At 39.0% G+C, this 60,948-nt stretch overlaps 1 protein-coding gene across 1 annotated transcript; it reads right to left on the bottom strand.

Moving 5' to 3' along the window:
* Positions 1-3,519: 3,519 nt before the first annotated feature.
* Positions 3,520-31,405, bottom strand: CLDN16 (claudin 16). The gene is made up of 5 exons (XM_036875309.2): positions 30,877-31,405; positions 19,417-19,519; positions 7,020-7,184; positions 5,790-5,981; positions 3,520-5,136 (listed from the first exon to the last, which is right to left on the bottom strand). The coding sequence occupies exons 1-5, from the start codon at positions 30,988-30,990 to the stop codon at positions 5,003-5,005; spliced, it is 708 nt and encodes a 235-aa protein (XP_036731204.1). The 5' UTR covers positions 30,991-31,405; the 3' UTR covers positions 3,520-5,002.
* Positions 31,406-60,948: the final 29,543 nt, after the last annotated feature.

Genomic DNA, 60,948 nt, shown 5'->3' with positions numbered 1-60,948 from the left:
AACATCATCTCAATTTTCCTATTTTGGGAAAAGTGAAAATGTTGTCTTCTCATGGTTCTTATTTTAAAGTATTCTGTGAATATCAAAACCTCCTTCTCCCAGTTATGCTCTGGGACACTGCTTGTAATTTATAATACATTAGTTGCCCTCCTTTGATTCTTTGTGCATGTTCTTCTCTTTGCATAGAAATATTTCCTCTAAATTGTTTTTTTTTATTATGCCTATAATCTTTCTTCATTCCACCAAAAATATCCCTCCTCTGTGAAGTCTTCCCTGACTCCAGACATAAGTAGATTGTTTTTCCAATAGCATTTCATATATACCTTTGTTATAGTAATTATTTTATCACAATCTAACTTCAATATCTACAACCCCTCTATGTGTTAGGCTGCTGTAAAACACAGACATGACCTCTCAATAAACCTGCATAAATGTATGCACAAATAATGGAAGGAATAAAAAAATGAACAAATAAATTGCATGCAATGGATGCTTAGCTTTTCCAGGCCAGGGTAATAATCACCATTAATTCACTCACTTATTTAAAAATATATATTAAGGATCTAGAATGGATCAGGCACTGTACTGGTAACTGGAATAGAGCAGTACATAAAGTAGAAAGTGTTCTGCCTTATTAGAGCTTGAACCTTGCAGGAAATAGAGATCTGGAACAGTGAACCACACTCATAAGTGAAGGGCAACAGGAGCAATGAAAGAAGAGTCCTTGGGTATTAGGAACAAGTCAATGGCTAACTTAGTCTGCTAGAGTCAGAGAGGCATCCCAGCAGAAGTGATGTGTTATTAGAGAGAAGAAGGATGTTAGGGGTAAGAACTAGAGAAGGGAGAAGGAGTTCCAAGGGCAGAAGAAAGAAAAGCATGGGGTGTATGAAGCAAAGAAATTGAACATAAATTCACTAAAAGGATATCCAAGTGGCTAAAGTCATATAAAAATATGCATGACTTCATTAATCGTTAGTAAGGCAACACTCACTTAAAAATGACAAGGTTATGTTTTTTATACCACTACATGCCTACCAGAATGGCTGAAATGAAAAAAAGAGACAATACTACTTGTTGACAAAGATATAGAGCATCATATACTGCTGCGGGAAGATGAACTGGTAATAAGCACTTTGGAATTGTTTGGCACTATTCACTACATCTGAACATATGCACAACTAGGATGGAGAAATTCCACCTAGGTATTACAGAAGGGAGTGTTTATGTCTCACCAAATCATGGGCAAGAGTATTTATAGCAGCACTGTTTGTAATAGCTAAAAATTGCAAACAAACCAAATATCCATCACCAGTAAAATTGGATTAAACATTCATGGTATATTCATGCAATGGAATACTACACTGCTTTTAAAATAGGCAAACTAAACAGCATGCAACAGTACAGATGAATTTTGAATTTCATAACATAATGTTGAGTGGAAGAAGTTAGCCACAGAGTTAAATGTACAGCAGTTCAAAAGCAGACAAAACTAATGTAGGTATTGGAAGTCACGAGAGTGGTTACCTATAGGACAGTGAGGAAAATGACTGGAAGCATGGTGGGAACTTCTGGGGAAAGGTTATTCTATTTCTTGACATTGATACTAATTATACAGGTATACTCACTGTGTGAAATGTAATATAGCTATAAATTTGTGCTTTTCTCTATGTATTTCTGTGTTAAGATTGTTAACATTGTTAAGGGGAAAAAATTTTTCAGGACTGTCAAGAAAACCCAGGAGCCACATTAAGAAGACCCCAGACCAAAAATGAGCAATTTAAAAACAAAAATAATAAGAATCATAGTGGATTAAAACACTCTGAATCAATGAAAATCTCTAAGTCCATAATGATACTCAAATATGAGAAGTATTGAAAAATCATACATGTCACTCTGTGTTAAAAGAATGACCATACTTCCTTACTTTCTTAGGAAAACTCTTGAGTTCATTACAAATGGTATCCACTTTTACTTTCAAGTTGTCCCTGTTTGGATGATAAATTACATATTATCTCATTAATAAACCAGCTCTTTTACTTGTACTAGTGAATTGGTAATAAAGGGAAAGAATTGAGCATTTATCTTGCCTTTTCAGGGTAACTAAAAGGTCTCCCATGAGGAGACTTAAGTCTTATTTTACAGAAGAATTTCTACTACAGATGTAGGTAAAATAGAAGTAGAAAAAATATTACAAACCTTAACCATTGTATTGACTCAGATAAGGATTACCAATTGTTAAAAGTATTATTTTAAAATAATTATTATGGATGCTGGAGAATAGGATATTCTAGAGTTTCCAAAATGCTACCACAATAATCAGGTATTTTCTGTCACTAAAGAAAAAAGATATATACCTGAAGAATGGAGGGACCAGATTGTCATCGCCGTGATGCAGTGAACAATTGTAGCATAATGAAGGCTCAGTCAGTCAGATAGTAAGTCTCCAAATATGTATCACATCACCTATGGTGTATTTTAGAAACTAACTTGATTCCATTAAGGCTTTAGATTTTAATTTCAATTTACTGAAAAATAAAGTATAGGGAAACCAGCTAAATTATATCATCAGACAAATACAGAAGGTGAGACAAACAGTAGGAAAACTGGTTCAGTTTTTTTTTTTTTAACAAGTCAGGGTCAGTGAAAAAAAAAAAAAAGTAGCTTGATTAAAAGAGACTTAAGGGACATAACAGCCAGAGGAAAAGCAGGCCCCAGGCTGGACAAAGCAGCTGTACAGCTCATTTCGAAAAACTTGGGGAGATTTAAATATGAACTAGTATTAGGTAAGATGAAAATTCATTGCTGTGAAAAGGCAGAGATAGTTAATAGAAAAAAAGGTAGATTACAAAACAAGACACATAGGATGATCCTTAATAAAGAAATAAATGGATATGTGAGTGTCTTTGTGTATGCGCATAAATACAGAATATCTGGAAAGATTACAGATGTTTCATAAGATTTTAGGAGTGGTGGTGCTCTGGGTGGAGAGAATATGACACCATGTAAATAAGATTTATTTTTGGTTGTCTGTGTTTTCCATCTTTCTACAATGCACATATTCAACTTTTATAATAACAAAAGGCTAATTTCAATTAAAAATGTGATATGAGAAATTAATAGTAAATAGGTAAATGTCCTTTTATAAATTTTATTTTCTCTTATTGCAATTAACAGGACATGACTACTACATTTTAGTACCCAGAATTTAGTGAGTTATTTTAATGTTTCAGCCTAATCTTATATGTGTATCTTTTGGGTTTATATATATATTTTTTCTTTCTCAGCATGTCGAGCCACCACTTCAATTATTACTTTTTTATTATTTAATATTTGTTTTGTTCACTAGTTGCTATACAAAATGTATTCTTATTCTGCTTTATTTTGGGATGCTTCATTATAGTGGATTAGGAATAAACACTCCCAAGGAAATTAAAAGCCAAATTCTAATATGCAAAATGTTTTTATTGAGAAAAAAATCAAAATATTCATAGATGTCAACTATCACCACAATCCTCTGATACAAATGAAATTTTTAAGGAGGAAAGATTTGTATCTCTAGAATCTAACGAATTATTTAATTAATTTCACCCTGCTCTTCTCCTGAAGGTTTTCAAGAGACTTATTAGAACATATGAAACATGACAATGTATCATAAACAAAAGTGGGAATAAATATTTATAAAAAATGGGTTTGAGGAAAAACAAAATAAGTTTTAAAATTCATGGAAATAATACCTAGGTAACTAGAAAACATGATTAATAAATAATTCTTCTAAATGTCAATTACACAGTTAATATCAATCAAATAAAAGTGAATTAATTGCTATTAATCCTAAAATCAGATTAAAATTTCTCCTGAGAATGCTGGTAAAGAGATAACCATGGGAAGTCATGAACACCATTCCCAACAATATAAATTAGGTATTAGGCTTTCATCATCTCATTTTTACACTGTACTTTTTCACATTTAACTTTTAAAATTTGAAAAACATCTTTTGGGGTCTTCACAAAATTGCAACAAAATTTCCTTTTTTCCAAATAACTAATTTCTTCTTCAGTTGATAGTCTCTTAAGATATTACAGGGTATTAATGGAAGGGTATTATTTACAAGAAATCAGAAAACAGAGATTAAGTTTTATAATTAAAAAAAACTCTACTATTTTAAAAATTCAAGATGATTACATTATGAATAAAATCCCATTTGCAATCATTCACTGATTTAAGTGTGTATATAATTCTATTTCTTTCAAAACAGCATATATTTTGTGAGGAAAATTGATTTTTTTCAGTAGAGAATCATGAGCCTTTATTTATTCCAATAAGCCACATTTGTTAAATTTTATCATATGTCAGATATTTCAAGGGTGCTGAGGATCCAGTGGTGAGAAGACACCTAAATCGTTGAATTTTAATGTAGTGCACTAGAGAAACAGTGGACATTTGGATGTCTGATCAATAAGTCAGCAAACTTCCTGGCTAAGCTATTACTGCTGCTGTCTAATCCCTTGGCAAATTGTAGTCAAACTTGTAGTAGTGATAGCTGAAAATACAAAGAGTGAACCAAAAGCAAGGCAAAGAGCAAAGAGATTGTCAATGCCATCGAAGATTAGCATCTCTGACCTCTGTTGAAGGTTGCATTCTGTTCTTAAAGTGTCATATTATTTTAAAATCATCATGCTACAATCTCTAATAACAATACAGAAATCACAACCAAACGTTTTTTATTCTAGCAACCTTATCTTAAAATACAGGGAAAATGTGTATATGTATATGTATATGTGAGAGATGGGGGGTGGGGTAGAAATAAATGAGGAAGATAAATGAAAGTAACAGAAAAGGAGAAGTGATAGGAGAAGGAAACCTTTTCATTAAGCTGAGCAATTAATTTAGTTGAATATGAAGTCTAAATAATTGTTCCTGAACTGACCTGCTATTTTATTAACCTGAACATTGTTGATTGATTAGTTAAATAACATATAAACACAGACTGGTATGTAACACTTTACACCCTTGTGTCTACAGCATACATTTTGGCAGTCTCTGTCCGAGGGGCAACATATGACTTGGCCATGGAAACAGCTGCAGTTGAATAGGCCTTCCTCATGGAATAAGGATAGTTCCTCTCCGGTCCAACATCTGTTTGAAAGAGATAAATTTAGAAGTATCAAAATAATTGTGGCTCAGTAAACTTTGGAAAAAAATATCATTTTATATTTTTTCCCTAAAAGAGGCCAAAATACATTCTAAAAAGAAATCATCTAAGAAGAACCCTAGAAGAAAATCTAAGATCTTCATCCTGAAAGTTATTTTTAGGTTTAAAATTCAGCTAAGTAATTTCTGTATTTTTTTAATTCTGATGAGGAGAGGGCTTCCCTTAGTCTTTTAAAAGACATTTTTAGAAACCCAGTAGTAATACATTACATGCTTTAACAACAAATATTTAATTTGGCTCTGAGTCTATTTCTCTGTTTAACTCTAGATACAAATTTAGTAGATTGGGTGAAGTAATATATACAAGATTTGACACATGATCAAAATGACTATTAAATATTTGGACATTGGACATACTTGTAGCTGTGGATTTTTGTTTTTTTCCAGCAAATATGCCACTAATTGGGTAATAAGTCTCAAGTATTGCAAATTAGTTGTCCTTGAACAACTGAAATGTTGAATGGTATAGGTAGGGATTGAGTAAGCAACATTATTTTGGGCTGGTGAGATGTGCATCCATTGGGTTGGGAAGACTGATTCTGGTGGTGAAAAAATGTGTTGTTTTATTTTGTTCTTACCTTTCAAGAGATATAAACAGCATGTGAGGACAGCACCTGCCAAAAAGCAACCCAGGGACCCAGCCATTCCAAGCCAACAGGACCAACCAAATTTATATTGGATGCCAAGAAATATATTGTGCAAAACCAGAGAAGAACGTTCCACATAAACATCAGCAGCATACCACACTGAGCCAATGATCCCTGGGGCACCTGAAATAAAGCAAAGTTGCTAAAAATAATGTAGGCCTTTTGTAAATTTAAATTCTAAGGAGACTGACCTGCTACCCAAACTGGGTGGCATCATTTAGAGATAATAATGATATTATGGATTCACAACTAAAATTTTGAATACCTTTTCTAAGTCTTCCTTCCATCTTCTGTTTTCTATTTCTTCCAAATTACATATCAGTTTATATAGAAAGAGAATACAAAAATTAAATAGGACAGTGCTCTTCTCTGTATAAACCTACAATGGTCCCTCTGGTTTTAATTTTCCTATCTTTCCAATGCTATTTTAGTGATGTATAAGAGAAAATGTTAAAAACAAATGAAAAAAAGAAGGAACATAAAAGTGAAGACAAATAATACAGAACATAAGTTCACTTGCTATTGATCTTTTTAATTGAAAGTACATATCTTTAACAATTTTCAATTGTTCCCTCAGACTCACAATTAAAGCTATGTCAGCTGCTTACTCAGCACCCATAAGGAAACTATGTTTTAAATGGAGTTCTCAAGACTAATAAATCAAGAACTCCCCATTTATTCATCTGCTTTTGAAGTAGAGATAATATGATCTGTTTATTGCTACATTTATGATCAGATGGGTTGGTACACGAGAAAAGATTAACATAGGGCTTCCCACAATTTACTTCATTGCAAAAGGAATTGGTGAAGGTGGGAACAGGTAAGGGGGTGGCTGCCTGGGGCTTACTTTAGGATTTAATCAAAAAATAAATTGTTTCAAAAATTTAAAGCATTACATAACTTTTTAAGTGGTTAAAAAATAGTTTGAAGACTTCAGTAAACCTTGATCTGGGATATTAACAAAAGCTTACTTATCTGATTCCAAAGCTAAAGAATGTAAGACTGGTGGCTATGCTCTTTGTTTCTTCAATCTAGAAAAGCAAGTCACACATGATCCTGAAAGGAACTGCTTCTGAATGGTATCTTTCACCTTCATCTCAAGACCTTAGACGAGAATCTTCACCCCCTGTCTTCACCCCTGTCGCTAGTGCAAACTAGTACCTGCGATTAGTAACATGATCCCAGCAACAAAGCAGATGCGCACTTTGATGTATGGCTCATCGGGAAGGAATTTCACGCAATCAAGACCCAGGAGCAGAGTGATAAATCCAAATCCAGCCAGAATATCTGCGGTAATCATTAACGCCCGAGTTACCACCAGCTTCACTGGAAAATCAGGGCATGTGGTTACAGCACAGTCAGAGGAAGGAAAAGTTAATTCAACATAAACAAACAAACAAATAAACCACAACACACACACACACACACACACACACACACACACACACACTTAACATATGCACACTGAAAGAATGAAACTTTAAATTTGCATGAACTTGGAAATGAATACCCTTAAATTTTTCATAAAATGCAAAAATATTATGATGCTATCAACATTTACTGCTGAGTCTTGTTGGCTTCCTAGCAAAATGCCTGGCGTCTAGTGGGGACTAAATAAATGTTTCCCTTTGTGCCTTCTGTTCTGGAATCAGCCTCGTTCACAAGTATTATAGCTAACTGTTGAATTAAAAGTAGAGTATCCGTTCTGCAGAAGTTACCTAATAAATATTCAATAAAAATGATCATTGCATTCATTTGAAGCTTTATTGAAGAAAAATGTTAAAATAATTGGTTAAAATTTGGTATGGGAGCAGGATAAAATACTTCAAGATGTGCTAATCCAGGCCGGTGGGAGCCATCAAATTATATTTAAAAGGAGAAGGAGCCTCTGTTATGAAGCAGAAGACTATTTCTGGAAGCCAGACCATACTCTTGTGTCCCACAGGTCATGAACCTACTTGGCCAATACTTCATATTAACTCCTCCATGTTGCATTGTTAACTGGCCATGAAAATATATGATAGAAAAGCCAGGGAAGAGAAGATCAGGTAAATAGATCAGTTAAATAGAAGTGGAATAGGATCAGTCACCTTCTACAATGAGAGTATCCCAACTGTGAAAGCCTCCTGAACTTGAGTCCCAGTTACATTAAATTAAAAATAGGGAAATTTTGCCACAAATGGAAGGTTAATTACCTGAAGTCAGAACTACTACTGTTTTAGCTGGCTAATGGAGAGGAGTAATAAAATGTGTTCCTTTGATGAAATGGTAATAATGTGTTATTTTCATAGTGATTTGGAGTTTCCTTGTATTTTAAATAACTTTTTCCTAGAGCAAGATAAATCAGGGCCTATTTAGAAATAGGTTGTTTGTAAAAATGTGGCCTAGTTTCCTTATTTAAAATAAAAAATATTTTATGGTCCCTCTGTGACAGGAAATCAATGCATAAAAATCAGATTCTACCTTATTATTAGGTGAGTATTTAAGATCTCAAAAAATTATTTCAAAAAATTTAGGCTCAAATTTCAAATTTAGGCCAAATTTAAGGAATTCAGGAAAGAGGAAAAAATATGAAACTCATTAGGTGATAACAGTTTTTAAAGTTTCAACAGATATTCTTGATCTCAAATAGTACAGGCAAGTGGGCCTCCTACTCAGCCCCCAGGCCAAGCAGGTGCACATTTGGAGTGCCTTCCTTGAAATTTTCTAGGTTCACTTTGGGAACCTGAGAATAACAGGGCCACGATTTCCATCTGGATGGGGTGTCCTGAAATCACTGCGGCCCTGGTCTGCTCTCAGACCCTTCATCTCCCACACAGCATAACTGCAGCATTCCCGGGAGTTCCAGGACTCAGGCCTGGGGTGTCACCCAGGGGCTGCCTGCCTGTTGGGAGCCACACAAAGACAACAAGATGGCCACAGTTCATGAGGTTCCTGCTTCACTTCCTGGAGATTAGCTGCGAGCCCGCGCGCGCCAACAAGAAAGCCCGCGCGCGCCAAGAGATACTCTTCTCCCCCTCCTTCCCCATTATCATATACCAATCAGAATGTAACTCGCTGCGCCATCCCTGCTATGCAGCCAATCCCCTGCTTACAAGTATCCTATGGCCCACTCTGCCCCTGAACACTGGTGTATATCTACCCCCGTCTTGCAATAAAATTTGAAGGCTTGATCAGAATACTGTCTTGCCTTCGCTCTTCTCTCGCCCCCATTTTCTTCCAGGTCAGATCCCCTTCGTCTCCACAAATAACTAGGTCCCGCTGGACGGGACAAGTGGCGCCCAACGTGGGGCTCGAAGTGCGGATCTTTCGCAGGCGGACCCCCGAGAAAGAGATCGTCTGCAGACCCCTTACTAATGAAATAATAGGAGACGCCTTTCGCCGCTCACGGAAGCCGTCGTCCCTGGTGAGTACCGGCCACCTTACAAGAAAATGGGAACTAAATTAAGTAAAGAAGCGGTCTTCATAGGAGACCTAAAAAGTTCACTTAGGGAGAGAGGAGTTCGAGTTAAAAAGAAAGACTTGGTAAAGTTTTTTATTTTTGTTGATGAAGTCTGTCCGTGGTTTATCATTAATGGCCCCGAAATTCATCCTAAAAAATGGCAGAAAGTAGGTAGAGATTTAAATGATTATCTTATCAAAAACGGCCCTGACTCTGTTCCTGTTTCAGTATTTTCCTATTGGGGTCTTATCAGAGATATTGTTGAAAATACTGACCCTGATAAACGCCAACTCTTGTCAGTGGCAGAATATTGCCTCCGCCCCCTATCTCGGGCGGCCTCAAAATCGTCTCTTTCGAGTGATCCCCCTGCCCCAAAATCAGCTAAATCCCCCTCCCCTAGCCCGACACCATCTTTGCTCGGTGCCCTCCATGATACCCCTCCCAAATGTTGCATTTATCCGCCTCTCCCTCGAGATTCGGACTTTGTCGATACACAAAAGGTTTTTCCAGTCGTGACTAAGAGCCAAAATGGCGAGCCTTTAGATCCGAGAGACGCGGCTGAACTAGAAGACGAAGCGGCCAAGTATCACAACCCAAATTGGCCCCTTGCCGCCCCGTCGCTTAACCCCCCTTCTTACACACCCCCAGTTTTGAAAAGAGCCTCTTACACTCCCTCTATTCAGCCTCCCAATGTTTGCGCCCCGGCCTTTTTGCCCCCGTCGGCCCCTCCGCTACCCCCTCCGGCTCCCGGTCCTGTTGGCCCCCCTACCAGCACTGAAGACCTGATAGCACAGATAGTAGAACAAAGAATAACTTGCCATCTCCAAAAATTAGTTGTCTCCCAACCAGTTCGTCCCGCATTATATTCGCAAAGGGGCCTCGCTAAGAAACCGCTTACAGCCACAAAACCTAAAAAACAACCTAAAAAACTGCTCTTTCCTGTTCTTACCCGGGCCTCCGCCCGCTCTGGCCCCACCTCCACAACACATAGCCCGGAGGAGGGCGATCTTGAAAGCGACGGCGAAGACGCCCCTGCTGCTCAGGAAATAGAAAGTGAGGGAGAGGAGCAGGCTGAGCCAGAGCCGGCCGAGCCTGCCGATGGCCCTAGAGAATTTCACAAAATCCATTTCAAAAGCTTAAAAGAGCTGAACGCGGCCGTCAAAGCTTATGGCCCCAATGCCCCTTTTACCCTTTCTGTTCTTGATTCGCTGTCTCGAGGAGGACATTTACTCCCAGGTGAATGGCTGCGTATAGTCCAGGCTGTGCTTACCCGTGGTCAGTTTTTAACTTGGAAGGCAGATTTTGCTGACCGCTGTCAGACCATCGCTGCTGCCAATGTAAAAGACCCTCATTCCCCAACAGCGTCCTGGACTTTTGATAAGCTTACAGGACAGGGCAGATATATCTCTGAAACCAGGCAGCAGCGCCTTCCCCTTGGTCTTTTATCTCAAGTGAAAGATGCCGCTTTGGGCGCTTGGATATCACTCCCTGCTTCCGGGACTGCTAACACTCCTCTAACTAAGATCACTCAAAGCTCGCAAGAAGACTATAGCGAATTTGTTAGCAGACTGTTAGAGGCCGCCGAAAGGACCCTTGGTTCCGCGGCTGCCAATGATAAGATTGTAAAACAGCTAGCCTATGAAAACGCCAATTCGGCATGTCGAGCCGTCCTCCGCGGTAAGACTCGAGACAAAACTCTTGATGAAATGCTGAGAATGTGTAGAGATGTTGATCCTTTTACATCCAAAGTCCAAGCCCTTTTAGCTGTAGGTGCCGCTGTTCAAACTCCCCCGGCTTCTTATCCTCCTTCCTTCCCCAGGGGCGCACCGCCTATGCGTAACTGCTTTAAATGTGGACAGCCAGGCCATTTCGCTCGCCAATGCCCTACCACAGCTCCTCCTCCTAGAGTTGGGTCAGTCCCCGGTATTTGCCCTCGCTGCCATAAGGGGCGGCACTGGGCCAAAGAGTGCCGTAACAATCCAACAAATCCTTTTTACAGTACCACAAATCCTTTCACCCCCCCTTTTCAGGGAAACGGGCTGAGGGGCCAGCCCCGGGCCCCCCAGCCAATTCCATTTCAGCCGGCCTCGGGGAACAGCCTAGCTGTAGCACTCCCGCCCTCTATCGGGCCACACCCGGGAGTGCAGGACTTGACCTCTGTGCCTCCTCCTCAACAATATTAACGCCTGAAGAGGGAATTACAATTATTTCCACAGGAATTTATGGCCCACCTCCCAAAGATACTTATTTTCTAATCTTAGGGCGAGCTTCCACCACAATAAACGGCCTTATTGTCCACCCTTCCTTAGTTGACAATGACTATACTGGGGAAATAAAAATTCTTGCTAGTGCCCCCCAGTGCCCTGTCAGCATTATGAAAGGTCAGCGTCTTGCGCAGGCGCTCCCCCTCCCTTTAAGTACATCTCACCCTGCTATTCATAAGCAGCGAGGCTCCTCTACCCCAGGTTCTTCAGACTTATATTGGATCCAAGCTATTACTAAAGAACGCCCCACTCTTAAACTTAAGATCCAAGGAAAAGTATTTGAAGGAATTTTAGATTCGGGGGCCGACTCTACGGTCATATCTCAGGCTTCATGGCCCTCCAGCTGGCCCTTACACGCTTCCTTGACCCATCTACAAGGAATTGGGCAGTCAAGAAACACCTTACAGAGCTCACAGTTATTAAACTGGGAAGATGAAGAAGGAAATACCGGATTCATTCAACCCTTCGTAGTTCCTGGGTTGCCGGTAAATCTTTGGGGAAGAGATATCCTTTCTCAAATGAAAGTCATCATGTGTAGCCCTAATGAAGTTGTAACACAGCAGATGCTTTCACAGGGTTACCTCCCTGGTCAGGGGTTGGGCAAACTAAAACAGGGAGATCCCAACCCGATACTGGCCACGCCTAAGATAGACCGCTCAGGTTTAGGGTTTGAAAAACATTTTTCGTAAGGGCCGTTGCTCCTCCTGCACTCCAGGCAGACAAGATTACTTGGAAAAGTGATGTTCCTGTCTGGATCGATCAATGGCCCCTTACCACTACAAAATTAAATGCAGCCATAGAGTTAGTGCAGGAACAGCTGGCTGCTGGACATATTGAACCCTCTACATCCCCTTGGAACACCCCAATCTTTGTAATCCAAAAGAAATCAGGCAAGTGGAGGCTCCTACAAGACCTCAGGGCGGTTAATAAGACTATGGTCTCTATGGGCGCATTACAACCGGGAATTCCCTCTCCAATAGCCATCCCTAAAGGGTATGTCAAATTAGTAATTGATCTAAAAGACTGCTTTTTCTCCATACCTTTGCATCCTGATGATTGCAAACGTTTTGCCTTTAGTATACCCATTACCAATTGTGTAGGGCCTTCTCCCCGGTTTCAGTGGAGAGTTCTCCCACAAGGAATGGCCAACAGCCCCACTCTTTGCCAAAAGTTTGTAGCCCAGACTATAGACCCCTTTAGGTTGCTCTTCCCCACTTTGTATATTATCCATTATATGGATGATATTCTTCTTGCCGGTCCTGACCAGCAACAGCTCTATGCGGCCAGTCAACAGCTAGTCACTGCCCTCCGAGATCGAGGACTACAAATTTCCCCAGAAAAAGTCCAGGTCCACCCCCCCCAACTTTTTTTAGGCTTTGAATTATTTTCTAATAAAATCCTCACTCAGAAAATTCAGTTAAAGAGAAGCTCCTTAAACACTCTTAATGATTTTCAGCGTCTGCTAGGAGACATCAACTGGCTCAGGCCTTATTTAAAGCTGACCACCGGAGAGTTAAAGCCCTTGTTTGATGTCTTACGTGGAGACCCTGATCCTTCCTCCCCCCGCTCACTTTCATCAGAAGCACAAAGGGCATTAACCATTGTAGAGCAGGCTATTTCTGAACAGACCATTAGCTACTTCTCTCCACATCTAAGTTTGTGGCTGCTCATTTTCCCTACCCCCTTCTCCCCTACAGGAGTCCTTTGGCAAAACCATCCACTATTTTGGGTTCATTTGCCAGCCTCCCCCCCTAGAGTCTTAGCTACCTATCCTCAATTAGTTGCTGCCCTCTTACGTTTAGGCCGAGAGGCAGCTCTCAAGTTGTTTGGGAGAGACCCTGAAGTTATAACCCTCCCATACAATACATCTCAATTACAATGGCTTATTCAACATGATGATGATTGGGCAATTAGCTGCACCTCCTTCCAGGGGACAATAGACAATCATTACCCTGCAGACAGATTAGTCCAGTTCCTTCAAAAGACCCCGGTTGTCTTTCCCAAGAGGACTAAAACCACGCCAATTGCTGGGGCCGTGATAGTGTTCTCTGATGGGTCCTCCTCCGGTATAGCCGCTTTCAGTATTAATGGGCAAGTTACTCGAATACAGACAGACCTCTCTTCTGCACAACTTGTTGAACTAACTGCAATAATCAAAGTTTTTGAGCTTTTAATAGATGCCCCCTTTAACCTTTACACTGACAGTGCCTATGTAGCAACCTCTGTTCCCCTATTAGAGACAGTGCCTTACATACGTCCCTCTACAAATGCTTCCCCCCTATTCGCAAAATTGCAAAAATTAATTCTAAACCGCGATGCCCCTTTTTTCATCGGGCACATACGCGCTCACACTGGCCTTCCAGGGCCGCTTGCCAAAGGCAATGACAGAGTTGATCTGGCGACTCAATTAGTAGCCTCTGTCACGTCAGACTCACCCTTGGCTGCAGCCCAACGGGCTCATGAACTACATCATCTCAATGCTCATACTCTTAGACTCAAATTTTCAATCACCCGAGAACAAGCCCGCCAAATAGTTCGGCAATGTCAAGGATGTCTAACTCTCCTCCCAGAGCCTCATAACGGAATCAACCCCCGGGGGTTAGTTCCAAGAGAGATATGGCAAATGGATGTCACTCATTACCCTCCCTTTGGTAAATTAAAATATATCCATGTGTCTATTGACACATGTAGTGGTTTCCTATGTGCATCCTTGCAAACGGGAGAGGCAACTAAAAATGTCATTACCCATGTTCTCTCATGCCTGGCATATCTACCACCACCTAAAATCTTAAAAACTGACAATGGGCCTGGATACACCAGCTCTAGCTTTAAACAGTTCTGTGCGCAGTTAAGTATTAAGCACATAACAGGAATCCCCTATAATCCCCAAGGCCAAGGCATTGTTGAAAGAGCCCACTTAACCCTTAAAAACATGTTATTCAAACTTCAGTCGGGGGGAGAAGTACTCTATCCGAAAACAGGTAATGCAAAGACACTCCTAAATCATGCATTGTTTGTTCTTAATTTCCTTACTTATGACTCCGCGGGTAAAACCGCTGCTGATCGCCTTTGGCATCCCTCCACGGCAGATAATTATGCACAGGCTATGTGGAGAGATCCGATGACCAACGCATGGCACGGGCCTGACCCTGTGCTCATATGGGGGAAAGGACATGCTTGCATATATGATGCTAAGGCACAAAATGCCCGATGGCTCCCAGACAGACTCATTAAACTTCTAGACACAAATAAAAGCAAAACCAATACTAATTCCAGTCCAGGGCATGTTAACCCCTGAGAAGCCTTCCCTTTCTGTTTATTTCAGGAGGCAAGAAGTGGATCCACGCATCTCATGTGAAACCTGTTGTGGAGAGCCCAATCTACCAAGAATCCTCTCCGGCTTAAGATCAGCAGAACGCCCCTAAGATGATCACCTTCGAACTGTGCGCCATTGTACTAGTACTGTGTTCCATTCCCCCAGGCAGAAGTTCCAGCCCACAGCAGCTTCACAACTTGACCTGGGTAGTGAGTAGTGGGGTGGGGAACGTAGTTTGGAGTGTGTCAACAACAGCACCCCCCTATTCCTGGTGGCCAGACCTGTACCCCGACCTGTGCAAATTAGCAATAGGTGCTCCAGCCAATTGGGATTTAGAAGAGCACAGAGACTTCCAACAGCCCCCCTCCTCCCCCTCACCCCCTGGGAGACTAGGATTAGACCCTTGGGGAGGATGCGGAGAGCTTGGCAGGAGGAGCAGGTTAAAGACCCTCACCTTCTACGTTTGCCCTGGCTACCATCGCAGCCAAGCCCTTGGCTATAAGTGTGGAGGAAAAGCGGACTTTTTCTGTGCAAGCTGGGGTTGTGAGACCTCAGGTGACACCTACTGGCAGCCCTCCTCCTCATGGGACCTTATTAAGGTCACCGCTAATTACACCCACTCAAAAACAAAAAACCAAGGGAACCCAAATTGGGGCAACGATGACACGTGCAAGACATGGTGTCACCCGTTGCGTGTCCAGTTCACCGATCATGGGAAAAAGAGTCCCCTTTGGCAAACAGGGGCCACATGGGGACTAAGACTGTACAAAGAACGTTATGACGATGGAGTCTTGCTTACGATCAAGCTTATAGTAGAGCCTCTTCCGGCTGTCCCAGTAGGGCCCAACACTGTCTTGCGAGACCAGCCGCGTCTCCCAGCCCCACCCGCGCCAACCCTAGCCCCACCTGCAGACACTGCCACCCCTTCCTTCGCCTCCGCTCTTAACCGACCCACCTTCCTTCCTAGCACCGGACAGCGCCTTCTCAACCTCCTTGAAGGAGCTTTCCGAGTTCTAAATACCACCAACCCAAATTCTACCAAATCCTGTTGGTTATGCTTTTCCTCTTCACCTCCTTACTATGAAGGACTAGGATTGTTGGGCAATTTTAACAATACGACCAGCCACGAAGCCTGTGGCTGGGGCACGCAAAAGTTAACCCTGACTGAAGTAACTGGGAAAGCTACATGTTTAGGAACAATTCCCTCAACCCATAAGAGTCTGTGTAATCACACCATACCCATAGTTACCTCGAGTGAAAACAGATATCTAGTCCCTCCCCGTCAAGGATGGTGGGCTTGTAACACTGGACTAACACCGTGTGTTTCCACCTCTGTTTTCAATTCCTCCCATGATTTCTGTGTTATGGTTCAGTTAGTGCCGAGACTTATATATCATGATGATCCCTCATTTGTCACTGAGTTCGACCCTAAAAATAGGTACAAGAGAGAATTAGTCTCGTTGACCCTAGCCACATTAGTGGGAGTAGGAATTGCAGCAGGAGTAGGAACAGGGACAGCTGCCATCATCCAGGGGAACCAAAACTATGAAGGGCTGAGAACCGCCATTGACGACGATCTAAAAACCATAGAACAATCTATTACCAAACTTGAAGAATCTCTGACTTCCCTTTCTGAGGTCGTCTTGCAGAATAGACGGGGGCTAGATCTACTGCTCCTAAAAGATGGAGGACTGTGTGCAGCTTTAAGAGAAGAATGCTGTTTTTATGCAGACCACTCCGGAATAATAAGAGATTCAATGTCCAAGCTTAGAGAAAGGCTAGACCAGAGGAAGAGAGAGCGAGAAGCTAGCCAAGGCCCCTTTGAGTCCTGGTTCACTAAGTCCCCATGGCTCACAACTCTGATCCCCACCATCCTTGGACCCTTAGCAGGACTCCTCCTTTTAGTGTCTTTTGGCCCTTGGGCTTTAAGAAAACTAACAGCCTTTATTCGAGAGCAGGTTGACCAGCTCGTCAAGCCAGCAGTTGCTGTTCATTATCACAGACTTACAGCCTGTGATGAAGGATCCGACACCGAACCAACCAATGCTCCCGGCCTCCAGTTTTCAACTTTACAGGCGCCTCAACCCTGGTACCATCGATTCTGGCACCGTAATTAATGTGGCCCATATGCTGGTCGGCCAGAACCAGACAGACCCCTAACTATGAGGGTATGGGCATCGAGATGAGTGCGAGACAAAGTACCGCAAGGGAGGGTTCTTTCTAGAACCGCTCTGGTCCTCCCTGAGAATACGCCTGGCTTGCATAGAGGTTGGTATCCATATGTACATAAAGCCTTGATATATTAAGATCAATTTGGCTTTCAGCTCTGCCTCTCCTCCCTAAAAGATACCGAGAGCATTTGCGAAATGTTACCCTGCTGGAGGAGCCAGGCCTCTATTCCCTCACTCGATTAAGGCCCACCTTTCTGAAATAAATAGAAAGGGAGGAGATGTTGGGAGCCACACAAAGACAACAAGATGGCCACAGTTCATGAGGTTCCTGCTTCACTTCCTGGAGATTAGCTGCGAGCCCGCGCGCGCCAACAAGAAAGCCCGCGCGCGCCAAGAGATACTCTTCTCCCCCTCCTTCCCCATTATCATATACCAATCAGAATGTAACTCGCTGCGCCATCCCTGCTATGCAGCCAATCCCCTGCTTACAAGTATCCTATGGCCCACTCTGCCCCTGAACACTGGTGTATATCTACCCCCGTCTTGCAATAAAATTTGAAGGCTTGATCAGAATACTGTCTTGCCTTCGCTCTTCTCTCGCCCCCATTTTCTTCCAGGTCAGATCCCCTTCGTCTCCACAAATAACTAGGTCCCGCTGGACGGGACACCTGCCTAGCCCAGTTCCCAGAGGGCAGCTCTGCAAGCAGGTTGCTAGTGCTGGCCAGCCAGGGATTTTGGGGGGGAATTGTTTGAGATTTGGCTGCCTGAATAATGTTAAATACTTTGAGGCAAGTAACTCAAAGTAACTATATCGAGAAACAATTTTATCTGGGTTCATATGTCTTAGATATACAGGGCAATGGAAAAAGGTAATCTAATTATGATTGCATAAAAGATCTCAAAGGATGAAATCTTACTCTTCTTTCACAGGTACCATCACAGGTACTGAGAGGGTACAGTTATATTTAAAATACATTTTCATCTCTGTTGTCTTTATGCATATGGTAGAATTTTTTAAAGAAATGCAATGGATCTTTAGGATATTATTTGAAATTAATAGATAAGCATATATCAAAAGAAAAATGTGAAATAGCATAGGCAAAAGATACAAACATATTAAAATACAAACAGTAGTTTTCTCTGTACAGTAGGCTTATGAGTGATTTTATTTTCTTCTTGCATAAATATACAAAACAGTATTTAAAAGTGTGAAATATTTCATGTTTCCTTTCTCTTCTCAATTCTAACCATAAGCACTGCATTTCCAGACAGGTTTGTGTTCTTCCACATGAACTTCCATTCCTATCAACCAAATTATGCTTCTTTGTAGACAGAACTAGGTTGGTGCAAGGAGAGAAAAAGAGAATTAAGAGGACTTTTTTTTTTAATGAAACAAAGGCCTTATTAATTATGCTAAAAAATGTTCCAGGCCCTCAAAACCTAAATGGCAAAGAAAGATATTTTAGAGCACTGCTCCATTTAAGTGTTTTCCCGGGACTGAAATAGCTATCCAGAGGAAGAGTCACATTCCAAAGGTTTATTTTTCTTTTATCTTGAGAAAAGAAGTTGTCATGTTATAACATCACCCATCATTCTCTTTGAAAAAGACTAAAAACCAGTTTGCTTTAATAACAGCACTGGTATTTCTCAGCATGATTGAATGTTCAAAATAAATAAGTGGTATGAAGACCTGAGAATCAACAGTAATATTTTTAAATCTATGAAATCTCTTTATTCATAGAAACATGGGCCTTGCTAATTATATTTTAAGGGGGATGAAGAAGGTGGCTTTACTATTGCTAATAATGTGTCACATACATTGATTTTTTTCCATTCACTGATCCTATAGTCTGAGTATCTCTCTTTGTGTGGGTATCTCTTGATCTATTTTTCTGTCTCTGACTCTGCCCCTATATCTCCAGTTTCTCTCTTTCTTAGCCAATCTTCCCTTGAAATACTGTAAGCTTTCTCTTTGACCTAAGTTAAAGCTAAATAATATCTCTGTAAATCTTTTCATTGAACCCATCAATTGTAATCATACAATCACAGCACCCTGAAGAACTAAGTTCAATTTAAAAAGTGTTTACTATAAGCCTGCTGTATAGAAGGCCCCATGCCAGGCCCTTTGGGGGACAGTGGAGATGAGTAAGATAATGTTTTTGCCATAAAGGAATTTATAAATACATGGGAAAAGAAAAAATATGTTCAAAATGTTTCAAGTCATATTTCAGAAATAAGCTAAATTTCTAATGAAAATTTTTAAAACTGGGTAGAACCTTAACATAGTACTGTAGAAAACAAAAACACACACCAATTTTCTTTGGTATTTCCTCCCTGGCAAGGGGGATGGCTAAAGCATACGTACAGGGGTGTTCGGCAAGTATAGAATCGTACTCATCACAGGTGCGAATCCCATCAAAAGCATTTGTGACACATTCCCACCAGAGGCCTCGGCATTTTGTGCTCACCTAGATGTTGGAGAAGACACCATGTGAAACAACTCATGCATACATACTTCGGTTCTCCTTGATCAAAGGAAGAACTTGGCTGTTGTGTTTAATAACAAAGTACAGTGGTTACAATTGTGATCAGAATTTCATTTACAACCAACACAATGCATATTAGAGTATTTTCCCTTAGTAACTAGCACCACACCAGGAAATGAATTTACTTTCTGATTTGGGGGTGGGATGGAGTAAGTCATGCCTAAAATGGATTAAATCAGAATTAAATATATGCAGATGCCTATGGCTGGTTCCATCATCAAGTCACAGTTTAACATGGACACAATTCATTGCAGTTCCCTGGGTTGACATTTACTTACCAAAAAAACAAATAAATAAAATAAAATAAAATAGCAATAACACCTATAACAACAGATGATAACTGTTGACATGGTGAGTCTATTAGGAATATACATTAATTTTTCTTCATCATACACTGAGTTCCATGAAGAAAGGTGTTATTATGCATGAGGTTCATAAATTAAAAATAATTGCCAAAGAAACCTATACATGAAGACAACAATAAATGAAATATAAAGACCCCTTGACTTCCTCGTCACTGCTGCACTGACAGGCTGCAAGTGCTTAAGCTATGAGATGGACATAAACACACTAAGCATTAATTTCATGAAATCTGGCTGCTGTAAACCACTTTTACTTAGAAATGCTGTGCTGATGATTCTCAGTGTCCACTTAGAGCTAAATGGTACCAGTGCCCTGAGCCTCCCTATACTTTATCTATAAGCTGTAAATCACAATAGATTTCTTAGAATTGTAAACATGCCAACATAAAATAGTTTCAACTATTCTTGACAGAACTCATGAATATGGACCAGAGCTAATGTGATTGTGTTTTTTAATTCAATTACAGATTCACATTAGCTTGGAAATCTGGGAATAGTTTAAGATTATCTTGGATTTAACCAAAAGAATCATCTTGGAGAATGAAAATGAATTTTTCCTTAAAGAAAGAATCAATAACAGAGCAGAGTGGGAAAAGAAATGGCCAAGGTAGGGAGACAGAGTTGATGTGCAGAAGACATGAGGGAACATAAAAGACTTTGATTTGCATAAAAAAAATCATATCAGGAATTACTTGCACTGTGGAACTCTGCCCCACATTCTGTTTTGGAGTTTGGAGCTGTGTTGTGTGCCAAAAAAAAACTCTACTACTTGAAACTCCACCACATTTTTGGATGTTAAACTTCTACTATAACTTTAAATGTAAAATGCTTGTAATTGGTAACAATTAATAATTCTATATTGAATTTGTACTATGAAACAGTTACTAAGCAAGCATGTTATTATCTCATTTATTCCTTAAAGGGTACTGTGAGATATTATTATTATCATTAATCTCTATTTTACAATGAAGGAAAATGAGGCCCCGAAAAGTTAAGTGATAACCACAAGAAAGCATAGATAATAAATGGAGGATCTAGGACTCAAACACTATGCTCTTAAGCACTGCAGTACGCTTAAAATTTTTTATATTTCCTAATCCATTTCAGGCTAGAGTACTCTACAACTGGAAATTAGAAGATAGTTTTGGGTGAAGTAGTTGGCCCAGTTTTTAATCTCATCCTGTGGCTATTATTCTATGAAATGTCACTTTGGCTTGCTATCTAAGGTTAAATTTGGAAGCAATGTTTCAGAATTTTGGAATATTATCTGATCTGAGGGGACACAGAGACCAGACATTTAAGAAAGAAAATCCATCTTGTAAAATTTAACACATCAATTTCAAAAAAAGAATATGAACATCCAGATTTACATATGTATGAAATTTAAGCTATAGTTGAAAATACATGGACTTTACATCTAAGTTGACACTCTTATCAGCTATGTTGCATCCTTGGGCAAGATCTCACTTATTTTTGAGCCTCAGTCTCCTTATTTGAATAAAGGAGACAATGCTAGGGTGGTTTATAAGAATTAAAAATCACAAACACACACAATATAATTAATTTCCTTAATTAATGATAACATTAGTAAAGTACATACATATCATAATAACCTGAATAGTGACTGTGTTCAGCATTACTGACTAAACATAATGAAAGTGGAGAAAGGCAGATATAACGGGTGAAATAGTGGCCCCCAAAAGATATGCTTACATCCTAATTCCCCAGACCTGTGAATGTAATTTTATTTGAAAAGAGGAACTCAGATGTAGTTCAGTAACTTGAGATAAGGGGATCATCTTAGAGTACCAGGGTGGCCATAAACCCAATGACAAGTATCTGTATGAGAGACACACAGAGGAGACACACAGACAGAAGAGAAGGCAGCAGTGTGATCACAGAAGCAGAGAAGGGAGTGATGTGGCTGCAAGTCAAGGAATGCCCACAGCCAAGAGGTGAGGAATGGATTCTTCCCTAGAGCCTTCAGAGGCAGTGCAGCCCTGCCCACACCTTCATTTCAAACTTCTGGCCTCCAGAACTGTGAGATAATACATTTCTATTGTGGTAAGTCACCAAATTGTGGTAATTTGCTATGGCAGCCTTTGGAAGCGAGTAAGTAGAGGTGAATAGTACTCAACTATTACTGTAACAGAAAACAAGCCTTCTCATAGCTTATTACCCTTCAGTCTCTCAATGAACACACTGGATCCAGTTTATTCCAACTTGAGCTAAGTTATATGAATTTGTAGTCACTGTTCTGTAATCAGACTGTGACTGTCCACAATTTTCTCCTGTTACTCAGTCACAACAGCAAACTCATGAACCCACTACAGTCATTCTTACTTCCTATGAGGTTATTCAGAAAGTGACTTGAGTTAAATTTGTGAGAATACTTTACACCAAAAAGAGTATTTCATTCTTGCCAAAATAATCCAGCAGTGGTGTCATTTTCAAGGCTATTGATCATTTACCTGCAATGACCATATTTAGAAAAGCAATGAGCTCATTAGAGGAAACAAGGAATCCAATTTCATTAGGTATTAATGCTCAGGGGCACACTGTTAGATTGCTTGGTATTCACGCTCAGTTAAGGTATGTGAGAATAGTGGCCGTAATTAACCAAACTTCTGTGTTAATAAAGCACTTAGTGGAGACACCCTTAAAGGTGCCTTTGTGCATAAAAGACAAGGTTAAAAGATGTTATGTTATTTGTCATATTTAAGAAAGCCCTCCTTGTCTAAACACACAGTCTTTATTTACTTATGCTTCTGTTGTGCAATGGCTTATTAAGAATTCTCTAAAAGGCAAGCAAATCTTTCTCTTTTTTATTTAATTGAAATATCATTGACATACAACCTTATCTTGGTTTCAGATATAAAACACAGTGGTTCAACAGTTACCCATATTATTAAATCCTCATTCAAACTAGTGCAATTACTGTCAACTTAGAAACATGTTACAGAATCATTGGCTATATTCTCCATGCTGTACTACCATCCCCATGACCATCTTACATTATGACTGAAAATTTTTGTGCCCCTTTATCCCCATACCTTACCCACCCATTGACCCCAGCCCCTCCCCCAAGGTAACCATCAATCACTTTTCAGTGTCTATGAGTCTACTGCTATTTCGTTCATTTTTTAAAGCAAATCTTTCTTAAACATCTTAAGACAAGGTTCTTAAAAAGCAGACCAATGCTTATATTATTATGGTTATCCTTCCTTAAAGAGTAAAAGATGCAAAATGTGAACTAATAATTTTTATCTTACAGGGTCATCCAAAAAATTCAAAATGTAAGCTTTTTCCTTTTAACATGTGGTTTATATACTAATAAATAATACAGAAAATGATACTAGAGGAATTTGTATATTATTTCCATGAATATCTGTCAGTCCTGAAGTGAGGAGGGGGTTATCTCCTAAGTGGGGAGAAGTCAGTTTACCCAGGTGTGACAATAAAAGTACAAGTCACAAACATGAGTCCAACATAAATCTTTTAATATTAGTTGCCAATAGGGAAACCTACAGATTTTACAGAAGAGTACAGCTTTCTGGCTTCCATTGGACACTTGCTCAGTCTGGCCACCTGGATGGACTCCACATAGCAAAAACCAGCACAAGCTGAATGGCTGCTCCAGTTTAAGTGGGACATAGGCTCACAGGTTCCTCACCATTCCTACCCCATCTGCTTCTCTCATGGATGCTGACTATCTAGTTCTTATAGGCATTTGAGTTTTCGTTTCTTGGTATGTACTACCGAGAATAAATACCCTTGCTCTCAACTTGTCAAGTTTCTACCTATCATTCGAATCTTACTTCAAAGATATCCCTTCTTCCATGAAGTCTTCCCTGCCTCTCCAGCCAGAGTTCATTCTTTTCTAGATCCCACAACCTGTCCCTATTTCTATGATATTTACAGTATTGTGGTTTTTTTTAACAAGCGTATATGTACATCTGACTCCCAAGTCTGCCTGTTGTCACCTTTCAAACTTATATTCATTGAAGGTCTCTCATGTGTCAGTCAACAGGCTAACTAAACGCTGGGGATACAGCAATGACTCAGACAGGTATGGCACCTTTCTTCAAGGAGCTTACAGACCCTTCTTCTTGACACATAGTAGATGCTCAAAAGATGTTTAGTGAGGGAGAAAACAATCTGAAAATTTTTTGAATGCATACACACAAACTCTCATTTGACCTTTGGCATAGATAATGGTTATTGGTACACTCTATGCACAATTGATGCTTACTATGTGCCTATGACTTGACTGGATAGACTAGAACAGCTGAATCCAGGAGTCAAAGAACTATTATTTAGTCTAGAGAATTTATACTGATTTGGTGTCAGCCTGGACCCTTATCTATTCAAATGGCTCTGTAAAGTGCTGACCACAGTTCTCAGGATGAGCAGGATGTCGCTCATAAAAGCTTTAGGAAACCATACTGATAGTGCTCTTCCCTGTTGAGTTTATAGTAACACAAATTAGCTCCTTAATCCTGGGATATCTTATTCTAAACTCTTCAAAAGTCTCCCATTGAGTCTTCTCTGTCCTAGTGTTTGCCAGTTTCTCTTTTCTTATCACTCTGAAAATCCTTAACAAGCAGCAACACACAATATTGCCTGCCTTGTCTTGTTTACTATAGTTTTGGGTGTTTTTATTTTGCCTTTACATATTTTATGTACCTTTTGAGCATTTAAAGACATTAAAAATAGTTTAATTAATTGACATTTATTTCTCTTCCAGTTACACAGGAGAATTACATCATAGTTATATACAGTAGGCTTAGCAAATATTTATTGTTGGTTGACTACTAACAAATAAGACTTTTCTTTGTCAATATGCATTAGGTTATAAATGTATGCATACTGAATTTGTGTGGAAATATAATACATATAGGAAAAAGAATACATAAACCAAAAGTAAAATGGAATAAGTCATGAAATAGAATATTTTGACAAATACCTTGCATGTGTATATTATAGAGATTTATAGTTTTCACATTACTTTACCATCCTTGTGCTAACATACTTTAACATTGAAGATGGAATGTACTGGTTTCCCATATTTACTTAAGTATATTTTTATTAAAATTTAAGAGTTTTAATAACACTAAATAAATATTTTGTTTTACTACTAAAACTTGAAACACTTTCAATTTTAACATGAAGTGCATTTTAATTTTTTACACAAGGGTTCTGAACTTTTTAGTACCTGATTTACTTTTCTTACTACCCCAGGGTCTAAAAAAATTCAAGACAGGAATTTATAAGATGAAGAAACAAGATTAAAATAAGCATAGCAGATGCCACCTTTCTTTTCTACCTCATTTTATATACCTTGAGTTTATTTGCTCAAATATATTTGGTTGAGTTCTGTATGCTTATTTGTGGAACCCTGGCTAGAAGTTAAACTGCAGTAATGGGAAAATACAAACTTAGTAAGTAAAATACAATTTTTGTGACCTTCACGGTTATATTACCTAATTTACATATCTGAACAATCTACATTTCAACTTTAACATTTATTATTTAACTTATTTAAGTCACATTTAATCATTTCAGAATGTTTATGAATGTATGGTGTCACAACTTCGTAATGATGCTACCCAATGACCCATCACCGTTTATGTTGAGTGAATGATAATGAAATGTTAGTTTTCTTCTTTCTCTCTCCTTTTCTTCATTCCTTTCTCTCTTTAAAGGACCATGAAGAAAAGCTATATCTCTAAACCAGAATACACTCTGCATCAACTTTATTATATATCTCAGGGGATTAGATCTTCATTGTTACCTTTTTCTTGAAAAAATTTAAACTGTAACAAAATAAAAGATCTTGCCCCAAAATAAAGTGGTGGTCTCCTAACAGAGATATTTCTCATTTAGTGCTCAATGTCAGATTTCCAAAGATCACATCTCATTCTATTTTATCCATGTATTCATTTTTTTAAGTATGCCAAGTATCTTAATAGGCACCCAAACAATTCATGTTAACAAATGCATCATGAGTTCCCATGTGCATGTTGAAGGAGTTGGAAATCAGTTGGAAAGTAGTACATAAATAACCAGTATACATGTTAGATATAATAATTTAACATGTACTTTATGTCTGAAAAAAACTGTAGCATCATTAATGCAAACAGAAATATCAAGGAAGAACCTGGTGATGGAGATAAAATAAATCCAAATGTGGGAAACTTTCATTTGAGGTAATCAAGTTTTAATCATAACAGTGCTTGGCATATAGCAGGTTATCAGTAAGCAATTAACAAAAGGTTAACTGAAAACGGGATAATCTTGTGAAAACATATTTTCCTTCTGATAATTGGGAGACCAGTAACTTTGTGAAGAAACTATTCTTTTATTTGGGTGAATAATGAAGAATTACATATCTTATAGCTAAGAAATCAATAATGTTGTTAATTTATGATTTATTTTCTTTTTAAAAGGTCCTTAATAGGTAACTTACTCTATTTTGTCACTATTGTCTGCCTTATTCCACTGGTTAGAAAGGAAAGAAACAGTTATAAGTATGAAAATGCGTAAACCACAGCTCAGAGTAGTGAACAAAATTTCTCCAAGAGAATCAATAGCGAAAACAGGAACAGAACCTAAATCTCATGTCTCCCTTCAGTGAAATTACACAAAATGTCATCTCTTTCTCCAGAACAAAAACAAAACAATAAACTGCAAATAGACAATAATATATCTAACATTTATTGATTGATTTGTGTTTGCCTGGTACTGTGGTAAATGCTTCAGACTGACAAATCATTTAATCCTTGCAAGACTCTTAATGATGTGCATATTATTATTCTCCCTCTACAGAAGAGGAAATGCGGTTTGTAGCAATGTAAACATCTGTCTAAAGTTGCACAACTACCCCCTGGCAGGGTGGGATTTAATCTCAGGCTCCTCTAATTTCAAGTCCAACCTGTAGACTTCCCCACTGTAAAGCACTCTATTCCTGGATGCTTTGAGGCACTGTGTAATAATCTAAGTGAGAAAAAATAATAGGATGGCCCAGGGACATTGCTGCTTGATGATTTCTATAGAGGGACTAGTCTTCCTCCGTTTAAGCTCTAGGTGAGTGACCCTACCATGCCTCCAACTGCCTCAAAATAGTAAAATGGATTTCAACCTTGGCATCTCCCTCTTCAACAGCCCTCTTTCCCCATATGCAACCGATTATCAATCCTTTTAATTAAAATTCTTTAAGAGTTTCTCACATCTTCATGAGTCTTTTTATGCTTGCTGTCACAATGACTCAGACCATTGCTGTTTCCCTCCTGTTCTATGACAAAAGCCCCCCAGGTGGTCTCCCTATGTTTCATTTTATCCTTTCTAACCTGTCCCCACAAGCAGCCAGGATGATTAATCTTCCTAAAGCACATGTACACGTTTGCTTTAAGAGAAGCACCTTTGCCTACAGTATAAGATCTATGTATCTATATTTTATATGAACACAAAGCCCTGCTGTCCCAGCCATTGTATTTTCCTCACTACATTGGAAACTCTTGCTGAAATATGTCCAAAGCCACAAACACACAGTACTCACATATCTGGATCTCTGCCCACATCATTCACTTCCTGTGCTTGCAATACTCTCTGCTTCTCCTGCCTCACTCATCTGTCTTCAAGTCCTAGTTTAGATATCTCTTCTTTTGGGCAGCCTTCACTGATTATCCAAGATTGGGTACACTGGCCAGAGTTATTTGTTATCACAGCACTTGTCACACCATGCTGTCACAATCAATTCACCTGTTTGTCTCCCTGAATACACAGGAGCAACAAAAGGAGATCCAGGTTTCATTCTCCTTCTTGATTCTGTACCCACCACAGTACCAGACAGACAGCAAGAAAAAACAGTATTTGTGGAATTAAAAAAGTTAGAAAGAAAAGAAAGCAAGTAGAGACAAAGGAGGGATAAAGAGATAAAGGAAATGTGGGGAGAAAGGAAAAGAAGAAAGAGGAAGAGCATAAGAGATAAAATAGGAGGAAAGGAGATGGGGGAGAAGAAAGGGAGAAGAAGAAGACAGGGAGAGAGAAGGCAAGGATGTTGGAAGAAGAACGTATGAAGTTACAAAAAACAGCGAATATTCACACTTGATTCCTAGTGCCAATTTCTGAGGTGGCTCTTACTGCCATTGGTCCTTCAATGACTGGCCATCTTCTGGGGCCACAGGAATTGTCATAGGCATAGTCAAGGAGTCCTGCTGTTAAAGAATGTAAAGATCAAAGAGAACCTTAAAACCACAGGGCTCAACTTCTTATGATTGAGGAAACTGACCCAAACATATGAGCTGTGACTTGCTCAGTAGAAGCTAAGATGCAAACAAAGGTTGGCATAACCTCAAAACTCATGTTCTCTTCACCACATCAGTCTTCCTGGAGACACAAGAGAATCAATAATGACAGGAGCAGGATGGTAGCTCAGGTCGCTGGCCCCTGGGTGGGGGCTGTGCACACTACAATTTCATGTATTACTTCTTTTTTCCTAATGTTTTACTTACTGCAAAGAACTTCCCTCTTCAGGGCAGGTTTAAGTAAGGCAAAATAATAGTTTGTAATATTTTGAGTATTCTTTAGAAACACAAAAGCATATTTGAGCTCTTTCTGCCTCATGCTACCTATTAGTCCCCTTAGTCGGCTAATAAACCCTGAGCTTTCCCTCCTTCTGTACTTTTGCCTCTCATTGGAAGGGCCCTGCTGCCATTTCTACCTTCTGGAATACTTTGTATCTTTTGGAGGCTTTGCTCAAATGTCTTTTCTTCCCTGAGGCCTGCTTCAGTGTCCCTGATGGCAAATAACCATTTTATTTTCTTTGCGGCAATATTACTTTGTGCATTTATTTTTCAGATATGAATCAGCCTATGCCTTTTATTATAGTCTTATGCGTATCTTTCTTTCCCCACTGAATGAATACTCTTGGAAGGCAGGGCCCACTGTCACCTTATCTTTGCCTTCTCCAGTAGGATTAGCATACCTTTTATATGGCATATATTTCATGTTTGTTGTGTCAACTTGAACTATAGTATCCATTTCCAACTCTGATGGAGTTACCTTAAAAGATTAACAAAGTGAAAAATTCATTATTCTCTTTTTGTTTAAATTTTCCCATGGGTATGCTTTCTTTAAAGCACTTTTGTTGTGTCAACTTTTGTCCAATAGTTGTTTAAGGTGACCAAAGAAAATATATACAAAAGGAAGGAAGAAGGAGAGGGAGCAGTATAATTGGATCACCGAGTATGAGAGTCTTAAAATTAATGAATAGTATGACTTTATATGCTGGCCAATTGAAGAAGCAATAATTGTGAGAGATACTTATCCCTTTAAAAATATTGATAGAGATCATTGGAGAGAAGGGGGCTCATTTTTTCCACGTTCTTTTAAATATAGAGGCTTCTTGGGAAAAATTCATAGCAATACATTTCAAGTATGGGAAATAAGAAAGAAGCTAAAACATACTAACTCTTGTCCAAGGTTAGCAAGGATTTACTTGAGGTGATTAACCTGGACTGTTCATTCCACTCATTTTAACTAGAAATGTTCTCACATAGAGCAGATGGCAAATTGGTTTGGTGTACTGAAATGAAAGCAAGAAGGCACTTTAAATGCCAGTACTCCCAATCTCTCTCAGCAAGGTTTGACCCTTTCTAAACCTCCATTTCTTATCAAGTAAAGTTATCAATTCCCAGCTTAAGCAGAAAGATTTTCATATTGTTCCAAAAATATTTTAACAATGCTTTTAGGAGAGGTTGCACATGTTGTTAAAAACACAATTTTAAGTGTCCTCAAGTCCAGTATATTTCCATATTAATTGCCCACTTCTGGCAGTCCAGGGTCTGGCAAGCTAATGGCAGCAGACATTTTCTTCTGAACTTTTCTCTGAGCATTGTTCAAAGGGCATCATTTTACATTTGCCAGTTCTATTCATGGCAGGATAAAATGCATTGCTGGACTCACATATAGCAGATATCCTTTATAGTATTTCAATTGTACCACGAGTTTCAGAGTTACAATGTCCTAGCACTTAAGAAGTATTTGTAACTCCTTTAGTTTTGAAATGCTATGTAGAAGTCAGAAGAAAATTAAAAGTGAGAAAAAAAATAATACACGGCAACAGAAAAATATTATTACTTTCCATTTTTAACTCTAACTTGGGAGTTTAATAAATAAATTTAGGAAAATACATAAACTTGCTCTTGGGTATCTTCCCTAAACTTGATAGAGAAGACATTATATCATCTGTTACAGAAAATTTTTCCCTCCAGGATGTACCAAGAGAGTCTATTGAGCTGCTATATAGTCTCTGAGTTCCTGATACATTGTTCCTTTTTCTTGCCTACATTTCCTAAAACCTTGAAGATTTGTTCTCCATCAGAATATTTTTTCCTACTTGGAAAATCTCTAAAACAAAACTTTTCTCTTGCCTAGTAATTGGGTAGGTTTTGTAAGCCTTGAGTTTGATTACTCAGTTTCTTAGACTATCACTTTTTAAGAAAGTCTGTCATTCTATTTTAAATGCTGTCATCCAGATTAGCAAATTTATGTTTATAGGGAGAATGTTACTAGAATATTATTCTATCTGGTATATGAAGCAGTGAAAGACAAGAATTTCTGGAGGGCTCAGTGGCAAGAATTATATAATTAACCTGGTATGAATTTGTCCTTATGAAAAAATGGGGATTGTTTAGTTATCTCCTCTGTAAAATGTGATAACAACAATACCTTGCTCATAGATGAGCTATAAGGATTAAATGAGCTCATGATGTAATTAATGCAAGACTCAGTAAGTAGTAAGGAGAAAGTACACCCGCTTTGGCTATTATATCTATCATTAGTCCTAGTAAATGTTTGAGGCAGTGGGGCTTTGAGAAAATTTGGATGGGTCAGAAAAAGTTGCTGATTTCTTACCTCCAGAGAATCATCAGCATTCACCATCCAACAGTCTGTCCAGGTGGCCACAACCAAGAACCCAGTGGAGAAAAAGGCAAAGAAGCAGGCGATGAACTGAAGAAGATCCCTCATTTTAGCGAGCAGCCTGTCTGGAAGGGACACATAGGCAGCACCAGCCTTGGGCCCACGCAGGTAGTAGGAATGCTGTCAGTCTTCTGAGCTTCTCGTGTTTGGGGATTGAAAATACTTGTCTTCTACTTTTCCTCAGAGGCCACTGCAGACGTCTTAAGTTGTAAGGGTAATACAAACAGGCTGTAACCCACAGAGGGGTCCTGGAGGTCATTATCCAAAGCAACCAGCCTCCAATCAGAAACCAGGTCAGTGAAAGGAGTGAGTATGTTTTGTGTGGGGGAGAAAAGGAGCCCGGCATGTACGGTTTTCTGCCCAGATTGTGGGCTAATGTGAGATAATGGTCACTGGAGGCACATGCCAGCGCCAAGATGGAGAGAAGGAAGAGGGTCACACCCGGTGCCGAGGCCTGTAAACTGATCTTTCTCAGGCCCTCCAGGGAAAGTGAGCCATTCTCCTCCCCCTCAGTAAGGAGGCTACATGGTTGACTGGGTGCTATTTTATTATTAGGACTATTTTAATATTCGCTGAGTACCTTAGACAGACAGGCCACAGGTTGAAAGTATGCTAAACAAGTGCTTGCTCAAGGGAGTTTGCATTCCAAAGTGCTGGGCAGAACAACTCCGCCGGGGTTCCCAGCGCCTGGGCCCTGGGCAGAGCCCCAGCTCCTAGCTGTCCGGCATCAAGGAATGGGAAAGGGCGCACCTTTTAATCCAATCAGCTCTGGGAGTAAATTCTTGCTCTATGTCTTAGAGGCTGAGGGTATCTGAGATGTGGTTTATGTAAAATGGGGGTTTTCATGTTTCACAAGATGTTTGTGTGAAAAAAGTGAAATTGTAAATCGTTTAGAATAGTGTCTGACAAAAATAGCTAAGTGGTAAAAATTAACATGCCCATGAATTCCTTATATGACTACTTTTCTCCTATGGGCCAGTGTGTGAAAATATGCCTGGAAAGAAAAAAAAAACACATATATGTTACAAAAAACAGGTTTAAAAAAAAGTTTTTGATATAGCAAGGGCAATTGGAGATTTACCTATATCTGAATGGGTAGCTTTATTGGGTATAAATATTCCATAACCAGTAGTCTTTTAAAAATATTTAAGATAGCATACATATTGCCACTTTACCAGCATCAGTTAGACTTCTTTATACTAAAATATAAATTTTAAGTGATAATATTAAAAAATATTTTATGTGGTTTTTAATGCAAGAGAAAGAATAACAAAGGCAGTGAGAGAGAGAAAGAGAGGGAGAGAGAGAGGAGCAGGGGAAAGAATTAGAAACAGGTCATTATTTAGGGAAGAATCAGCTACTAAGGTAATTATTTCAGTATAGCTCATGAAGGTATTACTTTTTTTCCATTTAATAATGGTTTGGTCAGAGTATTTAGGGCAAAAGGGTAAAATCAATATTGATACAACATCTTTCAAGAAAACATTGAAACATTAACACTGTATGACTTAAACTTATTTTCTAATTTTAATTCATTTGTATTCAAATATGTAAAACACAAACAATGGTAAAATTAAATGTCAAACTTTTTTAAAAGTAAAAATGTAAAATTAAATGTAAAAAAAATATGATGTAAAACCAACCATATGTAGAATATAAGCCAAAGTATTGCCACAAATAAGGATATGCAGGTATATGTTAACAGTAGGTATTATCAGTTTGTGAGGTGCACTAGAAATGCTTTCAAGTTGACTTATTTTATTTGACTTATTTTACTTAAGAATTGAGAAAATTAATACTTGTTCTTCAAGTGCTCATTCAAAGAATGGAATTATCTGTATGTGAAGCTACAACACACACACAGAGGCTGCTTTGGTGAGTCACCAGTGAATCTTCCTATATCCTAAAATCTAAAATGCTCACGCTCTGTTGATCTGGGAGGGAAAACCAATCCCAAAAGCATAGCCCCATTACAGGAAGAGTCCTGGACTTGGCTGTCAGCTTTCCACGCAGGCACCTCTCACAAGGTCCTTTCCTGCCAGCAGCACACCCCAAGGCAATGGTTCCTGACCCTCAGGGCACACTGGAATCTCCAAACTGCAGGTTATAAATGCAGAACGGGGCTCTCAGAGATCTGGGTCCAGGACATTGGGAACGGAGGCCATGAGTTCACATTTTATGTATTTATACAAATGTCTAATCCTGAGACAGATGACCATTCTTGTGAGAGACTAAGGAGAAGGGAAGAAAAATCAGCTTTGAAACCAGCCTCTTGGTTTTCAGGGTCGTATACTATAGGTCAGAGACAAAGCTGTGGAAGGAGATCAGAAATACATCTTTGGTACCAACTCTTCCCTAACTAGTACCAATAGAAGGTCCCAGATCAAAACATTAGAACTTAATGGAGAGGATTATGGGAGGGAAAAACCACTGAGCACATGCATGCATTCTACACATAAACACATATATATGTATTTATGGAAATAATGATCTTTGCTACAAGAAAGCTAAGGACTATAAAATTTATTTCATTCCCCAACTTGTACATTGTAAATGTGAAGATTATTCATGTGACTGTAGAACTGTTCCTGAATCAAAGCTTACTGCTTTTAGAGAACATAAGAAAATCACACCTAAATGCAACTTCTGTGGGCAAGGCCATAACATGACAGGAGATCCAACAAAGGAGAGGCAGGCAGACTGACAGAGCAGGAAGGACTTCGGGGGTGGAACTTCTGAAGGAAGAGGTGAACGTGCAGGGAGCGCTGGGGAAGGAGGTAAGGAGGCAGCCTAAATCACTCACAAGTCTAAACAGACAAATCGCAGTCACTTTCTGCCCATGCTCTACACTCCAGTATTTAGCTTTTTCAACTCAGTCCTAGATGAGTTCCCTTCCAGTCAGAACACGTTCATGGCCAGTCGACTCTGACTTTGTACTATGCTAGATCCTGGGGACACAAAGAGAACAGAGGTTGGAAGACTTGGTCCCTGTCTTGGAAAAGCTACAGGAAGTGGACCAGGGGCCTGGTGGGAAGTGAAGAGCTCCCTTCAGGGGACTCTGAACACAGCCTTAAGTGACAGCATCACTCCCAATAATAGACCACAGGCACACTAGTAAAAAATATGCAGGGGTTTCCAATGTGGTATAAACATAATGGAAAATTGTCACTGTGCAAGTGGTTCACTAGTGTTTACAAAATATTTTCAAATATGTCATCATCTCATCTCAGCTCCATGAAGGCAGCTTTGTTTTTTTCACCAACGTATTCCAAGTGCTTAAAATTCTGCTTGACATGTAGTAGGCTCTCAACAATATATGTTGAATTTAATTTCATCTTCACAGCCCCCACATTTTACCGAAGAGAAATTAGTGTTGGACTTGCTCTTTGTGAACCATCCAGCGTCCCCCAGGATACATGTGAGGCTGGCGGAGTGGCTTGGTCATCTTTGCTGCTCCAGAGCTCTTCGTTCTGCTTGATCACTAAGACATTCTTGTCGGTTTATACGCACTGTATTCCCCTCTCGCCCAGTTTTTGCAATACTCACGGTGAAGTTTTAGAGCCACCTGGTGACGAGGTGAGGGGCGCCCTTAGCCCAGCACCCTGGCCGTTGATCTCTGAAAGGTCCCTGTAGAACTGGAAATACTGCAATTGTCCCTTTGGCCGGCAGGTGGAAGCAGGTCCGCGCTTTCGGTGGAGAAAAACAGCACGCTGTTTCTGCGTTAACACTGCCGTTTCCTGTTAGTGTCACACACTGTTCCTTCTATCTGTATTCATTAAAATAGTATCAGCCCTCAGAAGGAATAAGCTGATTTATACCACACCTTGTGAATAATCTTCTCAATCCTTTTTGATGTCCAGTGCTCACTGGAAAACCTACACAATGAAATCACTTGCTGTTGTCACAAAACATGCTGACTATAACTAACAACATAGTAAATCAGTTGATTGAAAGCTTGCACCTCAAAACTGGGCAAACCCGAGTTCAGGCTAAGCCACTTAAAAAATGTGAGCTCTTGGGCAAACTACTTAACAGCTTGCTCAATAAAATGAAAATGATGAACTTTGCCTAAGATGGTTGTGAAAAGTAAGTAACAGTTGGGAAGGTACTGACACAGTGCTTGGAAAATAATAGGCAATCAACAAATTATAGCTATTATGATTTTATATTACAACCTTGTTCTTCTATATATGTGCCATATATACATATGTGTATGTAAACATACACAGACATATATATGTGTGTAGGTATAAAACAACTTAGTATATTGAACACAGAGGAAACAAAAGGTATAATCTATGAAGCAATTTTATTTTTGCCTCCTATGGTCCTTTCCAATCCATTCGGTTTAGGCAAATTATTTCTTTGCTTCACAGATAGAATCTAGTGTAAGTCCCATGATTTTCTGTCATTCTTAGGTAATATAAATTCTTCTAGTCATTTCAAAGCACAAAGAAACAGCCTCCTTTCAGTCATGTAAATATCTGTATTCTTGTATTCTTGTATGGAGGCCAACCTGCTGCAGCCAATCCTCCATCTTGCAGGTTTCTGAGCACTGAGATGCCTGCCAGTCTCTGCCCTTTTGATTTTTTAGTCTCAAGACATACAGCTGTCCATCATGCCTCTCCAGATCCAGGGAATTTCAGAGTAGATGAGTTTAAACTCTTTATCCTTATGCTTAAAATGAGGTACAGTAACTCTCACCCTCCTCCATGGTGACAGGGAAGTAGGACTCACTACACACCAATAACTTTCTCCAAAAATATCTCGTAATATTTATCTCCTTTGTTGGAGTTAGCCTTGATTTTTCCGAGAGGGGGCTGGAGTGGGGGATGGGCAGAACAGGGCAGAAATAGCTGGTCCACGGAGACAGCTCTTCCACGGCTCCTGTCTGGAGTCTTCTATCTCATTTTAGAACATGCTGTTTACTGTTTATTGACCTCGGAATGAAATGATTCCAACTGGAAAACCTATTACAAAAGCTTATATGGTGTTAGACTGGAACTCTAGTGCTCACCCTGGCCAGAACACACCTGGATTGGTTGTATTTACTCCTGAGTACTATTATTTAAGATAAACCGGAGTCCATCTAGAGGAGAAGTTCCAGTTAATGAAGTTAGTGAGCAGATTGACAACCATCTCCTATTAGGTATGACCGAAGGAAGCAGCGTGAAGAAAGTATTTTAAGTCTAAATTAAGGAGACTGTAGACAAGACAGTGGGTTTCACACAATGGGTGGATTGTAATATGGGAAAGGAATGATCATCTTTCTAGGAGGCTTCAGAGAACACGACTAGAAAATCTTGTAAAAGCAAGAAAGGCAGAATTGTACTCAGGAAGGACTTTCCAGTAAATAGGACTTAGTGAAAGGGGAGTAGTCTGCTGGGTTTCTTTACTTTGGAGATGTTCAAATAGGAGGATTACCATTAGTTAGGGCTTCAGGAACTGGTTCACGGTGGAATAACTAAACTCTCCAATTTGCAGAATGTTTGGGAGGGCACAGGACCCTGGAAAATTCCTCTAACCTCACATAGGATTTGAGTCTTATGCCAAACCTCAGAGATGAACTCAGTAAATTATTCATCAAAAATCACAGCTCACAGTCAGCAGCAATGCATATATCATTACCCATTCTGTCACTTATTTCATCTGGAAAAGGAAGACACTCATCATGGCAAAGGACTGTTAAGCAATCACGGGTGCTTTGGGTGAACCATGAAGGAAGAAGCCTGGTGTCAAAGGTTAGCGTTTCACTCCCTTTGAGTTAACGGGTAACTCATGGAGCCATTCTAACATGAAACTTCTCTCAAATGGCCTTTACCCTTCCACATATCCTTATGTTCATTATTAAATTGGTATTAAATAAATCCATCAGAACCGTGCTTTATTTCAAGTTGACCTGTTTTCAATTCACTCAACATATTCCATTGACCATATTAATTTTTTTCTCACCATTTTGCATTTCTTTCTTGTTTTCTTTTTGCATGATCAAGCATTCACTTATAGAGTCAGTTTCAACTGTCCTTTTTAAATCACAGAGGCTACGTGAATGGTGAATGTTCAGTGTATGCTTAATCCACGCTCAGCAAGGAAACATTGAAATTGTCAGGAAATCAAAGGAGATGCTCTATAAACTGTCAAACTGTTCTTATCACTGCCCTTGTGCTCATCTTTTCAATCCAATTGGCTTAACTGATGTATTCCTTTTTTTAAAATTGATATGCAATCTTGTGAAGGTTTCACATGAGCAACATTGTGGTTATTACATTCACCATGTTATCAAGTTCCCTCTCAACACCCCATTGAAGTCACTGTCCATCAGTAGTAAGATGCTATAGAGTACTACTTGTCTTCTCTGTGTTATACTGCCTTCCTTGTGACCCCCCCCCACATTATGTGTGCTTATCATAATGCCCCTTAATCCCCTTTTCCCTCCCTCTGCACCCACTTTCTTCAACCCCTTCCCTTTGGTAACTGCTAGTCCCTTCTTGGAGTCTGTGAGTCTGCTGCTGTTTTGTTCCTTCAGTTTTGCTTTGCTGTTATACTCCACAAATGAGTGAAAACATTTGGTACTTGTCTGTCTTTGCCTGGCTTATTTCACTGAGCATAATATCCTCTAGCTCCACCCATGTTCTTGCAAATGATAGGATTTGTTTTCTTCTTAAGGCTGAATAATATTCCACAGTGTATATGTACCACATATTCTTTAACAGATGTATTCTTAACATAACTCATCAGGAATGACGAGTGCACAAAGAAAGCCCTTTTCTAAGACAGAAGATGACTAACTTTCCATTCCATTCAATACACTGGTTCTAAGTGACATCAGTGATAAAATAATATTATCAAAGGCCTAGAGACTGGAGGACAAAGTGTACAACGAAGAAGCAGTGAGTATTCTTCTGTATTGATGTCTTAGTATATGTTTAGGACAGTAGAGAAAAACAGAGCTGAAGTGGCAGGTTACAGTCACATTGTGGAAGATCTTTAATTCCAGATTGGGGGGCATGGATTGTTTGGCTGTTTGTTGGGATCCACTCAAGGTTTTAGACAAGACAAGTGTGATCACAAAGCAGACAGACCAGGTAGTACCTGTAAACTGAATTCCTATCTGTCACAGTCCTCAGCCTGTAGACCAGAGTGCTCTCTTACCAACCCACAGAGTGCTCTTCACCAGTGGTGTGATGAAGTAATATCAACAACTCCTGGCCAATTAAGTATATTGTAGGAGAGTATCCTCTTCACTCTTACCCTTATTCTTTGTTCTGCATCTCCCTGTGCCACTGCAGATGTTTCAATGGCTTTCTGGATCTGGAGTCTTTGCAGTTTATCTGTCATTTAAATCCTAGTATTGACCCCTTGGATCTGAAAATTGACTGGACTCTCTGGCTTTTACCTTCTGCCCAGGGTGCAGCTTGTGCTCACCCTCCTGGCCAGTCTGAATAACCTCCATCCTATCCTACTCAGCTCTGGTCCGTGGGCCCCTGCCTTATATCAGTTAATTCGTTAAGACCTGTTTTCTTCTGTTCACCTGTGGGTAAAATTGCAATATTTCCAGAATCTCTCACCTGGCCTTAGTAAATCTCCATATCAATAGATGTTTCCAAGAGATGGAGAAAGGCAGTACATCTCCATATCAATAGGTGGTTACAAAATGAGTGGGAAGCTAGGGCACACTTAGATCTGAGAGATCTGGTGGGTTCTTTAGGCAGTGGGGTCATGAGAGACAGGCGAGCAGAAGTAGATGACTGTAAGCAGTAAGTGGGTTTCTACCACTTTATTTCTCCCTTTGACTGATTATAGCTTCCAAGGTTATTGTCTCAGGGGTGGGAACATATTTTCCCCCTGGAGTTATACCACCAAAGAGAGGTATCTGATTTCTTGACTCTAATTCCTTGGCATGTGACCTAAAATTCTATCAATTTAGAAAGAAATCCATCCGCTTATTTTTTTTTTTAAATCTTCATGATTTAGCCACATCTTACACATCCAGCAGTATTTTCTTGGTCAGCCTTGAGCTGGAAAAGCAAGAGGGAGTGAAAAGAGAACAGAAATCCAAAGGACTTGATTGTTGAGCTGAGAGGAATTATGAAGGGGCAATTGGTCACTCCCTCCCCACAGCCTATGCTATGACCCCCATAGGTGGCCATCACTGGGACCACAAATACCATGTCCCTTCCTGATTTGTGCTGCTTTGTCACTGGAAATGACCCCCACTGGAACCCCAAATCCACTTATCCCAAACTTATATACCCTTCAGTATGTCTTCTTCAGAAAGCTTCTTATTAATAATGCTGGAAGAAGTTTATCTTTCCTATTTTGTTTCTATATATTGTGATGATTAACTTTATGTAATGACTTGAGTGAGCCCCAGGTCGCCCAGGTATTTGGTTAAACAGTACTCTACTCTGGGTGTTTCTGGTGAGATTAATATAAATTAACATAATATAGTAAGCAAAGCAGATTTCCCTCCCTAATGTGGGTGGGCCTCAAACAATCCATTGAAGGCCTAAAGGGAACAACAAGGCTGAACCTCCCCCAGATGAAAAGGAATTCTTTCCACCAGACCATCTTCAGACTTGAATTGAAACATTTGCTCTTCCTGGTCTGGAGACTGCCAGCCTTTAGGTGGGACCTGTACTGTTGACTCTCCTGGTTCTCAGACCTTTGGGCTTCGGATCCACTTCTTCTGAGTCTCCATCTTGCCCACTCACCCTGTAGATCCTGGGACTTGACTTACCAAACACCATAAAGAAGTGAGCCAATTCCCTATAATCAACCAATCAACCACATCCTATTAGTCCTGTGTCTCTGTAGAACACTGACTAATATACATCTCATAAACGATTACATAGCATCCCTTTTTGCTTGCTCAGTCCTTCTTAGTGGAGCTCCCATTCTAGTCATTATGCAATGTCTTTCTTAACCTCTGGTGACTTCTGTCTCTGAACACATTTATACTCTTTCTTCTGACTGGAATGCTTTTTATTTTTCTTGACATTTATTACAATCCTAATCATCTGTTGATTAGGGATGAATAGTAACTTAATGAGGCCTGGTTTGATGTTCTTAGTTCACTCTCCTCTCTGTTTATTTGACTTGTGGTTATCAATAACCACACAGTTTAGCACATCATAATGTCATTGGACTTGTGGTTATCAATAGCCATGCAGTTTAGCAGATCATAATGTTAAGTTTTCTATATGTTATTTAGATGTTTCCAGATGATGTGTAACAAACCAAGTAAAAGAATTTGCCAAGTAGAAAGCCAAGTAGAAAGTATTAGGCACAAGTTCAGGCAACTATTATCCAATTATTAATAAAACATGATTTAAGGAGTTTGTCATTAAACAGGAAGACAGATAGATGATAGATAAATATAGATAGATATCTATAACTTGTTTTGGAATATGTCTCTGGAACATAAATGATGGACTGATTAATATGCCTAGGTAATCATTACAAAAGGCTTCATGGAAGAAATGATGATTAATGTAGTTCTTAAATGATAAAAATGTGCTAAACACAAAAGAAGGAAATAGAGTACTCCTGACAGGGAAAACATCTTGAGCAAAGGCACAGGACTGTGAATGTGCATTGCATTACTGAGGAATGAGTTTGTGAAAAGTAACTTGGCAGTAGGGATCTGTTTTGTTTTTTTGTTTTTGCCAATGCTTTAAATGTTCAACAAGCAGTGATTACATCATTGTAGAAGTTCACATGCTGGAGTTTTGCTTTTGTCTAAGAACTTAAGCATCATGGAAGTAGGAAATGTGTGAGTAGTTTTACTGGATACCTAGTTTCAATAAATATATGTTGAGTGAATGAATAAATGAATGAATGAGTTCCATGCACCAGGCATCATGATAAGCAATAGAAACTCATCAAAGAATAAAATATTCTAGAGAGGGAAGGATATTCAATAATAAATATCATCAATAGATATTTTCTGTCTTTCTGTAAGGTAAAGATAAGTTTAGTATAAGCATTCTAAAGAGATCCTTCTAAGGCAGCTCAGTTTATTTAGAACATATTTTCTATTCAAGAGGCAGGGTATTTAATAGAAAATACTAGGCTGAAATTTCATGTGGTTTGGTCCAAAGTACACTTTAGATTTTCTCAGCTTATATTGTATGATAATAAGGGAGCTTTAACAATTATTCAATAAATTGGATCATTATAATTGTCAATCTATGTAACAGGCTCAAAACAAAACAAAACAGAAATCAAATAAATTTGTTTACTTATGTTTCAAGTGATTAAAAGGTCTATGTACCAGTTTTTAAAGAATGAATGGAAACCAATATCAATATTCCCCATTTTAGTCATATTTAATTGGTTTTCACAAACGTTTTCATTTATATTATTTCATTTTGTATTAAAGACTTAATTGGATAGGCATCGTATAACCATTTTGCAGACGAGGAAAATGAGGGCCATTTGTTAAGTGACCTAACCAACTTGACAGACCTAGAAAATGGCAGAATTAGGGTTTGGATCTAAGACAATCAAAGTGTCCAGTGGAAACTCTGAAAGTCAGTGTAGATGAGTCAGGGAAATGGACGTCCTCCCAAGGAAAGCAAAGCCTACTCAAACCTGGCAAATGTTCAGGAACAGGCTTCCATTCCAGCTGACACCTAAAATCCTGACTCCTTAAGATTCAGACCTAAGATCTTCAGGACCATTGAACAGAATGGAATCAGGGCCTGGCACTCATAATATTTATATTATCATCCTGGTACTACAAAAGCTGTCTTCTGAAACTATGAGCAAGTCATTTTACTCATTTGAGTTTATCATGAAATAGTTTCAACCAACCTGCCCTCAGGGAGGCCATGAAATTGAATGACATCACTGATGAAAGATGAAAGGCGCTATTGTACTTTACATCCTGTTCTATACAGATGTGGAAACATTGTGAAACTCTATCCTCCTTTAGAAACATCTTCTCTCCCCACTCTTGTCAATTCCCACTCTTGTCCCTCAAGCCTACTTGCTGAGATCTTCTTCTATCTTAAAGGAACTTCTCAAATGTTACCTTCTTTATAAATACAGTGTAAGGTCCCCACTTGTATGTAATCTCTCCTTTGAATTAATAATAACTCTTTGCTTGGTATAACAATAATTATAATTATAAACATTTATTGAGGGCTTATTACATGCCATGGACTGAGCTAATGGCTTTTCAAATATTATCTCTTTTCATTTTCCCAACAATCATAAAAAGTAATTACTATTATAAACACACATTTTATGGATGAGGGAACAGATGTTTAGGGTGATATTTAACATATCCTAGTTTTCACAACTAGTAAATAATGGAGCAGGGATCCCAGGTCTGACTGACTGCAGAGAACATGGTTCTAATACCACTGTGCAATACAGATATTTAACTAGCATTGTCACCATAACTTCTCCTATTAGTTCACTGGAAACCCACAGTTAAAAGAAGAACACTACCTAGGAGATAACCTTGTTCTGTCATCTCATTTTATAGATGAAGAAACTGAGGCTCTGGGAAAGTATCTTATACAAGGTGACACCTGAGACAGATCTGCCAAGCCTCCTCCACTTTCCACTTTCTACACTACCCATAAGATTCAAAAGGGCATGGAGGACACTTCTTTCTGCTCTTATTACCTGCAGCATTGCACACACATCTTGCTTATAGCAAGTACTTAAGCATTAAATTTTATTGGATTATTTTTTTCATCAGAGATCACTAATTAGAACATAGATACCAGAGCATATCATGGTTATTAATGATGCACATAGAATAAAAACTAGTGACTGTAATTCACTTGACTATCTAATGAGACTTGAAAAAGATGATGAAAACATCATTTTTCTTTTTAACCAAAGACCAAACTCCATTAAGTTAAACTGATTTACAGAGATGAAACTAAGAAAGATAAAGACCAAAATGGAAACTGAGTGAAAATTATAATAATAGAAGGCAACTAATCATATGACCTCTTCATTCTAGTGAAATGTTCCAACCATAAAATTCAAACATCACTGAAGAAAAAAAATCCCTCAAGAATCAAATGCATTGGCAACAATTCCTTGCTGTCTCCTTTACCACACTCTCCACTAACCTTTTAAAGATTCCCATCACTATCAGGATAAAATACAAAATATTTAATATGGCATGTAAGATCTTTCCCAATCTCACCCTTTCCTGCTTCCTTATGACTTTTGACATGCACGTGGTTCCTTTGAACTCTCTGGCATCTGTACTAATCTCTTTCCTGTTTTGGCAATCCCTGCCCTTCCCCTCTCCTTGCCACCTCCGCTAACACTTCTGCCTCCTTCTAGACTCAGGTTTATTACCTTATGGCTGATTGACTCTAAAAACTGTTTGATCATCAGATTCACCAGGGGAGTTGTCATCAAAAAATCAGATACCTGCAGAGACTGTGATTTCCAGGCATCCTAATTTCTTAAAAATCTCCAGGAGACTCTGCCTTAAATAACTCCTCTGACCCTACCCCTCCCTGTTACATCAGTTATAAGACTGAAGTTGTCTGTGTCTTTCCTTCCTACCAGGTTGGGAGCTCCTTACCAGTAGATGTGCCTTCTTTTTCTCTAACACCAACCAGAATTAGATCAGTAAAAGAGGTCACATGAATAAATGAATGTGGATAAAATGGGAGTTCCTGTGGCCAGGATTTTCATCTGGCCCTGGTTAACTAGCTCGCTGCACACTTCTGGGCAATACATTGCTGTTGACTCTATATAAAGAGCTCTGCCCAGTGCTCTAGGTGCAACATGGTGGCAGGGCTGCAAGGCTGCAGGAGAGCAGAGCAGAGGCTGGATTGTGCAGCACTGAGGACAGAGGCCCAGAGAATGGCTGTGTGGGATGGCTGTGCAGGCAGAGAGGCCCAGAGGCAGAGACCGGCTTGCTGCCTGCAGACTTGCTCTGAGTGAATGGGATTTTAGTGACTGACCTGCCACCTGGAAATCAAGTTGGGTATAATCCTTTCACCCCAAGAACATTTTGCTGTCAGTTTCTTTGGTCACATTGAATCCATAGCGAACTTGCCTGGGGCTGAAACCCCTTGGCAAGATAATTGGCGTAGTTGGCAGGGTTCATTGCTGACCAAGGAAAAAGACAGGCTGCCCTTATGGGAGGGGTGCTTCAGCGGGCTGCCCCTGTGAATGGGGAGACAGTGGATTGTCCCCCAATGGGTATGTGGTCCGAGGTGGCTTGCCTCCTAGAGGACTGGGCCCCACCCAAGGACTGGAGGCAAGTGGAGGTGACACCTGAGGCAGTAGGGGTGGCCCTTGGTATAGTAAGCAGGTCCTTTGAGAAGCAGAGTGCCTGGGAGGCAGTGGGGACTGTGGGTTGGCTGCTTCTCACAGTCTTAAGAAGGTCTACAGACAAGACCCAAGAAATGGAGGCACAAGAACATGAGCTACAAACTTCTGTGGATTCCCTGAGGAAGGAAATGGCATTGATGCTGGAGGAGGCAGCACATGAATGCTGGCAGCATGGTGCCATTGGAGAGGTAAACAATTCCTTGCAGAATGAGATGGGAGCGCTGCCAGGTGTTCTGAAGGAGGAAGAGGCCATCAGAGAAAGGGACGAGCCCCTGAGGGAAGCACAGGCTTAGGTGGCACCAGAACATCAGCTGCGAAGCATTGAGCTGAAGGTTAGAGACCTTCTGAAGACTGAGGTAGCATTGCTGCGAGGCACAGCAGAAAAGGTAAATGTTGTAGCAGAGGAGGCACTCGGGGGGAGGGGAGAGAAAGGTGCCATCAGCCCCAGAAATGGAGGAGCTGCTGGGGAAGGATGAAGGGGTGGTGCCAGAGGCACTGGCGCCTCCTGTATTGAAAGCACGCCCAGCGGTTGTAATGAAAATAAAGACCCAGCAGCTGAAAGTTCCCCAAGGAGAGGCGCAGACCCCTCCCCAGGTCATGGAGCACTCTATGCTCCGCCCCTATACTCAGGCTGAGCTGATGGATTTGGGCTCCCAATTGAAGCCCTCAGAGTCAATATCAGCTTGGCTCCTGCATCTGTGGGACTTAGGGGTGGATGGAATTGTTCTGTCGGGATCAGAGATGGGGAAGCTGGCTTCCCTGACAGTTCAGCCTGCCTTGAAGCAGCTATTACAAAATGCACATCAGACCCCAGGGAGTCACTCCCTCCTCGATTGGCTTATGGCTGCACTTCATGCTAGGTGGCCCAATCCAGGTGATCTGCCATCCTCTCCTGTTAGATGGCAGACGTATGCTGAGCTCCAACAGGTTCTACGGGAGCTAGGCATAAGGAATGCCATCTATAGTCCAGATGAAGAGATTTTCACTACTGGGATGAGAAACATTGTACTTCAAATGGCTCCTACATCCTTCTTCAGGTCTCTAGTGGCCATTCTTTCCCCTCACTTAGGGCATCCCATAAGCAAGGTGACACGTATAGTAGCAGACTTAGGAGAGGCAGAAGCAACGAGAACCAGAAAGAAATAAAACCTGTTCCTCACAGGAAGAATTTAAGGAGCCCCATGAAGGTTACAAGGACCCAGATGTGGGTTGATTTAATACGGGCATGAGCAGATGAAAGGAAATTAGATGGGAAGCCAAATAGGATTTTACTGGAGCTATGGCAACAACTGAAACCAGTGCCATAGTTCAAGCCATTAAGACCAAAGAGGCAGAGGTCACAGACAGAGCAACAAGATCAGCCTGTGTATCTGCAAGACTTTTTGCTGGACAGGCTGGAGAACAATGTTCGAGCTTCCTTGCACAGGGACCATTGCAGAGGATTAAGGGCACATGGATTGAGAGGAGAGAATCCTGGAGGGGTGGAGTGTAGATAAAATGAGAGTTCCTGTGGCCTGGATTCTCACCTGGCCCTGGTTGACTAGCTCACTGTGCACCTGTGGGCAATACATGGCTGTTGACTCTATATAAAGAGCTCCACTCAGTGCTCTGGGTGGGACACGGTGGCAGGGCTGCAAGGCTGCAGTAGAGCAGAGGCTGGAGTGGTGGCAGCGCCAAGGACAGAGGCCCAGAGGATGGCTGTGCGGGACAGCTGTGCAGAGAGGCCCAGAGGATGGCTGTGTGGGATGTCTGTGCAGGTACAGTTGCCTAGAGGACAGCTGTGCGGACAGAGGGGCCCAGAGGCAGAGACCAGCTTGCTGCATGCAGACTTGCTCTGAGTGAATGGGATTTTAGTGACTGTCCTACCACGTGGAAATAAAGTTGGGTATAACCCTTTCACCCCATGAACATTCTGCTGTCAGTTTCTTTGGTCACATTGAATCCATAGCGAATTTGCCCGGGGCTGAAACCCATTGGCAAGACAATGAAGTTGGCAAATTATCAAAGAATTGAGCAATAATTCTTTGCTCATTACTTTCTCTGCCTATAATATGAGCATATCTACTCTTTTATTTTCTGATAACTTTTCAGATCTCCTTGGTTAATGTCTCCTTGCAGTATTACCATCACAGATATTTTTGTTTATTATTTTCTTACAACACTTTATAGCCTGACTTATATTTATGTATTTTTACATCTTTTCCAAGGAGTTCTGAGCTCCCAAAGTCAGAGTAAGTCTTTTTCAATTTTGTGATTCTTTCAGCAATCTTCAACCTATCCCATCCATAATTGTTGAATTAAACCAAAATGTATTAGTTTTCTAATTTTTCATATCACTGAGGTTACCAGAATAAAATCCTTATGACCACATAATATATAGCATTCCACCGAAATACATCCAATTATCTTGAATTGATTTCATATGTAAAGGCTTTCGATTCCCAAGGAAAAATTTAGAATTTAGGACTATACTCATAAATATGTTTATATACACACACACATATTCATATATATGTTGCAATATTTATACAATATATAACACTATAACATTGTGTTATTGTGTTATATATATGTATTCTATATGTATAGAATCTTCATCAGGGAGAAATATGAGGTTTTAGAACTTTGGAATAGGGCATTATCTATACAAGAAGACAAGATTCTTAATAATAAATAAATCTGCAAACTGCACCTTCAGCAAAGTTCATTCTGAAGGTTGTGAGGTGGACTAGTTTGCAAATATGCCAGTAAAATAAGTACATGAGAATGGTTGTGATGCTTGGCAAAATGAAGGAGGCAGTTACTGGAGTTACTGCTCCAGCTGTGATGATCAGCAATCAAGATGCTGGGACAGCAGAGACATTGCTTTGGAGCTAAGTTACTAGTGAGGGGTTACAAAAAAGAAGCTAAGCCAGGCAAGGGTAAAGAAATGGACAGAGAAGGTAATAGCTGTATTGGAGAAACTAAATTGAAAACCTATGGGTGTATAGAAGGAAGACTCTTGAAGCAAAAATAAAAAGTGGAATCAACTGTAAATGATAAATAAATACATGTAAGAATATATGGTTTAAGTTATGTCCATAATATCAAATAGTACCATCAGACACTGTTCTTTCAACTCTGCCATTTTCTTTGGGCAGAAACATCTAAATATCTCAACTGTAACTGGGCACCAGCACAAAACAAACTGGCCTCCTCCTTCATGAGCCATGTTCACAGCTGAGACATTTCCTCTTATTTCTTTCATGTGGGGCTCCTTTAAGCTGTGTTCCTGCATGGTTTTCTCCAGTTTAACTCAGCTCAGACCTATAATGAGGCTTCATCATAATGCTGACATTCCAAAGAGCCCAGGAGTTGAAGCAAAATTAAATGCCAAGTCTGCAAAGCAAACTGAAATAGCCTAAATCCTCTTGATCAGTTAACATTTACAAAAATGCTATCCATAAGTTATTAAGCAAACACTACTTATTTGACCTTCAGGAATTATATGTGAAAGGAAAAGGTAGGGCTACTTAACTGGAGTTTGAACATCCCTTCTGCATGTAGAAAAAATGACAGTGTGAGATGTTCTTTAAAGAAGAGGAACAGAAATATAGAACTCCATAATAACACACAAGGTACCTGAAAGTTTTATAAGCAGATACCCCTTTCTATAAAGAAATACAGTAAAAATATAAATACAAATACCTGTAAATCGGATACTATTGAAACTTAATTGTTCCCTACTTTTCCTATCTTTACTTTGAAAATGTCAAATACAATAGACCTAACTACTCTCTGCTTATATTCTTATTAATGATGTTTAAAATTAGAGCAAATGTAATGTTAAAACTTAGCATAAAATACATAAAGGTTTTTAAATCTTCTTGTAGATACTGTAGCCTTCAGTCTTTTTTTTTTTAAGACATTTATGTTTATTTTAACAACTGGTAGAGCATTTAAAAAAAAAAAGATAAATTTCAACTGAAAAATTAAGTCTAATAATAACATGCCTGGAACTAACTAGGTAAGTTGGTGTCTGGTTGTGGAAGAGAACCCACAAATCATACATGCTGAACTCCACACACTGCAGGTCTTAGGCTTAACCACAAAAGGATCGCTTTCCAAACAGATGGCCTACAGCGAGTCCAGTCCTGCAGAGCGATAAAGAGTGGAATGTTTTAGGGTGTTAGAAAGGGCAGGAGGAGAGGGAAGTAAATAGTCGGCTTGCCACTCCTTTAGATGGCATCTTTCTTAAGTTATGAATGCTTTCTGGGCTAAAGCAATTTATGAAACTTGTTGATAATTTACCTTTGGCCTTGGGCACATGAAGGACCTCTGATTCTGCCTCAGGGGAAATCACCAAAAAAACCCCTGCTATTTCCAGTGTGGGAGGGAAAAGAGAAGAATTCCCTCCCCTGTTGTTTCCAGTGGTTGATGACCCCACCTCTCGCCTGGTAGACCAGTCTAGATTATTGGTATCCAAGTTCTTTACTTCTTTTTTATTTTTTGGATCTCTCTAGAACCCTTCTATGTCTGAGTTCTATGATTATATGAGATATAACCTAACAAGCTCAAATTTTGCTGACTAAATCCCTACTCTTACTCTTATCACCAATAAGGGGACATAAGCACTGAGACAGCACTTAAGTTTCTCCTTACAAAGTAAGAAGGGGAAATCAGGAGTTTTCTAACAAGTAAGATGAGTTTTTTTTAATTGCAGGGAAATATATAAGGATTTCTCAGATCCCTTAATAGACTATCAAAGTAACACTATGCCTGTCTTATAATTTAAGAATATGGGTGCATTCTAGTTTGTCATATATGTTTCTATGTCACTGATTAGTTCTGAAGAACAAGTCATATATTTTCTATGTCATTGACTGGTTCTGAAGAATTTATTCATAAAGAAAAAAATGCTGCCTCAGCACTGTACTAGATATTGAATAATCAAAGATGACTAAGAGTCTGTTCTTCAGGAGCTCACATTCTACCTTGATCACAATCACATTATTTAGGGCAATGTAAAGTAGTTAAATACCATCTGTGTATTATAACTGTATTTGTAGTATATCCACTCCTCACACTTATGAAGTTCAGAAAAGGAGAGTGTCTCTTAGAACTTAATGTTAAAGAACAAAATTAAGTCAACATGTCTCTCCCTGAGCCTATCAAGCAGATTAGAAGTCATGAAACATAGTTTATATAAGTAAGTCACTCATAAACATATAACTTGTTCTTAGCCAGTATGCTTTATGGAATAATTCATAAAAATGTTTCTATTGGCATGGATGTGAATTAAGAATTTGTTAGCTCATAGGCTCAGTGGCATCCTGGAAATGGAACTGGATTATGGATGAGGAACAAGGAGCAAGATCAATGGACTGAAGCCCTGGAAGACCCAGGTTTCAGTCCCAACACGGAGACACATTCATTATGTGAGGAAAAATACTTCACTACTTTTCAGTCCTGTTTTCAAAAGATGGGGAGGGAGAGAAGGGAGTTCTCAGCTTCTGAATGTCTTATTCTAAATTGGATTTTCTAAACCCTATATATCAAATAAAGGACACTGAGAAATAGAAAGTTGGGTTGGCTGTCAGGGATTGGAAGGCAGAACAAAGAGGTTGCATTTTGAGATTCACAGTACGCACAATAAAGATTGAGACACAGGTGGAAATATCAGAAGGGAGTGGTCAAAGGCTAATGCCAATAACCAGGAAGTAGGAACTGGCAGGCTGGCACTGAAAGGTGTACCCTGGAAGGCAGATCAGACACAAGCCAACTGCTTTAGTAAGACCTTGATACCTATGGCAGACCTTTGCCAAACCCCAACCTTTATGTTTCCCATTAAGGAAAGAAATGGAGGAAAGCTAATTTACATATAATTCTCAGGTGCCAGGGGCCATATTATGCACTTCCACAAATGCTAGCTTTTTTATTCCACTTTGTTTTTGAGGAAACTGAGGCTTAGAAGATGTTAGTTACTTGCTCAAATTTTAGGGGATATGATGGAACTTGGTGTCCATCCTGAAAGGGTATGGTGGTGAGCTCTTTGGCTGACAGTGAGCCCTGCTTCTTTTCACAAAGTTATTCAGTTTTGAGTTGAAAAAAATAAATCTCTGAATGCTGTCTAAGTAAAAGATATATTGTTAACCAGGATTCAAGTACAGTAAGTCCTATCAGGATGTGAGCTTAGTGGGAATTGAGGAAAGCTGACGTGTACAGCATGGGACTTAGATATAAGACATATTTCACATTGGAGCAGTTGTTCAGAGCCAGACTAAACCCTCTGAGATATGAGGTCAAACAGCTCAGGAGGTAGAACACAGGAACAAGATTATGGTAGCCATGTACAGGCAGCAGCCCAGCCAGGCAGAGGTTCAACCATCTGGGGCAGCAGGCATATGGGCTCCAGTGTCAGAGAATCTGGGGGCTGGTGACATACAGAACATTGGTAGAAGGTCTGAGGGCAGAAGTCGGGTGTCTGACAGAACTAGGGTTGAAGAGTAGGTAAAACCCCAGGTTCTGGTTGAATTGGACAGAATAGCACGGTGCCCTACCTATTAATTAACAAATCAACAATTGTTTATTTTGTACCTACTGAATTTGAGGCTTTGCTCTGGCTTGGGACTAAGTCACTGAAATACCTACCTTCCATTTCTGTTGGAAGAAGGAAACCAGGAAGTAATTCAGGTACCAAGGAACAAGATATGAACATAATTTCAAGAGCTGATATTAGTGGGGAAATTGAGAACATCAGAGAATCTGACTGAATTCTTTCTACCTGAACTATTAGCCTATGACTTACAAAGTTCCATCTTAATAGGGACACACGTGGTTTCAAAGCCTGTAAGAACATTGAACATGCAAAGTGTTCAATGTAGCAGTGTAGGGCAGCATGAAAGTCACTACTGGTATCAGAGGATATATTAAAAGGAAATTATTATAGACAATAGACAATATAACCTACACATATGTGTTTCTCATTCTTATCTACTGATTGCTTGTCTGAGAAGTTTAACAATCATGACAACACTCTTGGGCATAACAGAAATTAATGCAGATTGCATGCTACACAAGTCTTGCTCATCATTCAAATCATAGTCTGCATGAATTACATCCCTGCACAAATGCAGAGCACAACTTAAATGGCCATCTAGCAGACCTAAACTTTTACCAAGAGCTGTAAAGATTGCTATTAACTTGGTAGTGGTTTTCACCGAGATTTTCAAACTAAAATCATTCACTAATTTAGTTTGCAAAATACTAAGTTAAATTCACCCATTTAAGTTAACTAGTATGTGTTAAAGTAAATAGCTAAAGATACAGCATAAATTGAGGAAATTTCATAGTTTTCCTTTCTTTTAGCTAAAGGAGGAATTTTCAGATTAAATAAAAATAGCTGAAGAAGCAAATCCAACATATGAGTGACTTAACTGTGTGTCTTTAAAAGAGAAAAAGAACACATCTTTCAATCTAATCTTAAAGACTTATGAAACAGGGATTTCTGAAAGAGAAAGAGACCCTCCCAGAGTTACATTAGTGCAAATAACAGTCCTAGATTTGGAACCCGGGTTTCCTGAAGGCCCGTTTAGTGCTCTGTCCACCTCTACAACACTCTCATGCCCCTCATGTAGAAGAACGTCAGCCATACAGGGTGAAAGGAAATGGTTTCTGTTTACCAACAGTTGGCTCCGAATATAAAATTTGCCTTAAACTTTATCCTAATTCTGACTCAGTTCACAGAACCTTCACAGGTTTCATCCATCCACTCCTATTTTTATTTGAGCAAGGGAATGTAACATTTAGTTCTTTCCTCCAAAAGCAAGTCTCAACAAAACCAAAGCTGGTTTAGTCATTTTTCTAACCATTGTTTTGTAAGGCTTCTTTTTATCATTATGAGCCTGAGTCACTGTTTTCCCTAAAGATAGATAGGAAGAAATAAAATGATAGAATGAGTCATATGAATTAGAACTTAATAAACAAATTAACATATTTGTATTTGTCAAGACAGAAAGATGTTCATAGTGAAAGTTTAAGTGATAAAAAGCTAATTAATAAATAACAAGGGCTCATTTTTTGTAAGGTACATACATAATTTTTATTAGAGAAAAGCTATATCAAAATTTAAACAGTCAAGGGTTTCCTCTGATGGACATATTTTAGATTATTTCAATCTTGAAAGTGGTTTCCTGGTTTCCTTATCTATACTTCTTAATTTTTTCTTCAATGAATATTTATTACATAATAAAAATGTCAGAATGATCAAACTGTGCTAATTTTCACTTTGTGTTTTTTTATGAACATTTAGAACTCAAGGAGCACTTTTATGCACCCAACATACAACTACTCAGCAGCATATCTGATCGAAACAATTTCATTTGAACCTCATAATATCTTTTTGAGTGAGTCAGCTAAATGATATACTAAAACTGGGATCTTAGTGGTAATTACCAGGGAGAAGAAGTATGGTCAGATAGAATCGGCCAGTGGAACTGGCCTGACTTTAGGACTGGCCCCCCAGAGGCATCTGGGGATGGGGTCCAAATTAGAGAGTGGGATATGATAGCAGCATTTGTTATGCTGTAGAGACAACTTAAATGAGAAGAGCAGCCATTTTGTGTCAAAGAGAGTTCATCTGTTAAGAAGCAAGAGTCAAGACCATATAATACAGAGAAAGGGAAAGAAGAGTAAATCAGATTAAGATCTTGTAAATCTAGGGAAAGGAAATCCTGGGGCAAAATACTTCTAAAAACCGAAATCAGTCAAAGGGAGAAATAAAGTTTAAATCTGTTTGTTGCTCACAAACTGCAGTCCCAGGCCATCTCTCTTTCCTGCTCCAGCAGTGGCAAAACCGGCCCTCCCCCTCACCTCTCAGGTACAGATAAGCCCTCCTTGCCCAGATAATTACCCACTGATATGGAGATAAACTTCTCTCCACCCCTGAGGAATGATGCAAATGCACTAAAGCCATACTTCTTTTCACCTCTGAATGCCTATTGATATGCAGATGTACTGAAGCCAGGCAAAATATTCTGGAAATATTACTATTTTACCCACAGATCTATAACCAGGTGTTTGAGATCCAGAGACTCAGGGATATTTCACAAGACTGCTCTTTGTGATCTATTAATGCAATAGAGCTAAGATGCTAGATAAGGATAAAGAGATGGTTTCTCCCTATGGATACAATGGGATTTCTTTTTATAGCAAGAGACAGAAAACCTGAATCAAACTAGTTTAAACAACAAAAGGATTTGGTTGGCTTGCCTAAATGAAAATATATAGAGGAAAGACGGACTCTCAATAATTTGTTATCAGGATTCTGGCTCTGCCTCCACAATTCATGTTCTACCCTCTTCAGAATGGCAGCTTTGTCCTCCAGCTGGCTTTCCTCATCTGGACCGGATGGCTTCAACATTCACATGCACACATTTCACCACCTAGGAGTGTGGGGAAGTCGGGGTTCCTATGGCCAGGATCCTCACTGAACTTAAACCACCTGATGATGTAAGTGGCCTGTTGCTAGGCTACCGCTTCCACACCTTTAGGCAATAAGCTGCTATTGTGCTATATAGAGAGCTCAGCCCAGTGCTCTGTGCTGAGGCAGATGCTAGTGCTCGACCTACCACCGGAGAACAAGCCGGGTAATAAACCCTTTCACCCCAAAGAGCGTTTTGCTGTCAATTTCTTTGGTCACATTGAATCCATAGCAAACTTGCCCAGGGCTGAAACCCATCGGCAAGACAAGGAGATAGGAGACTGTCCACTAAAATCCCACTAAAAGTCCTGGAAGGCACTCTGAATGGTTGACTTAGGACAAATATCCACTTCTATTCCTAACACTGTGCCAAGAAGAATGAAATGTAGTGATTAGCTTAGTTTTGTTTTTTGCATTAGGTATCTACAGCTGTGTAAAAAATTATCCAGAAACTTATTAGCTTAAAACAACAAATATTTGTTCCCATGGATCACGAACAGAGGGTCGTCTTAGTTGCGGTTCTGATTCAGGTTCTATTATGAAGTCAAACTGTTGTCCAGGGCTGCATTTTTAATCAAAAGGCACAATTTGGGGAGGATCTGCTTCCACTCTAGTGTTGTTGGAAGACCCTCACTGGTTGCCGGCTGATCACCTCAGATTTTCATTATGGGCCTATCCATTAGCTGCCTGAGTGTCATCATGACATGGCAGCTGACCTCTCACAGAGACAGTGGGCAGAGAGAAACAAAGAGTGAGTGTGCTCCCAAGAAAGAAGCTGTGTTCTTTGTATGGCCTAATCTCAAATATCATCAGTTCTGAAATTCTATCAGTCACCTAGACCAACTCCAATAAAATGTGGTAGAGAACTACACAGGTGTGACTATTAGGAGAAAGACCATTGAGGGCTATTTTGGAAACGGGCTCCCACATCTATACACACCACTCTGCAGTCAGAAGAAATATCAGCTTTCCTAATCCCACATGGGAAACTGACATAAATTAGATCCCATTGTGATTTTACAGAACACTAATTCTAGTGAGTTATAAGGAGTTCCATAGTAAAGCAGGTTCAGTGGCCAGAAAAGTTTAGGCAACAAAATAAAACTAAGAGGTTTCTTTTTGGACAACAAAACTCTTTTAAAACAAAACATTTTGTAGGTCCTGTTTTCTGCAGAATGTTCTTTTCCAAAAATTAACTGGACATTTGGAGAAAATTTTCACCTTGATCCTCCTCTAATCTTAATATTTTATATACTCCTTTCTTTATCAATGAGCATGTATTGAATGTTCCCACTGGAGAAATTCACACTGGAGTAATAGTTTTGAGTTTCTAGTTCACAGGCCAAATTTCACTAAATAGGTTTCATCTGGTGCATGAGCAAATTCTTGAGCAAAGATAATTTATGCCTATAATTTCGAGTCTTAAGAATCATCAATTTTCCAGAAGGTCATAGGATAGTAATATTATTTCATAGAAATAATAATGATATATATTATCTTACTTTCTATCACACTCTGGTTTCAAAATGCACTTTTACATCTATTGTCAAATATAAACCTTTGTAGTTTATCAGGACAAAAAGTATTATTCTGTCATAATATAAAAAGAAAAAAAAAACACCTTTCAGAATGACAAATGAATGCCCCTACTCAAAAGGAAGCAGGATATGAAATAGTCTTCACTTAAGATAAGGATTTTAAAGTAACCCATTTTCAAATTTTATGTTCGAATGATAATTTTGAATGTTTATATTTATCTTGTTCCTTGAACATTCTCACATCCTGCCCTGGAGAAATTATCAGGCTTTGGCAATCCTCAGACATTCTTAATTTTGGAGGCCCCAGCTTACATCATATTAAATATCATGGAAGCTGTGGTATGCGGCCCCCATGGCTGAAGAATAAGGCTTCCCCAAGCTGTTGGGAGTGTTGGATGCTGGTGAATCACAGGTGAGACTCGCTCCAGTTATTGATCTCAGTTATTGATCTCAGTTATAGAGCCTCAGTTATTGATCTCAGTTATAGAGCTTCTCACGCAAGCATACTCGACCTCATGGGAAGCAGCTCACATCTTGGGACGTAAGGAAACAAAGCCATGGCTCCCTTCCTCAACAGGGACCACTCTGTAGGATCATCCTAAATCAAGGACTCTCCATGGAATTGGCCAAATCCTTGTTGCCACTACATCACAGTTCAACTTCAACTGTTTCAAACTGCTTCAAAATTCAGTCTTAACTCAAGTTCCAAAGAGAAGAAAACCTAAAAATATCAAGGGGCCTGCCATGCCATGAAGTTTTGAAGTTTTCTATGGTATGAAACATGCTAATACTCTCTTAGAAAGAAGGGGAAAAAAAAAACCTCTAGGGAGCCCTCTTTTGAAGACAACATATTCTACATTTGGGAATACTTCCTTGACTTCTGTTTTTCTCTGTCTTTGTATTCACAACATCTGAAATATAAATTTAGAAGTATTAAAAAGTCAATGAAATACAAACTTGTGAGCTATAATCAAAAGAAAATAGTTATAGAAGCAGTCCCATACATGTCCCACACCTGTTTATTGGAATTAGCAAGGACTTTAAAATAATAATTATATATGTGGCAAAGCATTTCTAGGTAAAGATAGATATAATGGGAGAGAGTGAGAGAAATGGAAACTCTAAGGAGAGCCAAATGGAAAGTTTATCACTGAACTTCATTTACCAAGTGACATGCAAGGTCACCAGCTTTGAGTGGTCCCAGAACACTAAATGGCTCTGTAGTTGACCTAGGATGCAGCACAAGTAGGTTTGCCACTTGAGCCATATGAACAAACAAATTCTAATGTTACCAGAAGTATGGCAAATCCTAATATGAGAATCACAATGTAAATCTCTAGACTTATGGAGCAAGTTCTAGTGCAAGGCCATGCATGGTATCTGCAGCAGAGCTGTAAATACCATTTGGAAAATAGTCCCTGATGTGCTGTTGGGGCCTGGTAGAGATGGGGCATATATCCATGGGACAACAAAAAAACATCTGGCCAGAGCTACCCATCATGAGCTATATTCTATCAGCACCACAAAGTCATAACATCAAGCATGTTCACAGCAACTGATTGTTAGAAGAGGGGCATCCAGGATGGCATGAGCCGGCCTTGGGCTACATGAATAGGTCTGTACTCCCAAGCTATAAACTATTGTAATACTTGTATCTGTCTATCATCTAAAACTATATTCACATGAAGGCTTCCTTATATCTGTCTGGGTGAAGGAAACAAAAAAAGTTTGGTTTGCAGACAGTTTGCCTCAATATATGGTAAAAGCTGGCAAAAGACCACTTTGCACTGAAGCCTCACTCCACTAAAAGCAGATTCCACTAAAAACAGCAGTGAAGAGAAATCCTCTTAATTAGTAGAACTTCAGGTGGCACAACTGGTCATTCACCATGTGTATTAAGAAAAATCTCTTAGGAAGAATATACACAAACTCAAGGACAGTGGCAAATATTTTGCCAGGAGACCCGAACAAGGATTAAATTTGAGAAAAGAAGGTTAGGGAAGAGACATGTGGATGTATTTATGGGGCTGGGCACAAAGCCCCATAAACGTGTGATTTTTGGATCACACGTTAATGTTCATCAGAAAGCATCCACTACGGAAGAGGACTAAACAACCACGTATGCATCTGGCATCAGCCAGTGAGGGCAACTTATTTGCAGATGTAGCTCCAGCTCAACTCAACTCTTGGAAAACTCTAACTGATCAGAACCTTACCCTAATTGCCAGACAGAGAAAAGAAATAAAATGAAAAACTGACATTGGGTCTTCACTGTCTTTGTATCCACAACATCTGAAATATAAATTTAGAAGTATAAAACAGCCAATGAAATAGAAATTTGTGAGCTATAATCAAAAGAAAATAGTTAATAGAAACAGTCCCACAAATGTCCCACACCTAATTTACTGGAATTAGCTGGACTTTAAAATAATAATTATATATGTGGTAAAGCATTTTTAGGTAAAGATAGATATAATGGGAAAGAGAGGGAAATGGAAACTATAAGAAGAGTCAAATGGAAAGTTTATAATTGAAAAATATAATATCTGAGAGTACAACATTAATTAGATGGGTTCAAGAGAAAATCAGACAGTAAAAGAAAAAAAAATTACCTGATAATTACTTGAACTTGAAGATAAGCCAATAAAAATCATGTGATTCTGAAATATAGTAATAATGAGGCATAATTCACTTACAATTCTAGTTTAAGAGTTAAAAATGAAAATAGTAAAAATAACCATAATTACAATAATCTGATTTTAGTTACATAAACACAATATAAAACACATGTAAATTATAACAGCAATAATCCAAAATGTGAGGGGGAGGATAAATAAAAGTGTAAAGTTTACATATTTTATTGAAATTAAGTTCTCATCAGTTTAAAATAGAGTATTGTAAGTCTGAGATCCTTTACATAAGCCTCCTTATGTAAAGAGTTAGAAAAAGAAGAACAAACTGAGCCCAAAGTTAGCAGAAGAAAGGAAATAATAAAAATTAGAGCAGAAATTAATGAAACAGAGAACAGAAAAACAATAGAAAAGATTAGCCAAATTAAGAGTTGGTTCTTTGAAAAGACAGACAATTGAAAAACACTTAACTAGACTATCCAGGGCAAAAAAGAAAAGACCCAAATCAATAAAATTATAAGTGGAAAACAAAACATTACAACTGAAATTCAAAGACTCATTAGAGGTTACTATGAACAACTATACACCAATAAAGTAGACAAGCTTGGAGAAATGGAAAAATTCTTAGAAACATACAACTTACCAAGACTGAATCAGGAAGAAATAAAAAACCTGAATAGACCAGTTTACTAGTAAAGAGATTGTATTAGCAATAAAAAATATTCCAACAAAGAAAAGCCAGTATCAAATAGTTTCACTGGTGAATTTTACCACAAATTTAAAGAAGGATTAACATCAATTCTTCTCAAACTCCTTCAAAAAAAACAAAGGGAGAATGTTGTGGGAGTTATTTGAGAAGGCATAACCTCAGTTAACCCATAAGCTAAACTAAGACAATTGGAGGCTTCTCACCTGCTCCCCTGTGCTTAGAATGTGCATTTCACTTGCCTTCCCCATTTCCAGAGGCTACCCCAATGATACAGCTTTGAGACAGAAATGTAATGTTGAAATTATCTGTAAGTATACATGATTGAATCTATATAAATTTCAAGATTTGGCCAGTGGGTGTGGATATCTACACATCTTGTGGACACCTAAGACAAACTCCAGAAATTAAGTTCCATTCCTTATTAAACCTACCACCTATCTTGAGTGGTCTGTCTCTTTCCTCAGTTTCTTCCTGCCCTACACATATGGTGCCTAGTTTCAGATTATACCTGAGAAGCACTTGGAATTGTACAGCAATAAGGGAACACTCTCAAATTCATATTACAAAACCAACATTATCCTGATACCAAAACTAGAAAAATGATACTACTAGGAAATAAATCTACAAACCAATATCCCAGTGTATATGCAAAAAATTTCAATAAAATACTACAAACTGAATTCAGCAGCATATTTAAAAGATCATTTACTATGATTGAATGGGATATATCTCTAGGATGGAAAGATGGTTCAACATATGTAAATCAGTCAGTGTGATATTTCACACTAATGGAATGAAAGAAAAGAGTCATATGATCATTTCAGTGACTGCAGAAAAACATTTGACAAAGTTTAATATCTGTTTATGATAAAAACTTAACAAATTAGGCATAGAAAGAACATATCTCAACATAATAAAGGCTATATATGACAAGTTTACAGCTAACATCATACTCAATGGACAAGGGTTCCCATTCTCACCACTCCTATTCAACATAGTACTGTGAGCCTTAAGTAGAGCAATTAAGCAGGAAAAAGAAAAAGAAATATGAGAATTAGAAAGAAAGAAGTAAAATAGTCTGTTTGCAGATGGCATGATTCCATATATAGAAAAATCTTGCATACTCATCCAAAAAACTGTTAGAACTTATCAATGAATTCAGGATACAAAATTAAAATACAAAAAGCAGTAGTATTTCTATATACTAATGATGAATTTCCTGGAAAAATAAAGAAATAAAGAAATAAATCCCATTTACAATAACATTGAAAGCAATAAAATAAAAATAAATTGAACTAAGGAGATAAGAGATCTCTTCTCTGAAAACTACAAGACACTGATTAAAGAAATTTAAGAAATTACAAATAAATAGAAAAGATATCTTAGTAAAGAAGTTGTAGTATATCTATACAAATGGAATATTATTCAACCATAAAAATCAAGGAAATCTTACCATTTGCATTATGGATGGTATATGGTTTATAAAGCTATAGTCAACAACAACTTATGTTACTGGCATAAAAGCATTTAAATAGACCAATGGAACATAATTGAGACCCCAGAAATAAACCCAACCATATATAGTCAACTAATATTTGACAAGGGAGCCAAGAATTCTCAGGGGAGAAAAGACAATTTCTTCAATAAACAGTGCTGGGAAAATTGGGTATTCATATGTTGAAGAATGAAATTGAACCCATATATTATATTACTCACAAAAATTAACTTAATATTAATGACTTAAATCTAAGACCTAAAACCATAAACTCCTAGAATAAAATAAAGTAATAAAAAGTCTCAGTAATGACGTTTTTGGATATGACACCTAGAGCACAAACAACAAAATAAAAAACAAACAATTGGGACTACATCAAACTGAAAAGCTTCTGCACAGCAAAAGAAACCATCAATAAAGTGATAATGGGTTAATATCCAAAAATATAAAAAACTCATGCAACTCAATAGCAAAACAAACAAACAAATTAAAAGCAATGAAAAAATGGGCAAAAGGCATGAATAGACATTTCTCCAAAGGAGCTTGGGAAGGACAACAGGTACACGAAAAGATGCTCAACAGTAGTCATTAGGGAAATGAAAATTAAAACTACAGTGAGATATTACACCTGTTAGAACAGCCAGTAGCAAAAAGACAAGAAATAACAAATGCTAGCAAGGATGTGGAGAAAATGGAACTCTTGTGCACTGTTGGTGGGATTATAAATTAGTCTGAGTAACTAGGGAAAACAGTCTGAAGGACCCTCAAAATATTTTTAATAAAAGAATTACCATATGATCCAGTGATTCCACTTCTGGGAACATATCCAAAGAAAATAAAAACACTAACTC

The sequence above is a fragment of the Manis pentadactyla genome, chromosome 1 (genome assembly GCF_030020395.1).
Source record: "Manis pentadactyla isolate mManPen7 chromosome 1, mManPen7.hap1, whole genome shotgun sequence".
NCBI lineage: Eukaryota > Metazoa > Chordata > Mammalia > Pholidota > Manidae > Manis > Manis pentadactyla.
This window is presented reverse-complemented; position numbering and strand designations above follow the sequence as displayed.

What these genes read in the sequence shown, in the direction of transcription:
- CLDN16 (XM_036875309.2), bottom strand. Translation starts at nt 30,990, where the DNA reads ATGAGGGATCTTCTTCAGTTCATCGCCTGCTTCTTTGCCTTTTTCTCC. An exon ending in ATGCTGATGATTCTCTGGAG is followed by an intron (nt 19,520 to 30,876) that starts GTAAGAAATCAG and finishes TCCAACATCTAG; the next exon opens with GTGAGCACAAAATGCCGAGG. An exon ending in TATACTTGCCGAACACCCCT is followed by an intron (nt 7,185 to 19,416) that starts GTACGTATGCTT and finishes CTGATTTTCCAG; the next exon opens with TGAAGCTGGTGGTAACTCGG.